This window comes from Mustelus asterias, chromosome 1 (genome assembly GCF_964213995.1).
Source record: "Mustelus asterias chromosome 1, sMusAst1.hap1.1, whole genome shotgun sequence".
NCBI classification, from domain to species: domain Eukaryota; kingdom Metazoa; phylum Chordata; class Chondrichthyes; order Carcharhiniformes; family Triakidae; genus Mustelus; species Mustelus asterias.
This window is the reverse complement of record NC_135801.1, coordinates 149,117,888-149,189,976: the sequence shown is the minus strand read 5'-3', so window position 1 is coordinate 149,189,976 and position 72,089 is coordinate 149,117,888. Positions and strand designations below refer to the sequence as shown.

At 42.6% G+C, this 72,089-nt stretch overlaps 1 protein-coding gene across 2 annotated transcripts; it reads left to right on the top strand.

The window, feature by feature from the left end:
• Nucleotides 1–32,541: 32,541 nt before the first annotated feature.
• On the top strand, nucleotides 32,542–65,407 carry LOC144501483 (complement C1q tumor necrosis factor-related protein 3-like). Of its 2 annotated transcripts, none has more exons than XM_078225400.1 (6): nucleotides 32,542–32,739; nucleotides 36,245–36,359; nucleotides 42,644–42,798; nucleotides 50,288–50,417; nucleotides 62,199–62,298; nucleotides 65,182–65,407. In XM_078225400.1, exons 1-6 carry the CDS (start codon nucleotides 32,656–32,658, stop codon nucleotides 65,339–65,341), a joined length of 744 nt encoding a protein of 247 aa, XP_078081526.1. In that variant the 5' UTR covers nucleotides 32,542–32,655; the 3' UTR covers nucleotides 65,342–65,407. The 2 variants fall into 2 exon arrangements, with proteins under 2 accessions (XP_078081526.1, XP_078081437.1); XM_078225311.1 differs by having other exon boundaries at nucleotides 32,592–32,955.
• The last annotated feature ends 6,682 nt before the right edge of the window (nucleotides 65,408–72,089 follow it).

Here is a 72,089-nt window from a genome sequence, read left to right as displayed (position 1 = left end):
CTTTGTTCTATCTCCAAGTAAATCAGCCACCATCTGCACACTTGGGGCCAAAGATGGTGCCTCTGAGTAACCACTCTCTGTGGTCTAGTCTCTGACAGATGAGCAGACCCTGCCACCCCTTCCTTCTCAGGCTTCTGCTCCTGCTTCCAGGGAGCCCGATGTTAATGCAGGCATCATCTCTCTTGCCTCATGGTGAGAAGGATTACAGCCAACTCTACTGACTCCATTGCTGTCTCTCTCTGCTAACTGCATGGGAAGATAAAGAAAGAATGACCATTGATTAGTCCAGTCCATGCCCTCAACCATTGCCCATCCAAGCCTGGGAGCATCCTTCCAATGGTCTGTGACTACTGTGCTATTCGTGACACTGAGCTCCACTCCATGGTCTTTGAGGATGCCACTGCAATAACACACGTTTAAGCTGGGCGGCCTGGTGAGATTTGAAACCTTTGGCCCTTGTTTGGGATGCAGTATATCTGCTTGCCGTCTCAGCGAATACTGAAGGCAAGCACTGGAATTAACTGAATGGGGAACTCATCATCCAAAGGGTTAACCTGTAAGTGGCAATCAGTGCCATTAGCACACATCAAAAGTTAGTTACTTAGCATAATTTGCTCATCTGTCAAAGCTAAGGAATATTGATTGACTAGCAGGTTACTGATCTGGCAGGCATGGGTGAGCTCATTGCTGTCATGGCTCCATATTAAAGTAATCACTGGCAGCCGTCCTGCCCCCAGTGTTGGAGCTCCTACAAGCCTAGCATTCTGGATCCTCACCCACCCAGCTCAGCTGCCCAGGCTTCCCGGTCCAGCACCAGGGCCTTCGAGAAGAGGTCATAAGGCTGTGGATTGAATCCTCAGAATGAGTAAGTTTTACAAATAGCTTTGTTGCCTTTGCCCCATGGTTCTACAGTGCCCTCTGTCCCCATGGACTCCCTGACAATAATGCAACATGTGCATTAACCTCCGACATCCTCCTCCTTAAGTAAGATTTTAGAGTCCATTATTAAAGATGAGATCGCGGAAGTGCATGATACAATAGGATTGAGTCAGCAAGGCTTCGTCAAGGGGAGGTCATGTCTAACAAATCTGTTAGAGTTCTTTGAGGAGGTAACCAGGAAGTTTGATAAAGGAGAACCAGTGGACGTGATTTATTTAGATTTCCAAAACACTTTTGACAAGGTGCCGCATAGGAGATTGTTAAGTAAGTTAAGAGTAAGATCCTGGCATGGATGGAGGATTGGCAGACTGGCAGAAGGCAGAGAGTGGGGATAAAGAGATCTTTTTCAGATGGCAGCCAGTGACTAGTGGTATGCCTCATGGGTCGATGCTGAGACCACAACTTTTCACAATATACATTAATGATTTGGAAGAAGTAATTGAAGGCACTGTTGCTAAGTTTGCAGATGATACAAAGATATGTAGAGGGACAGGTAGTATTGAGGAAGCAGGGGGGCTGCAGAAGGACTTCGGCAGATTAGGAGAGTGGGCAAAGAAGTGGCAGGTGGAACACAATGTGGAAAAGTGTGAGGTTATGCTCTTTGGAAGGAGGGATAGAGGCATAGACTATTTTCTAAATGGGGAATTGCTTAGGAAATCAGAAACACAAAGGGGCTTGGGAGTCCTTGTTCAAGATTCTCTTAAGGTTAATGTGCAGGTTCAGTCTGCAGTTAAGAAGGCAAATTCAATGTTAGCATTCATGTCAAGAGGGCTAGAACACAAGAGCAGGGACGTACTTTGAGGCTATTTAAGGCTCTGGTCAGATCCCATTTGGAGTATTGTGAGCAGTTCTGGGCCCCATATCTAAGGAAGGATGTGCTGGCCTTGGAAAGGGTCCAGAGGAGGCTCACAAGAATGATCCCTGGAATGAAGAGCTTGTTGTATGAGGAACGGTTGAGGACTCTGGGTCTGTACTCATTGGAGTTCAGAAGGATTTGGGAGGATCGCATTGAAACTTACAGGATACTTCGAGGCCTGGGTAGAGTGGACATGGAGAGGATATTTCCACTAGTAGGAAAAACTAGAATTAGAGGGTACAACCTCAGGCTAAAGGGACGATCCTTTAAAACAGAGATGAGAAGGAATTTCTTCAGCCAGAGAGTGGTGAATCTGTGAAACTCCTTGCCGCAGAAGGTTGTGGATGCCAGGTCATTGAGTGTCTTTAAGACAGAGATAGATAGGTTCTTGATTAATAAGGGGATCAGGGGTTATGGGGAGAAGGCAGGAGAATGGGGATGAGAAAAATATCAGCCATGATTGAATGGTGGAGCAGACTCGATTGGCCGAGTGGCCTAATTCTGCTCCTATGTCTTACGGTCTTATGAAAGTGAGGTCACCAGGTTCCTGCTTTTAAATACCTGTTGTTTAACATGCTGGTGTGACATCACACCGATGTGGTTGAACGTTACAATGAGGGGGAAGGTTACAGCGGGACTGCCTGGTAATTTGATTATAATGTATTCAAATATTTTCATGGATGAGAACCTCGTTATTTCAATGGCAGTGGTGGAGACAATCGTGTTGCGAGATCTTGCTGACGAGATTTGCATTTCTGGCCTTTTGTAAGATTTTGAGTCCAATCCCAGCCATTGGAAATGCAGCCAGACTGGCAACTTTGCCACTCATTTCCTTCCTTCCTGCTGGATAGGTGTGGATAAAATCAGACCATGGAGCGTTAACTGGTTGGAGATGGGACGTCCACCTCCCAATCAGGAGGAAGACCCACCACAAGAGAGCTGCTGGTCAACCTGATTGGCTGGCAGCTCTGCTGTCCAATCAGCACCATTGGGTGTAGTGGCCATTGCTGAGACACTGGGAGTCCAAGGGCTGGACTTTTGTGAAGGTAATGGAAACTGTGACTTGGGTAAGTTCTCGACTCCACAAACACATTTTCATTAAAGAGGGCCAGCCTGCCATATTTTTATTCTAGGGAGGTAAAGATGGAATGAAGTCAGGTCCATGGCAGAAATGGAGGTCGGCAGATGGTGAGGCTGGTAGGCTAGAATGCTTGGCTCTGTTTACTGAGATATTAGCCCAGTTGCTAGGCCCTCAAGCCCTCATTCACCCACCTACTAAATTCCCTATATCTCCCATGTTTCATCCATACCCACATATCGCCCATTCCTCCTCCATAGCCCCCATATTACTCATGCCCCCTCCATGTCCCCCTTTAGGTCCCATATCCCCTTGCCCACCATTATGTTATCTGGAAAGACAGATGTCTGGTCATCTGTTCGAATTGCCTCTATGGATACAGTTACCAGATGACCTCATTGTGAGTGCTTACCTGAACTCTAAGAGTGGCTAGTACTCTGCCACCAACTATTACACAGCTCCAGAGGATATGCAAGTTATGTTTATTCACATATGTATTACCTTGTAATAATCTAGTATTTCTTTGAAGTGTCTTTCAATGTCGATGTGCTTATTTTTAGATTTAGAGATATGAAGGGAATAATAACCTTTTGTGATTGATACAATAGATTGACAACTTTATGAGAAGGTAAGTGGCCAATGTACTTCAAAGGGAGTATTAAATGTTTGTGTTTTTTTTTTGGTTCCCGACTCAAAACAAGGGTGCCCCGTGGTTCATTACTCCTCCTAAGAGTTGCAATTCATGTTTACTAACAGAGAAGACTTGTATCAATCAAAATTCTGTGGGGGCACATGTGGTTGAAATGCACCCCCCTCCTCCCGCCGCCGCTCCCCCGCAAACAATGGAGCTAGCAGGAGTGCTGCATGTAGACTGGCTACCCACACCCTTATCCTGCAATTGCCGGGAGTGGGAATGGGGCCTGGAATTTTGGAATCAGATCCCAATATCACAACTCGCCCTCGTTATTTTTCTAGTTAATATCACTGCCCTAGGTTAAACTGCCAAGATCTCAGCGAATGCGTTCTCACCCAGCTATGATGACAATTATGTTTTGCTGCTCTCAGCTGTCGTGCTATCTAACATGCTAAAAGAAGAGGAGAAAAGTCTGCATATTTTTTAATGGAAATCCAATCTTACTCCCAGAGTGTTGATTACCAGATTTCCATTCTGGCTGATTACATCATGGAATGCTATTGGATAAGATTTGAAAGATAACATCTGGATTGAGTTAATAAACATCTGTTTTATATTTCACTTACAAATTTTATGAGCTATTTTACACTTTATTTTGACACTGAGCAGAAGCAGACACTATCATGAGTTTTTCAGCCGAGTTAATCAATTCATAGCTTGTGACTGAATGCCCCATTTAGCGTAGGAGAGGCACGAAATGGGCTTTATTTACTTAATGACAGTAATTTTCCTCCTACTTCATGTCTTTATTTAATGGAACAAAGTTACTCCTCTAAAAATATGCTTTAACACAGCAGTAAATGTTTAACGCATCAATCTGTCATGGTTTCTACTTAAATATCACTCTGTACAAGTGTAACCCTCCTCCCCCACCTCCACCCCCATCACTCATGCCCCACCTCAGCCTCTTTCCATCATCAATTGGAATCAGTCAACCTTGACTGATACAAGGGACTGAATTTACCATCCAAGGTTAAGAAAACAACTCGTGGAACATTTCATGGAATCATAGAATCTCTACAGAGCAGAAGGAGGCCATTCGGCCCATTGAGTCTGCACTGACTCTCTGACACAGTATCTTACCCAGACCCTATCCCTATAATCCCACGTATTTATCCCACTAATCTACACATCTTGGGACACGAAGGGGCAATGTAACATGGCCAATGCACCTAACCTGCACATCTTTGGACTGTGGGAGGAAACCAGAGCATCCAGAGGAAACACAGGCAGACGCAAAGGAGAACATGCAAACTCCACTCAGACGGACACCCAAGGCCAGAATCAAACCTGTGAGGCAGCAATGCTAACCACTGTGCTACCATTCCGCCAAACACTGTAATTTTGAAATGCCAATTACTTATTTGGCCCAGGGATGAGTTCAGTGCCTAGCTTTCAATGGGTGTACTTGGAGGTCTCCTCTGTGGTAGGGGTCATTCAGACACTAGTAAAATGTCAGCAGGAGCATAAATGACTGTCAATAAGCCAGTTATTATGATTAGTTGGCTGCCTGTTTCCAGTTGGCAGGCAATTGAACTGTTGCCAATCCCACCTCTAGGATTATCCTGCAGCAGTGGGAAGCATTGGGATTCCCTCTTGATGCCTTCCACCAGCATTTTACCAACCCTCTCCCTTCCCAGAGAATGAGTAAAAACTAAAATGCCAGTGAATATTTCGGATCAAACACCTTTTGTCAGAACTTGGTAGCCAGAGGAGTCGGGACCCAATGAAAGCCTGGCTACCCTCTCCATAGCATTCCTTGTTATAGCATTGTGGTCACTCCTCTGCTAATAGTGTGAAGAAAGTTGGCATTTTGAAAAGCAAAATGGACAGGCCATGCAACAGGCATTGATGATCTTAGGCACAGTGTTCTGGCTTTTTGCATTGGTTGTAGTTGCAGCTCAGCTGAAAGCACTGTCACCTCCAAATCCCTCAATCAGATTATCTATTCATGGGCATGATGCTGTCTGCAGGAGCATGCTGTGCACAAATTGACTGCTGTGTTCCCCACTTCGCAACATTAATTTAAAAAGCAGTCTTCAAAGTTTGGGAGTAAAGCACTTTGGAATGCCAACAGCATCTCTCAGCACCCACAGTCTATTTGCATTCACATGAGACTAAAGGCATGATCAGCTAGCTATATGTGGTGGGCAATACTGCGGTTTGTGTGGAAATGGTGAAGACAACCTTATAATTTTTTTATTTGTATTGTACTCATATGTCAACTGTAATGCAAAGAACGGTGGCCACTTGCTTAGAAGCCATCACAGTAAAAATCCTTGATCTGTAAGTCATAGATGTTCCTTCCATATAATCTCTACAGTGCAGAAGGAGGCCATTTGGCCCATCGAGTCTGCACTGACTCTCTGAAAGAACATCTTACTCAGGCCCACTCCCCTGCCCTATCCCCATAACCCTGTGCATTTACCATGGCTAATCTACCTAACCTACACATCTTTGGACATGAAGGGGCAATTTAGCATGGCCAATCCACCTAACCTGCACGTTTATGGATGGTGGAAGGAAACTGGAGCACCCGGAGAAAAACCCATGCAGACATCGGGAGAACGTGCAAACTCCACACAGACAGTGACCCAAATCAAACCTGGTCACTGGCGCTGAGAGGCAGCAGTGCTAACCTTTCAGTCCCCTTTGATACAATCCCTGTCTTGGACCTTTTCTCCTTACTTATGCGAAACATGTTGATTAACCATCTAACGACATGGCAGAATGAGTTGACCTCAGACATCATTAAAGCATTGACGCTCAAGTCATTATAATGCTAGATTACTCAGTCCAGAAAATGAAATTCTAACTGTAATGTCCCAGTCTCATTTATTGAGACTGATTTTAATGTTTCATTAATTTCAGCTTAAGTGTAATTTATTATCATCAGCTGGATTTTATACTCTTGCTTGAGTTGCTGGCATGGGCTCATAAAATCCAGTAAGTGCCTTTTCTACAGCCTATCCACCCACCACCTATTTAAAATTTTATGGGGGGTGGTGGAGAGGCCACCCAGCCTTTGGTCTATTGAAGTTCTTAAGTGGTTGCCCATTGCTTCCAATTAATTCTAATTGGCTGCCTGCAGCCAGTCAGCAGGTGTACACAAAATTAAAAGAAGTACAAGTACATCACTATTTCACCTGGAGGGAGTACCTTGGGATAAAAACAGAAAATGCTGGAAGCATTTAGCAGATCTGGCAGCATCTTAGGAGAGAAGAGAAAAAGAAATTTTAATGTTTAGGCCGGTGCATTGTGGGGTTGTTTTGGGCCACGGACTGTAGAAAGGGAAGAAATTCCTTTGCTGCACTTGTATGGAAAGGTGCTGTGGGAAGTGGGGCGGGTTGTTAGTTGACTGAGGAGTGGACCAGGGTGTTGCAGAGGGAGTAATCATTTTTGAAATCTTAAAGGCAGGGACTTCAGAATTAGAGATGTCTTACTGCAGTTATACAGGGCCTTGGTGAGGCCCCACCTGGAGTATAATTATGATCTCCCTACTTAGGATATACTTGTCATTAGAGGGAGTGCAGTAGAGATTCACTAGGCTGATCCTGGGGTTGATAGGACTGTCCTTTTGAGGAGAGATTGCTTTGACTGGGCCTGTAGTCACTAGAAGTATGGGAGGAGACCTGATCGAAATATATAAAATTCTATATAGGGCTGGACAGACTAGATGCAGGGTGTATGTTCCCCTGGTTGGGGAATCTAGAACCAAGGGACACAGTGCGAAGTGATCTACCATGCATCCTGAGACTGAGATAAGGAAAAATTTCTTCACTTAAAGAGTAGTTTAGCTAAATGGATGGATGTGGTGGCTAGGGACTCTCTTCAAGGCAGGAGCAGAGATCCCTCAGGCCACCTTGGTGGGAAATGCAAAAGCTGTGGTGGCCAAGTCACTAAATGTATTCAAGGAAAAAGATATATCTTTTTTAGATTTTCGTGGTATGGGGAGAATATGGGATTGAGGATCAGCCATGATCATATTGAATGGTTGCAGAGTAGGCTTGAATGGTCTACTCATGCTCCTGGTTTCAATGTTAAAGGAAATGGCAGTGAATGATCTGATGAATTTGGTGTGTGGAGCGGTGTAGCTGAGCACGTGGAAAATGCTTTTTTGGTTCTAGAAGGGAGGGGAAGACACAAGATCAGAATTTCAGGAAATGGGAGGAACACAGTTCAGAGAGTTGTTGGCCACATTAAAGAAAAATCATAGAATCCCTGCAGTACAGAAGGATGCCATTCGGCCCATCGAATCTGCCCCGACCACAATCCCACCCAGTCCCTATTCCTGCAACCCAACTTGTTTACCATGCTTACACTGCGGAGTGCGGTTACAAGTGGTGTACCTCAGGGATCTGTTTTGGGGCCACTGCTGTTTGTAATATTTATTAATGATCTGGATGAGGGTATAGTTGGGTGGATTAGCAAATTTGCTGATGACACCAAAGTCGGTGGTGTGGTAGACAGTGAGGAAGGGTGTCGTAGTTTGCAGGAAGACTTAGACAGGTTGCAAAGTTGGGCCGAGAGGTGGCGGATGGAGTTTAATGCGGAGAAGTGTGAGGTAATTCACTTTGGTAGGAATAACAGATGTGTTGAGTATAGGGCTAACGGGAGGACTTTGAATAGTGTGGAGGAGCAGAGGGATCTAGGTGTATGTGTGCATAGATCCCTGAAAGTTGGGAATCAAGTAGATAAGGTTGTTAAGAAGGCATATGGTGTCTTGGCGTTTATTGGTAGGGGGATTGAATTTAGGAGTCGTAGCGTTATGTTGCAACTGTACACAACTCTGGTGCAGCCGCACTTGGAGTACTGTGTGCAGTTCTGGTCCCCACATTACAGGAAGGATGTGGAGGCTTTGGAGAGGGTGCAGAGGAGGTTTACCAGGATGTTGCCTGGTATGGAGGGGAGATCCTATGAGGAGAGGCTGAGGGATTTGGGATTGTTTTCGCTGGAAAGGCGGCGGCTAAGAGGGGATCTTATTGAAACATATAAGATGATTAGAGGTTTAGATAGGGTGGATAGTGATAGCCTTTTTCCTCTGATGGAGAAATCCAGCACGAGGGGGCATGGCTTTAAATTGAGGGGGGGTAGTTATAGAACCGATGTCAGGGGTAGGTTCTTTACCCAGAGGGTGGTGAGGGATTGGAATGCCCTGCCAGCATCAGTAGTAAATGCGCCTAGTTTGGGGGCGTTTAAGAGATCCGTAGATAGGTTCATGGACGAAAAGAAATTGGTTTAGGTTGGAGGGTCACAGTTTTTTTTTTTTTTTTTAACTGGTCGGTGCAACATCGTGGGCCGAAGGGCCTGTTCTGCGCTGTAATGTTCTATGTACACTTGGGTCAATTTAGCATAGCCAGTCAACCAAACCCACACATCATTGGACTGTGGGAGGAAACCAGAGCATCCGGAGGAAACCCACGCAGACACGAGGTGGGAATTGAACCCAAGTCTCTGGTGCTGTGAGGCAGCATAGCTAACCACTGTGCCACCCCCAAAAAAAATTTATTCATTGGACATGTGTGTTGCTGGCAGCATTTATTGCCCATTCCTAGTTGCCCTTGGAGGGCAGTTGAGAGTCAATCACATTGCTGTGGCTCTGGGGTTGCATGTAGGCCAGACCAGGTAAGGATGGCAGATTTCCTTCCCTAAAGGACATTAGTGAACCAGATGGGGTTATTTTTTGACAATCAACAATGGTTTCATGGTCATCAGTAGATTCTTAATTCCAGATATTTTGTATTGAATTTAAATTCCTCTATCTGCTGTGGCTGGATTTGAACCCAGGTTCCCAAAACATTAACTGAGCTTCTAGATTAATAATCTAGCGATAATACCACTAGGCCATTGCCTCCCCAAGTCCTCATTTCAGGACAAAGGAAGACATGCTAGAAGAACTGATATGGAAGAGGACAATGTCAAAACCGATTCAATGGAGAAACTGAGAGAATGTAATATAGCCCTGACAGGAAGCGTTGAAAAAGTAGCTGTGGGAGCCAGTACACCGAGAGTGAGTATTATTTGATAGCCTAGCCCCAAAAGTGGAGACATACAAGTCAAGGAAAGCAAGGGATGTGAAGGTGAGGGAAGAGTGGTAATTGGAAACAAAGCTGATGAAATTTTCTGGTTTGGTGTGAGAACAGAGTGTTTCTTTTTATCATCAATGTATTGAAAAAATAAGTGGAGGGAACCTAATTAGGAATATAACAAAAAATTTCATGTTTTGTTGAAAAAGTAGGCATGGCCAGGACCCATACAGATTCCCACAGTTACACTCGTTACTTTCAAGTGAGTGGAGTCAAAGGAGAAGTTTTTCAATGTGAGAACAGGACTTCCCTGGTAGACCCGTCATTTCAGCCTCTTTCTGTCCCACCAAACTAATTTGTCCCTATCATCTTTCATTCTTTTTCTGCCCCTGATCAGTTTCTGCTTATCTACATTTATGTCACTTTCAACACTTCACCACTTCAGCAGTACCCAGTTTCAGGAGCCTAACTTCACCATGGATGTCCAATTCTACACACTTGCATTTGCCACCAAGGTGGCCTGAGGGATCAGTCATTGGACATCCATGATGAAAAGGAGTTCCTGAGAAATTTTGATTTATTATTGTCACGTGTATTAAAACAGTGAGGACGTGAGAGAATGGAGCTGAGGACTTTGTAGAGGACTGATTGTTCGGAGTTGGGGAGGGAAAGGTCACAAGGGCTAGTGAGGGTGCAGCATTGGAAGCAGAATAGGATCAGAAGGAAGTAAAGGGAAGAAAACATCTGGAAGAACGCAAAATCAACTCATTTATACCTGCTTGAATTTTTTTCAAATCATCTGATGTTTACAGAAACCTGTGTATATGTTAGTGATGCATGTTATAACATTTTATAACATTTTATATTAATTAGTATCAAAACAAAGTATCTGAGCATGCAGCAGTGTGTATTTTACTTCAACTCACTCACTCACACAGGTTTCGTTTTGTAAGGAATTCTTCAGTACAAGTCAGAATAACTGCTAAATTCAAGTCTTCTGCTCTTGCCAAATACTGTGCCAAGGTAATGTTTTAAAACTTCTGTAACAAATGCTGCATGAGTCAGATTTACCTGTGGTATTTTCCAAATGGGTTTCTGCAAAAATAAATTATCTTGACAGAAAACCGATCTAATGGTTCTACCACGCAAGTTGTGGAATTATCTGTATCGTGTGCAAAAATGCATTGATTGTATGCCAGAAGAATAATAATCACGTTGCCTGGTTTAATGTACTTCATGAAGAAATAGTACTTCGAAAGTAGTCCAAGCTTTTATAGTTAGATTAATGAAACAAATGGAGACAAGGATTATAATCCTTGTCAATCCTCTCTAATCCTGCAGATCTTCAAGACCCAAACAAAAGAAAAACAGTTATAACTTTGACCAGGAAGCAGAGGAGAAAGGAAAACTTTTAATTTCATTCAAATATCCGTGGAATCTGTCATTAGTTTTAAGAATGTTTGAAAGGGACATGTTTACATCAACTGTAAAGGGATCAATTGTAATTTTCTTAAATAATAAGAAATACTGGTCCATGGGACCGCACGAACTTTGACCTGGAAGCCGTACCAATAGAAAGAAGTTAACATGAAAGCCATGTGCAAGGCCAGACACAAAGGAGAGCTGGGGGCAGAATGTGGTCAGTACACAGATGCAAAGACACAGAGAAAGCAGAGGGAGAGATAGAAAGAGGAACACGTTCATGTGAGGAGAAGCCTGCCAGGCTCGCTACAAAATGGTTCATTTTCTACCTGACAGTGAGAAGGAAAATAGAATTCCAGAAGCTCTGGGGGCAGCTATTTGTCGCTTCTCGGCCTCTTGGCTAAGATCAAGCCCACGATGAGGTGGAATGTCTTATCTTGTCAGTTTAAAAGTAATTTCTTTCCCTTTTAAGACAGAGATGAAGAGAATTTTTTTCTCAGAAGGTCTATGGTATTCCCTGGAAAACAGTGGAAGCTGTATAATTGAATTTATTCAAGACTGATTTGGATATAGTTTTTATTGACAAAGGAGTCAAGGGTTAAGGGGCAGGCAAGAGAATGGAGCTCGGACCACAGTGTGATAGACTATGATTTTATTGAATGGTGATGCAGGCTCAAAGGACCAAATGGCCTAATCCTGCTTTTAAGTCCTTCGTTCCTATGTTCTCCACATAACTATGGGAACGGTGAGTTCTGTGTTGTCCCAGCATGCTGTTCCACTGCGCTGTCATGTAATCAAATATTATTAGATATTCTCAAGTGTCACAGAAATTGGCAATCACACTCTGAGGGAGCCAGAGTCAAGGATGAGGCATTTTACAAGTTGTTATCACCCTCCCCTCCCACCCCGCTATCCCACAGATTCTGCTTTCTATGCAATTATGCCATAATAGTTCCACCCACCCAGATTTACAGCAGTGTGAACCCCACCCTGCACTCCGAAACAGTGAATAAAGTAACATATCACGGTCCCTGGTAACGGGCTACCAAAATATGACATTCAAAAAGGACGATTTCAACCCAAAGAGAGGCTTACAGACAAATAATCATCAGTTTACATCCACCATGCAAGCTATGTGCTCAAACTCCATAATGCAAACTTCCAAGCCAGACTTTCAAATGAAGGGAACAGAGACATTGAAGGTGATGAAAAAGTGACAGTGCTGCAAGGACCTGCCTACTTTGGAAGAATTAGGAAAGAGCTGTTTAGCTGGTTTTCCAGAAAAACAATATAGAGAATCTGCCAGTGTATCACCTCTAGTTCTAGACTCTCCAGCCAGAAATATCCACCCAGCGTCCATCCTGTCAAACCCATTGAGAATTGTAAATGTCTCAATTAGATCATCTCTCATTCTTCTAAATTTTAGAGGATTTAATCATGGAAAGTGTATGGCACACAGAAAGGGTCACTTGGCCCATCCTGCCTGTGCTGGAAAAAAACCAGCCACCCAGCCTAATCCACTTTCCAGCATTTGGTCCTTAGCCTTACAGATTACAGCATTTTAGGTGCACATCCAGACACCTTTTAAATGAGTCCAGGATTCCTGCATGTACTACTGTTTCAGGCAGTGAGTTCCAGACCCCCACAAACCTCTGGGTGAAAGTATTTTTCCTTAGTTACGCTCTAATCATTCTGTCAATCACTTTAAATCTACAACCCCTAGTCACTGGCCTCTCTGTTTCAGTAAATAGACCCTTCCCATCCTCTCCATCCAGATCCTTCAGAACTTTTACATTGCAATCAAATCTCTCCTCAGCCTCCTCTGTTGCAAGGAGCAATTCCAGCCAGTCTTTCCAATCTTTCCTCATAGCTGGAATTTTCCAGTCCTGGCAACATCCTCGTAAACCTCCTCTGTAATGCAATTGCATCCTTTCTGTCACTTCTCAGTATCCTCCTATTTATCGTGTATTCCTTTGCCTTGTTTGACCTCCTATTTCTAGGCCTATTAGGCATATTCTCATTGATCTTTCCTCTTTGGACAACCCTTTCACCCCAGGAATCAGTGTAGAGAATCTACCTCTAAGACAGGAATATTATTTATTAGATAAGGAGACCAAAACTGTTCACAGTGCTCCAGGCGTGGTCTCACCAAACTCCTATATAATTGTAGTAAGATTTGTCTACTCTTGTACATGAACACCCAGATCACCTGGAATACCCACAAGGGTGAGCAAAAGAAAATAGATGTGAAATATTTTAAATACAGCAAAATGCCAATGAATTGATTCCCAGGGGATCTGACAACAAATATGAGTTAAGGGGAGTTTCACGATAGCCAAGGAGGTTCCAAACCCACATGAATGTATCTCTATGTAACCCGATATGCTTACAGACGTGGTCTATGTCAAAAACAACAGATTCAAACACTAAATGAAAATACATTAAAGCAATGCCAATACTGCTACACTTCAGGGGGAGCTTCAGAGAGTGTTTTTGAAGCAGTTCCTTTGCCTTCCCTACAATGTTGGCCATTTGAGAGTTTTTTAAAAAAAAACAAAATCTGATGGGGAGACTTGTTCAGCTACCTGAACATAATGTCCAGTCCAGTGAAATTGTTTTTGTAGTGTTAACACCAATAAATGTGCGAAAAATCTTTATTCAATTTGTTTGCACCTTGAAATGGTCTGACTTTGTAAAAGGCTGGAGCTTTACATTGCAAGATGTCAGGTGTTAGCTCTGGAAAAACTCTGTAATCTTTTTCTGCTCAGTGTGTCGTCTTCGCCCAAGGCCCAACCTGACCCACTCTAAAATCACTTCCAGGTCGGGCTGGGTGGGATCCCAGCGGCAATCCCGTCCCTGAAATTTCATGCTCCCCCCCCGCCCCAATGCTCTTTTTCAATACCTACCAGCGGGGGTGGGGGAAATGTAATATTCAGGCCCCTATGTATTTCAAACAACAATGTGATTTTCTTTCAATTTTAAGGTAGTGCTTAACTTTGTAAAATGTAAAACTGACAACGAGAGTGTACCTCTGCATTTACTACTTCTGTCCGAGTTTGGTTTACATATCAAGTACCTCTATAACGTGCTGATTGAAAGTAAATGTATAGTTCCATTGTTTCCTCTGGCATGCTTGAGATTCCAGTAGTCAAATACTAAATGATTTCAACACCTGTTGTTTCTTATGAAAGCACAGGGCTCCGTCTTTTATCAATGTTTTGCATGACTTGCCCTTATTACTTATAGCTCAGCTTTGCTCTAATGTTATTACAAATAACACTGTTAACTTCATGTCCATGTTACAATTGCCACATTAGGTTTTAAGAGTGTAACGTTCTTTTCTGCTTCACGCTCAATGCAATTCCTTCTGTTTTGATTTTCAAAATTCTTTCATGCATTTTCCACACATCTGAGTCTTTTGCTGTTGTTTAATTTATTCTTTTTTTTCTACAAAATTTAATTTAAGCACTTGTTTCTTAAATATTAAAATTTAATTTGTAACTTACCTCAGGCAGCAACTGTTTTGGACAGTTCCAGAGTTGACTCAACTGTCAATAAAGTTTATTTATTAGTGTCACAAGTAGGCTTACATTAACACTGCAACAAAGTTACTGTGAAAATCCCGTCGTCGCCACACTCTGGCACCTGTTCGGGTACACTGAGGGAGAATTTAGCATGGCCAATACGCCTAACCAGCATGTCTTTTGGAGCCTGGGAGGAAACCGGAGCACCTGGAGGAAACCCTCGCAGACACAGGGAGAACATGCAGACTCCACACAGACAGTGACCCAAGCCAGGAATTGAACTTGGGTGTGTCACCATGCTGCCCTTGATTCTTGCCACCCAGTTGAGAAGAGACTTGGACTCCATTTGTTGCCATGGTTTTAATACAGTGGCCATGGTGGGAGGTTAATTATTACTGCAGATTGAAAATATCTTCTATGTCAAATAAAAAATTTTTTAGCATGTAATATTTAGCACAAATTTGTTGTCATTAAAAAGGTTTAAATAAAGCCAAAGCTGTAGGAATGAAAAGTGGGAGTGATGTGTAATGGGCAGGTAATCTATTATCAACATTCCATTGCTCACTGGAACTGTTGGTGATTACATTATCACTCAAAATCACAATTGCTGCCTTGAGAGATCAAACCCTCAGGAGCAGTGACCACAGTGTGATTGAATTTTACATCTGGTTTGAAAGGGATTGGAGTGGGTCTAAGACTAGTGTTTTAAACTTAAATAAAGGCAGCGATGTGGGATTCGAACCCAGGTTCCCAGAACATTAGCTGAATTTCTGGATTAATGATCTAGCAATAATATCACTTGGCCGTCACCTCCCATAAAGTAAGAGATTGGGTGTGGTTTGCACCGTCACCCGGGGAAGGCAGACTCTTGTAGCCGGAAACCGGCTCCACTGAGATAGGGGTGTCATTTTTAAAGTGCTGGAGGCCATGTTGGGGACATTGCCAGGGCGCTGCCTGGCCATGCCCCTTGCCCTGGGGGCTATAGTGACCTTTGCACCCCCTGCGGATCCCCGCAACAGGGTCAGGTTTGAAAATCTCATGAGGGGAGACGATCTGGTGAGGGGTGGGCTGGGGAGGGGGAGGGGGGGCAAGGCTGTCTTTAATTAGATTAAAATTTATTTAAATGAATGCAAATCAGGTTCTCACCCATTATGGGCATGAACTGGACGAATTCCCCAGTGAGGGGTGGTGAAAAACGACGATCTTGAGTCTCCGCCAGCAATCTCATGGATGGAGAGTGTGGGCTCCAGATCCCGACCAATGATTTCTCATGTAGCTGAGTCCAAACCTAGGGGGCACTGTTTTAAAATTAGGAGTCACCTAAATATGCTAATCCAGTTTGCTTCCTGGCTGTGAACCTGATTGCGTCATCGGGGTGAGGGGAGGGGGTGGGCATGGATAGAAGATTACAAAACAAAACCTCATTGGTGCAAATCTCATTTTATGCCTCTCACGAGATTTGGCGGCCATTACATGATTTGTGCCTGAGGCTAGCGCAGCTGTTAAATCATAATAAAAAATAATATTTAAGCTTCAAAAAAAGATTTATCATGCTGTTAAAATTGCTTACTCTGGATTGGACAATCCCTAACATTAACTGGTGAGTTTATTGTGTAGAACGCCAAGTGTCTCTACAAGGCACAGATATGGGGAAGCTTCTAAAGACTCAGACAGTAACTTCCCCAATATCCCTGTTTAACCGTGTATGTCCAATTTACTCTTTAATAACTGGGAGTTCTGTTAGCCTACCATCATTTTTATCACAAAATCCAGGCCAATGATTTAAGCACTTGAAATAAACGAACTTAACATTAATAATTTGGGGGCATTAATCTTCATCTCACAATATGCAGCATTGACTTTTAAATGCTGAAAAGGGTAACAAACCAAACATGCTATCATATCCATCTATTTTCCGTCCACTTCCCTTTCTTATTTCTGCTGTTTCTGATTTTCAGTTCCGAATGTTTCTGGCTCTTTTGAATGATAAAAGCAATAAAAAAAATTATTTCCTTTCTCATCAAGGTTGCGTTTTGACGAGTGATCAACAAAAACATTGGAGCTCTTTTTTAAAATATTTGCACCAGGCACTGTACCATATCTGCCAGGCCAAAACCTGTGAAGGAATGTAGGGCACATCAAAAATAAATGTACTTGGATCAGTTCATTTGAAAGTAGATCTTTTGCAGGGCTGACGACATGCTGTGGTTGGCAATCTGAAGCTTAGAGAAGATGTATGTCGGTGAAATCCTGTCCCATTCAGTTCTTACTTTGGAAGCAAGGAGGTGCTGAATGGAGGCCTCAGCCTAGCCCAGCAGAGGGAAGGGAAAATAGCAGAGGAGGGAAATGACTCAGTGATTCCTGGCACCTCCTGACAACTGGCTAAAAACGAATATTGGCAGCTGCCAGGAGTTCGACTTGCATCCCTAATCTTGGCTGCCGGATTCAGAAGAAGCGAGCTGAAAACAAAATGGAAAACATAAAACACATTCTTCCTCATTAAAACGCATTGAAAAAAGTATATTTTTTCTCACAGCAAATCAGGTCGAGGGGAATATGGGCGAGGAAAGGGACAGTTTTTGGATTGCATACCCCTTGGGTGGGTGATCAGCAGGAGTGATCATTGCATCTGAAATCCAGCAATTCCGCTGCAGGACCAAGCTGGAAGCATTGGCCAGGATTTTCCCTTCCCATTCGTGTTGGGCTGGTTTGGCAAAGGGAGTGGAAAATACTGCGAGAAGTTCAAAGTCATGTCTTAAGTCAGCGTAAATGCATGACATGATTGCCTCCTCTCCATGTCAGTGATGGCGCGCAGTTCCTGACCTTCAACATAAGGAACCTCATTTCAATACATTTACTTAACATTATCAGACCCATACACCAGAATCAAACCCCACTGTCAAAACATCAAGCATGGCAGAGTGGTGTGAAACCTGACTGTTCTCCAAATGCAGACCTCCCTACTGTGAACAGTTTTGGTCCCCTTATCTAAGAAAGGATATAATGATATTGGAAGCAGTCCAGGGAAGTGTCATATGTTGATTCAGAGTGTGAGGGATTTTTTTACGAGGAGAGGCGCACTTGAAATATAGTGTTCAAATCTACCAGAAGGATGTGGAGGCTTTGGAGAGGGTACAGAAAAGATTTACCAGAATGTTGCCTGGTATGGAGGGCATTAGCTATGAGGTGGGGTTGGAGAAACTTGGTTTGTTCTCACTGGAGCGACAGAGGTTGAGGGGCGATCTGATAGAAGTCTACAAGATTATGAGAGGCATGGACAGAGTGGATAGTCAGAAGCTTTTTCCCAGGGTGGAAGAGTCAATTACTAGGGGGCACAGGTTTAAGGTGCGAGGGGCAAAGTTTAAAGGAGATGTGCGAGGCAGATGTTTTACACAGAGAGTAGTGGGTGTCTGGAACCCATTGCCGGGGGAGGTAGTGGAAGCGGATACGATAGTGACTTTTAAGGGGCATCTTGACAAATACATGAATAGGATGAGAATAAAGGGATATGGTCCCCAAAAGGGTAGGGGGTTTTAATTAAGTCTGGTAGCATGGTCGGTGCAGGCTTGGAGGGCTGAAGGGCCTGTTCCTGTGCTGTAATTTTCTTTGTTCTTTGTTCTTTGAGAGGTTGAGTAGGTTGGGCCTGCACTTATTGGACTTTAGAAGAATGAAGAACCTTATTGAGACATATAGGATACCCAGGGGACTTGACAGGATAGATGCTGAGATTGTTTCCCTTTGTGGGTAGGTCTCAGACCAGAGGGCACAATCTCAGAGCACGGGGTAGCCCAGTTAAGACAGAGATGGGGAGGAATTTCTTCTCTCAGAAGGTGGTGAATCTATGAAATTCTTCACTGCAGAGGGCTATCGAGGCTGGGTTGTTAAGTATGTTCAAGGTTGAGATTGACAGTAAGGGAATCAAGGGTTATGGGGATAAGGCAGGAAAATGGAGTTGAGAATTATCATATCATATCAGTCGTAGTTTCTCCACTCCAGGGAAATACTGGACGACGAAGGGTACTCTGTCCACCGTGTCCCATGTTTGTCTTCTGAGGAGGTCGGTGCAGTTTTTCGCTGTGGCGCGTCGGAACTGTCGATCGATGAGTCGAGCGCCATATCCTGTTCTTATGAGGGCATCTTTCAGCGTCTGGAGGTGTCTGTTGCGATCCTCCTCATCCGAGTAGAGCCTGTGTATATGGAGGGCTTGTCCGTAGGGGATGGCTTCTTTAACGTGTTTAGGGTGGAAGCTGGAGAAGTGGAGCATCGTGAGGTTATCCGTGGGCTTGCGGTACAGTGAGGTGCTGAGGTGACTGTCCTTAATGGAGCGGAGATACACTCACATTGTCTGTATCTTTAAGACTTGATTAGCTGTTAAGATTCGCATTCTAATCAGTATTCTGTGAATTGATTTTGTGTCTCTGTGTACCTGGTTTGGGAGCAGATATCCACTCCATCTGACGAAGGAGCAGGGCTCCGAAAGCTAATGGCATTTGCGACCAAATAAACCTGTTGGACTTTAACCTGGTGTTGTTAAAACTCTTACTGTGTTCACCCCAGTCCAACGCCAGCATCTCCACATCATGACTGCTTGGGGACCCCAGGTACTGCCCTGGCACTGCCTGGGCATTTCTCTGGCATTTCCCAGGCACATTCCTGGCACTGACCAGGTAATGCCAGGGGATGCCTGTAATGTGCCAGGTGGTACCTTGGAAGTGTCAGTACAGTGCTTGGGGGTGCCCAGGCAATGCCAGGGAAATTTTCAGACAGTGTTGGGTCATGTCAGGGTGGTGCCAGGTGGGAATGCCGTGGTGAACTGATTTGCTCGCTTTGCACTGAGGCCCTTTTAAAAATTAAGCCCTGGATCCTTGCATTTCTGAGTCGCTGGTGGGGTGGGCGAATAAATGCTGCCGCACCAGTGATACATCATTGCGGCATCTGTCACTTGTGGCGGAGAAAGTCACCATTGCTATTGGCAGCTTCAAAGCTGCTTTTTCCACTACCCAGTCCCAAGCAGATGATGAGCCTCTGGACCCAGCAATAGGAACCCTGATGGAGATACAGGGACAGGCAGGGAAACATCAGGCAGGGTTGCCAGACGCCATGTGGCGAATGAGCCAAAGGCTGGAGAAGTCTGTCCATATTCAGACTGATGTTGTGGCTCTGGCGTGCAAGTGCTTCACTATCCACATGGAAAGGGTGGCAGCCACCTTGGAGAATCATGTCCAGCAGATTGCACAGTGGCTGGGTGTGCACTCAGATCTGCTCTCCTTACTCGAGGCGTTGGTGTCGGGCATTAGCGGGTAGGTGAGAGGTGAGTGCCCCTTCTTCTCAAGGAGTCAAGGAGGTTCCATCGGGGACTTATAGAGAAGACGAGTGCCAGTCTGGCGATCTGGGGACTTCAACTCCGGAAATTCCATGGCTGCTTTGCTGCTCTGCCTCCCCTTCTGCCAGTGGCCCCATGACCTTCAACAGGTCAGGCCAAGGAGGGTGCACCTGAGCTGGTGACACTTAGCAAGACCCTGAAATCCTTGTGCCACCAGAGAATGCCTGCCAAAGTTGTTGTTGTCAACAAAGCATAGCAGTCAACACACTGACTTCACCTGAGCTATTAATGTTGGGCTTGCGCCTAGACATAGCGGTAGGACAGGAAAATTTAAGACTTTTGAAGGCACACAGGTTGCCCTCATGTACACTCATAATATATAGTTTGGAAACTTGTAAGTATATGTATAAGCATGGTGGCACAGTGGTTAGCACTGCTGCCTCACAGCGCCAGGGACCCAGGTTGAATTATGGCCTCAGGTCACTGGGTGAAGTTTGCACGTTCTCCCCGTGTCTGCATGGGTTTCCTCCGGGTGCTCCGGTTTCCTCCAACACTCCAAAGATATGAGGTTTAGGTTAGGCTGATTAGTCAAGCTAAATTGCCACATAGTGTTGGGGGATTAGCAGGGTAAATACGTGGGGTTACGGGGATAGGGCCTAGGTGGGATTGTTGTTGGTGCAGCTTAATGGACCAAATGGCCTCCTTCTGCACTGTAGGGATTCTATATAAAAATAAAAGAAACACCACCACTTGCTAGTTCCCCACCTAGTCACTTACCATCCTGACTTGGAAATATATCGCAGTTCTTTCACAGTCACTGGGTCTAAATCCTGGAATTCCCTCTCTAACGGCATTGTGGGTCAACCCACAGCACGTGGATGGCAGTGTTTCAACAAGGCAGCTCCACCTTCTCAAGGGCAACCAAAGATGGGCAATAAATGCTGGCCATCCAGCGACGCCCATGTCGCACAAACAAATTGAAAAAAATAACTGTTTGGAAGTCTCCTGGATTCCATCTTGCTATTAATTGCTTCAATGGTCATGGGAATTTCAGGCTCTGGAATGTGGGCTCTCATCAGAGTCCAATCAGGAACTTTCATAGATTAATTTCTCCCACATTATCGCAGTAATTAGACTAAATAGTAATTAGTAATTAGTCAGTAACACCACGTGTATGTTTCAGAATTGCCCACCATTTGTCAGCGTGTTGATTGGCCATGCATCATGTAAGCTAATTCTTGCAGCTCCCCACGTTCTGACCTCTGAAAATGTGTTCAGCTGGGTCACTGCATCACCTGCTGCTGTCAGATGTGGGTGGATGGCAGAATACTGGAGGAGAGTTAAATTTGCTTTGTTAGTGGTGAGGAACAGTGGAGATGGAGTTCAGGAGCGAGTGACTGAAGCGCTACACTTCCTAACTGAAGAAAACCTGAGGCTGCTCTCAATGTCTGGAGGAAGCTGTGGTGGACACGTTCAATCATGAATGGTCTTCCTTGGTGATTTGCTATTTTGAACTGACATGCAGCCAAAGTGAGCAAGTAAGGAAGCAATGGGAAAATTAGCCTTGCTGCAAGAGGAATTCGAGTGTAGGATTTCAGAGGCAAATGGGGAGCTATGCAGGTCCAAACACAGGCATTTAGCAGCAGGGCTCTGCATTTTAGTGTAGTTTGGTGCATGCATAGAACAAAGGAACAGCAGGCCAGATGGTAGCTGGTGCAACTTAATTTAGCTATTATAAATAACGGTGAATTCGAGAAAAATAATGTCTGTAATCAAAAAGGTGCATTTCTAGACAGCAAAGAATAGCAAACCAAAAAGTTCAACAAATGTTTTGGCAGCTTACCCTGCTTGGCATCTGGTAGCTATTAGTGTTTCACAGCAGAATATCCATTTACTGAATTAGGTAGCAGCAGGCATTCTGATCATTCACAACTGTTCTATTGTGATACTGTAGTCTAGCACAATTCCACTCTTTCCTTCTGTATCCTGTCCCTGTACAGAAGAAAACACAGACTGGGGAAAAACCTACTTCTTAAGTACAGGCTTCAAAGAGCATCACCTACTCTCAACTCACTCTGAAGCGTGATCTTGTTTACCCTTGATTTGATTTTGATTTATTATTGTCACATGTATTAACATACAGTGAAAAGTATTATTTCTTGCACACTAGACAGACAAAGCATGCCATTCATAGAGAAGGAAACGAGAGAATGCAGAATGTAGTGTTACAGTCATAGCTCGGGTATAGAGAAAGATCAACTCAATGCAAGGTAAATCCATTCAAAAGTCTGACAGCAGCAGGGAAGAAGCTGTTCTTGAGTCGGTTGGTACGTGACCTCAGACCTTTGTATCTTTTTCCCGATGGAAGAAGGTGGAAGAGAGAATGTCTGGGGTGCGTGGGGTTCTTAATTATGCTGGCTGCTTTGCCGAGGCAGCGGGAAGTGTAGACAGAGTCAATTGATGGGAGACTGGTTTGCGTAATAGATTGGGCTACATTCACGACCTTTTGTAGTTCCTTGCGGTCTTGGGCAGAGCAGGAGCCATACCAAGCTGTGATACAGCCAGAAAGCCAGGGAATTGAACATTTAACACTGTCAATCAGATTGGCATGGGCACATCTGCTGCACCACCACCACCTTTTGTAGCTTCAGTTGTGGAGGACGTTTTTCATTGGGAAGCCCAATCTGCCTTGACCATCCCAAGAACTCCATACCTACTGATTATTTTGACACGGGGAAACAGATTTTTGGCCTCATGCCAAATTATGCTCCCTCCACCTGCCAAGCTTCCCGCTGCTGGTAGGGCCATAAGATTCTGCCCAATGTATCTGTCTTTGAAATGGAAGACACAAAAATATATTGGGAATAGTGTTGAAACAAGCTCACAATGAGACTTAAGGATTTAAAGTAAATAATATTATTAAACGAAAAAGTATTGGGTAAATTCATAGCAATAAAAGCTAACAAATGCCCTGCATCCTAAAGGTTTAAGTAAGCTGATTGGAGAGATAGTAGATGCATCGGTTTTGGTTTTTCGTAAGTCCCTGGTTCTTGGTCAGTTGTAAATTTGGTAAGTTAGCAAATGTACTCAGTTGTTCAAGAATGGAGGGAGAGAGAAAACAAGAAACTGTAGAAACTGACAACAATAGTATAGAAAGTGCTAGAATGGGGCACTTAGCAAATCATAATATGATTATGCAAAATCAACACAGTTTTAAGAAAGGCAAATTGTGTTCAAATCGATTAAAGTAAAGTAAAAAATAAAGTTTATTTATTAGTCACAAGTAAGGCTCACATTAGCACTGCAATGAAGTTACTGTGAAATTCTCCTAGTTGCCACAGTCCGGTGCTTGTTCGGGTCAATGCACCTAACCAGCACATCTTTCAGAATGTGGGAGGAAACCGGAGCACCTGGATGAAACCCATGCAGGTACAGGGAGAACATGCAAACTCCACACAGACAAACTCCACCCAAGCCAGGAATTGAACCCAGCTCCCTGGCGCTGTGAGGCAGCAGTGTTAACCACTGTGCTACTGTGCCGCCCAATTAGAGCTTTCCGGGGGTGCAACTAGCAGGGTAGACAAAAAAGATGTAATATATTTGGCTTTTCAAAAAAGGAATGCGAAGATAGCATGCAGGAGGTTATTTATAGTGTTATTGAGGGTGGAATATCACAATAGTCAATTTGTTATTGGACAGAAAACAAAGTAAGAATAAATGGGTCATTTCAAGTTAGCAGCCTCCAGCATCTACACTGTTACAAGCATCAATGCCATGGTCTCAGCTATTTAGTGTCAATATTAATGACTTAGATGATGGGATAATGGGGATTATATCCAAATTCACTAATGATTTAAAGCTAGATAGGAAAATAAGCTGGGAGGACACAAGTAGACTGAATACAAAGACAGATGGAGAAGTAAATTGTGTAGAAAACATATATAAGGAGGTTACAGGGGATATAGAGAGGTTAACTGAGTCGGCAAAAATCTGGTAAATGGACAGTAATGTAGGAGAATGTGAAATTGTCCATTTTGACAGCGAGAATAAAAAAGAATCATATTATCTAAATGGTGTGGGATTGCAGAGCTCTGAGATTTAGAGGGGCTAGAGCAGCGCAACAGGCAGGGAGACATAAGTGAAGGCCGTTTAGCGGGCTTCCCGTTGGGCACCATGACCTCCTTGTATCTCCAGCTGCCGGATTTCCAGCATCGATTAAAATATTTAAATCCTGATTTGAGTCTGATTAGCGGGCCTGGGACTGAAGTCTCCGGGCCCGCTAGCCTCTCCATTCCCACCAGGAATGGTTCACTACAGCGGCGTTTACAACAGGTCCCCACTAACGGGGAGCTGGCTGCCCGACCCCGCTGGAGCGAAGGGAGACCATGGAGGCCCCCCAGGAGGTCGGGGGCAAGGGAGGGGGCGGCCCCTGGGCATTGCCAGGCTGGCCTCTTGGCACTGCCAAAGGGGCAAAGTGGCAATGCCCAAGATGGACATTGGCATAGCCCAGTGCCCAGGGGGCGGAACCAGAGGGGCAGGACATATTGGGGGCATACCCGCTCTGACAGGTCAGCGCATGTGCAGTGGTCCACTCAGCGCTATGCTGCCGACCTCCTCAAGTAGGAATAGGCCCTGCCCACTGATCTTTATCGTGATTCTTGCTAAGGCACTCTGTAATGCACAGAATGTGGGAGATTCATTTGGAAACTCCCGCTAACAAACCCAACAGGATTTACTCCAGTTTTTACTCGAATTTGGCACGTAGAATATTTTTGGGACAAGCCCAGCCATTAACTTTGTTTCTATCTAAGCCAGACCTTCTGAATTTTTCCAGCAATTTTCTGTTTCTATTCCAGGAATGGGCAGGTTGTTTGTTGAGGGAAGATTGGACAGTTTAGGCCTGTATCCACTCGAGTTTAGAAACATATAAGATTTTGGGGGGGTGAAGGGGGTGTGGGTGGTCATGATAAGGTGAGTGTTAAGAGGATGCTTTTTCTTGTGGGTGAATCTAGAACTAGGGGCACCCATTTGAAACAGAGATGAGAAGAATTTCTTTCTCTCATAGGGTAGTGAATCTTTGAAACTCCCTCCCTCAAATCACAGTCAAAGCAGAGTCTTTGAATGTTTTCAAGGCAGAAGTAGATAAATTCTTGATCACCAAGGAGATGAAAGGTTATCAGGGTTAGGCGGGAGGTTACATTCAGATCAGCTATGATCTTATTGAATAAGAGGTAGTAGTAGAGGTGGGTACAGTTTTGTCTTTTAAAAGCGTTAAGACAGTTACATGGGTAAGATGGGTATATGGGCTAAATGCGGGGAATTGGGACCAGCTTAGGAGTTAAAAAAAGGGGTGGCATGGACAAGTTGGGCCGAAGGGCCTGTTTCCATGCTGTAAACCTCTATTCTATGACTCTATGAACGGTGGAGCAGGCTTGAAGGGTCACGTGGACTACTTCTGCTCCTGATTCATGGGTGGGATTCTCCCAAAGAAATTCTAAGTGCCGAATTCACGTAAAAACTGGAGTAAATCACGCTGCTTTTTCCAACGGGATTTTCGAAATGAATCTCCCACACTCTGCACTGCAGAATGCACGAGTGTGAATCTCATTAAAAAGCTGTGGACAGGGTCTATTCCCGCTGGAGTGGCCGGTAGCATAGCGCTGAGTGGACCCTGCGCAGTGCCGATCTGTCATAGCTGAAATCAGCATATGCACAGTAGCCCCGCACTGCCGGCCTCCTGATTGCTGGCTAGCTCAGTTGCTGGCCAGCCCCTTGACCTACATCGCTGGCCTTGGAATTCTTCCCCACCCCCCCCCACCCACCCCCCCCCACCCCCCCACCCCCCCAACTCCCACCACCACCTGATCACTAGCCTCCCGGACGTGTTCAGGCCAGCCTCGACCCCCCCCCCCTCAACGACCCGCAGCCCCGACCCCCCCCGGTAGGTCGATGTCCAGCCCCAATCGCTGGCTCCCTCCCTCTGTCACCAAGCCTGAGTGCAGAGTGGAAGGGAGCCCCCCACCCCCACCAATCTCTTCCCCTCACAGAGAACCCGCCCCCCAGTAGGCCCTGATCCCCTCTGGCCCTGCCCCCTTGGCACTGCCCAATGGGCAGTGCAAGGTGCCCCCTGGGCTTTGCCATTTTGCCCCTTGGGCAGTGCCAGGAGGCCAGGCTGGTACTGCCAAGCTGGCAATGCCCAGAGGGCACCCCCCTTACTCATGACCCTCCATGTCCCCTCTTCACTCCAGCAGGGTTGGGCCGCCAGCTCCCTGCTAGTGGGGAGCTGTTGTAAACCCGGCTGGAGTAAAACACTCCTGGCAGGGGATAGATATTCACAGGCCTGGAGACTCCAGTCCCGGGCCCGCTAGTTACACGTAAATGCTCATTATAATAATTTATTCAGCTCCACACCGATTTCTGGCGCAGAGCTGATGATGCTGGAAGTCTGGTGGCTGGAGACACGTGGAGGCGGTGGCGCCCAGCACAAAGCCCGCTTCACGGCCTTCACTTGTGTCTCCATATGTTTTTATGTAAAAGAATTTAGACAGGTCGAGTGAGTGGACAATAAGTTGGCAGATGGAGTATAATGTGGGTACATATGAAATTGTCCACTTGAGTAGGAAGAACAGAAAAGCAGAATATTTTTTTAAGATGAGAAACTAACAAATGGCAGTATGCAAAGGGATCTGGGTCCTTGAACACAAATCACAGAAGTTAGCGAGCAATTTTGAAAGCAAATCTTCTTTATTGCGGGTTGTTTGGAGGTCTCACAGAGTAAGGAAGTGTCCCAGAAAATATATAGCACTTTTCTGAGGACAGACCTGGAATACTATGTACAGCTTTAGCTTCCTTTCTTTTGTAAGATATGCTTGTTTGAGAGGGGTTGCAGTGAAGTTTCGCTAAGTTGATTCCTAGAATGAGAGTTTATCCTGTGAAAAAAGATTGAGTAGAATGGACATATATACCCTTGAGTTTAGAAGAACGGGAGGCCGTTATGTTGTGGCATTCAGGCTTCATCCAGAGATTACAGGTTTTGTAAGGAACAAAAGATATTTGTTGATTAAGAAAAACTAGGTACAGGAGTTGCAGCTCTAGGCTGCCCTGGAGTCTGCCTCCAGTCTTTATGATGTTAACTACATGGTTACTAGATGTATTTTGCCCAAGAGAGGACTCCACCCTGTAGTGGGATCCTTAGTCTCGGTTCCCCATTGGCTCCTCAATTCAGGTGACTCTCTTCTGCTGTGCTGTCTTAAAGAGACGGACACCACATACACAACAGAGGTGATTTCTTTAAAGTGTATAAAACTTTTGGAGGGCTTGCTAGGGTAGCTGCTGACAGGCTGGGAGGTCTAGAACTATGAATGATGAAATCAGGAAAAATGGTTGGTCATTTTGGACTGAGATGAGGAAATATTTTTTCACTCAGAGGGTTGTGAGTCGTTAAAATTCTCTAACGCTTGAAAGCTGCAGATACTCAGCATATTCAAGATGAAAATTGGTAGTTTTTGGAGGGGGGCAGGCATTAAGAGATTCAAGGGATCTGTTGATAAGGTGGGAAAGTACAGAGCTGGAATAGAAGATTATCCATGATAATGGGGCAGCATGGTGGCACAGTGGTTAGTACTGTGGTTCACAGTGCCAGAGACCTGGGTTCGATTCCTGGTTTGGGTGTGTCTGTGTGGAATTTGCACGTTCTCCCCATCTCTGCGTGGGTTTTCTCCGGGTGCTCCAGTTTCCTCCCACACTCCAAAGATGTGCAGGTTAGGTGGATTGGCCATGCTAAATTCCCCCTTAATGTCAGGGGAACTAGCTAGGGTAAATGCATGGGGTTATGGGGATAAGGGCCTGGGTGGGACTGTGGTCGGTGCAGGCTTGATGGGTCGAATGGGCTCCTTCTGCACTGTAGGAATCTATGATTCTATATAGATGATCTTATTGAGTAGCGGAGTGGAGAATTGCAGCATGGTCCACTCCTGTTTCTATTTGTCACCTTATGTAAGTCTTTCGTTTACCTATTTTAATATTTATCTAACAATTAGAACAGTTCTCGTCACTGTCCTTGGTACAAATGCATCCAAAAAGGTGCGAGATATCAAACAGTTCCATTAGCATGTATGCCACGAACTTCAACTATCACGAGGAAGAAAGATTTGTGAGAATATTATGATTATGTTATGATCTCCGTGGGGAGAGTAAATCAAAATAACCAAATTTACCAAATGACACCCAAATTAAGAAGTTACCAACAAGATTCCGCTTTGTGCAACTTTTACTTTAATGTAAATCAGAACCAATGCAAATTATCCAATGGATTAACAGGCAAATGATACCTCAAATAAAAAAGTAAATCGTTGATACAACAAAGATACGTTTCATGCAACCACAAGCATTCACATCACTCCCCACACAACAATATGCTGCTCTTTATCCATGCAAGCTAGGTCAGGAGCCTGATCTGACAATAGTTTTCACCTTTGTATTTCATCACACTTCTACAAACCCTCTCTTCCGTGGGTCACAGTAGTCTGGATGGTGTAGCTTTCCAAAGATCCTTTTCAATAACACCCTGTTGGCTACTTCTGGGAAAGTATCCAGCTCTTTAGCATCTCTGGGCTATTCAAACAGATCTCCAGGTTTTAGACCTTTTTAGCCAGCTCGTGCAGCACCTCAAAGAGCTCTTGCCTCCTTCCTTGCCAAACAGAATAACTGACCTCTTCCAAAGCGTGATTTGCTTATTCTCCTTTCAAGAATTTTCTGTGTTCCTTTTTCTGTTCTTTTCTGCTTTCTCTTAATTTCCGCATCCATGCTTTGATCACCTTCACCCTCCATCACCACTGCTTGTAGCTTTCATTTGTGTTTACTTGCCACATGTTTCTTTTCCTTAACTTACTTCCCGTTGACACTAATTTATTCAAGGAAGTAACAATTGATTTCTTCACAATTGATTTAAACTTGTAAAAAAGTCCTTTGCAAACATTCTTGAAAACAATTACAGATTTCCAAGACATTTTAAGGAGATTGTAAGTTTTCCTTAGTCGATTGCTTCCAGGCTGTCACATTAATACAACAATCTCAAACACTTTAAAACAGAGAACTGAAGACATTTCACATATATCCACACAAAATTGTGGCCATGCATGTAATTTATATATGAAAACCAGTAACTCTGTTCATGCTATATTAAAAGCAAAATCTGCGGATACTGGAATCTGAAACAAAAACAGAAAATGCTGGTAACTCTCAGCAGGCCTGACAGCATCTGTGGAGAGAGAACAGAGCCAACACTTCGAGTCTGGATGACCTTTCCTCAGAGCTAACGGCAAAGAAAATCAGAAAACATTTATACTATGGGTGAAGTGCGGGGGGGTGGGGGGTGCTGTAATAGGACAGAGGGAATATAAATGAGGATATAGGCGGCTGAGTGAGGTGCTAAAAGTGTCCAATAAGAGATCAGAATGTGTGAATGGAAGAATAGAGGGACAGATAGTTAAGGCAGTTGCCGTGAAGGGCTCAAAGGAGAGCGGGAATGAAGAAATGAAAAATGGAAGAGAGAAAGAAGGATGATAAAAATGGATGAATGAGATGAAAAGAACCATCAAAATGAAATAAAATAAATGGAAATGGGATGAAGGTGGAGGGGAGAGTTCATGCTCTGATGTTTTTGAGCTCAATGTTCAGTGCGGAAGGTTGTAAAGTGCCCACTCGGAAGATGAGGTGCTGCTGTTCCTCCAGTTTGTGTTGGGGTGAGTGTTCCCGCATGTCAGAACTCAAATTTTCCTCACAGAGCAATAGTCCAGTTTTGGGTAAGAGTTACGAGCTCAAAGATTTAGTAAAGGAGAAAGGTGACTACAACTTTGCCCTTAATCCAAAATTTACAAATAATTATTCTCATGATTACCAGTGCTTTTCATTCTGTTACTGGTCGGGAAATGCTAGTTTAAAGTTTATTAGTGTCACAACTACGTTTACACCAACATTGCAATGAAGTTACTGTGAAAGTCCCCTAGTCACCACACTCTGGCGCCTGTTCGGGTACACTGAGGCAGAATTTAGCATGGTCAATGCACCTAACCAGCACATCTTTTGGACTGTGGGAGGAAACTGGAGCACCCGCAGGAAGCCCACACAGACACCAGGAGAACATACAGACTACACACAGGCAGCAACTCAAGGAAGGATTTGAACCTGGGTCCCTGGCCTGTGAGGCAGCAGTGCTAACCACTGTGACATTTGCCACCCAGCTAGAGGCAGCTTGGGAGACATAATTTTCTATGATGTTCCCTTGTCACCTGTGACTTCCAGAAATTTAGCTCCACTGAATTCATAAACTTCATCCCATCACTGCAGTAAGTAATGCCATACATCATCTGGATCAGGTGTATCTGGATTTCCAGAAGGCATTTGACAAGGTGCCGCACCAAAGGTTGCTACATAAGATAAAGGTGCATAGTATTACGGGTAATGTATTAGCATGGATAGAGGATTGGTTAACTAACAGAAAGCAAAGAGTGGGGGTAAATGGGTGTTTTTCTGGTTGGTGATCAGTGACTAGTGGTGTGCCTCAGGGGTCAGTGTTGGGACCGCAATTGTTTACGATTTACATAGATGATTTGGAGTTGGGGACCGAGTGTAGTGTGTCAAAATTCGCAGATGACACTAAGATGGGTGGAAGAGCAAAGTGTGCAGAGGACGCTGAAAGTCTGCAAAGGGATATAGATAGTCTAAGTGAGTGGGCGAGGGTCTGGCAGATGGAGTACAATGTTGGTAACTGTGAGGTCATCCATTTTGGTAGGAATAACAGCAAAATGGATTATTATTTAAATGGTAAAAAATTGCAGCATGCTGCTGTGCAGAGGGACCTGGGTGTCCTTGTGCAGGAATCTCAAGGAGTTGGTTTGCAGGTGCAGCAGATAATTAAGAAGGCAAATGGAATTTTGTCCTTCACTGCTAGAGGGATGGAGTTTAAAAACAGCGAGGTTAGGTTGCAGCTGTATAAGGTGCTGGTGAGGCCACACCTGGAGTACTGTGTACAGTTTTGGTCTCCTTACTTGAGAAAGGATATACTGGCACTAGAGGGGGTGCAGAGGAGATTTACTAGGTTGATTCCGGAGTTGAGAGGGTTGGCTTATGAGGAGAGACTGAGTAGACTGGGGCTATACACTTTGGAATTCAGAAAAATGAGGGGAGATCTTATGGAAACATATAAGATTATGAAGGGAATAGATAAGATAGAAGCAGGGAAGATGTTTCCACTGGCGGGTGAAACTAGAACTAGGGGGCATAGCCTCAAAATAAGGGGAAGCAGATTTAGGACTGAGTTGAGGAGGAACTTCTTCACACAAAGGGTTGTGAATCTGTGGAATTCCCTGCCCAGTGAAGCAGTTGAGGCTACCTCATCGAATGTTTTTAAGGCAAGGATAGATAAATTTTTGAACAGTAAAGGAATTAAGGGTTATGGTGAGCGGGCGGGTAAGTGGAGCTGAGTCCACAAAAAGATCAGCCGTGATCTTATTGAATGGCGGAGCAGGCTCGAGGGGCCAGATGGCCTACTCCTGCTCCTGGCTCTTATGTTCTTATTAGGGATGGGCCAGTGATGCCCACAACCTGCAAAACAAAAATCACAAACTTATCTGTCTGCCAATAGCCAGCACTCCTAAAGCAAACCGGTAAATGGAGAAAAATTGTTGTAGATTTTAGGTTTCACCACTGGACGGTAAACCAGTTTTCCTTCATTTTCTCTTTATGCCCCCTGCCTGGTTTTTGCTTTTTGGAAAGGAATTGGGTGGGGTGCATAATTGCCTGGTGATTAATTTCCACCAGTGAGCTTCCTGCCAGTGCAAGTTAACATCTAGCCCATAACCTTCAGCTTATTTTATATTATCATTTCACAAACACCCTGCCTTTCTAAATAAAATCAATTGCTTAATCAGATATGGTTTGTTTCAGATCACTGAAAAATAGAACAGGAGAACTCTGAGATTTTTAAACATTCCTTAAGACAGTGAAGAAATTCACACCGCAATCTAAAAAATCTATGCATTTTTGAAAATAGTATAATGTCTGGTTTTGTAATGAGTCACCCATTGGCATAAGTCTCAATGTTCAAGACATCATTCTTGGGGCAGTACCATTAATCACTCTGACTGAAATGAAAGCGCAGTTACACATAACTTTTTTTTGCATCAAATAGTAAGAAAATCTAACTAGATCACATATAATCAATTGAATTTTGGGTAAGTTATTTCAAGCTTTATTCCCTTCCTTTGAAATCAAGCTGATGCTGCGTGTTTTATAACCGTTAGGATGAACTGAAGCTCCAAATGTCAGGTCTTTTCTTTTAAAAAAACAAGTCATGCAGTTATCCAGTTAGAAATAGCCATATAATTCGATTACCACAAGGTTCCAGCTAGGAAAGTTCTGCATTAGTCACGAATTCTCACTTTCAACAAAGTTTTTCACACTTGAACAAAAACAGACCTACTCCAAATGTTAAATGGATAACCCACACCAAAATGTGGGAAACAAGGGAGCGATCAATATTAATCCATGCAAATGTGTGACTGTGGTGAACTAATGAATAAGTCACACCTCATTTAAGCAACATGAACCATTTTTTTTTCAATAGGTTCAACTGATCACAGCTGAGGGATTATATCACTGGGCTGTCCTAGCGTTTCCTGTAGCAGGAGTCTACAACACTATAAAATTGTACGCTTGGTGCAGGCTTCAGAGGGATTTGCATGTGACTGAAGGATAAGACTAGCATCTTACTGCTGGCCCCATCCCAAAGGCAATGGCACTGAAGATATGTGAACGCTGGTGCCTGCTCATTTTCCTCTTCCTACCCTTTTGCCAATGCCTGGAAGAATACTCGGAGGTGAGCGTGAAAGATAATGCAAACTTGACAAAAGTAGTTGAAAACCAGGAAACTTCCAGGTATTTAAAGAGCGAACAGACTGAAGCTGTAAACCATACAGGTGGGGTAAATTCGAGGCCGACTGCAGCTGACAAGACAGGAAAAGTACAAAAAAAGCCGAAAAGAAACAAATTTGAAACTAAGGTGATAGAACTGTCAACTCCTGATAGCATCCAGGTACTCTGAACTGATTTTATACGCAAAGTTGGTAATAGTCCCGAGGCAGTTTGGCTTCATCTGGCTTAAACTGGAACAATTTGAATTTTGGGATAACAAAGTTTAGTTGATTTTCAGTTAATGCTTTCTCTGGCTCAAAATTCCAGTATTTCCTTTTTTTTTGTTGATGGGGAAAAAGAGAAGTTTTGTATGTTTATTATGGGTTTACTCATAAATTTGTTGTATTGTAAAATTAAACAAAACCAACTATTGAAACAGGAGTGAACACTTTTCAAATTGAATGATAAAATATCTTATAATTAACTCATTAAAAGAGGAGCAATTTAAAACACATTTTATTTCCCATTCCCGAGATAACGCGGCAGTTGAAATGTATTTTGTGTAACTTATTTCAAAGTGAATTTTCTTTTTATTTTCCCTGTATATTTAATTAAAAGAAATGCATGAGAATTAATTAGAACTTTAAATTTGTTAGAACCCTGGTTGGCTATGTTATCTGTCAAAGATTCATCATTTTGATGTTTGAATTAGTTATGTTTACCCGTTTTCAGACTAGTTTGGAAAGGTTTTCAGGTGGTCGGGAAGGGTAGCCCCAAGTATTTGGAAAATATCGCATTTTGCAATGTACTCACAAGAGAAATGGACTATATAACTTATGAATTGTTTCTGGCATGCTATAGTCTAGATTCTGCACTGCATAATTACTTGAACAGTAACTTTTTCTATGATTATACAGCAGTGATTTCCCTCATGAAAATAGAACAGCGACAGAAATATTTTTATTCATTCAAATGCAATATTTAACTCAGTCAAAGCAGAAAATATTTTGTGACTTTCATTGAAACGGTCACATTCCCATATGTAATTTTTCTCACTAAATGCAGCATTATAACCGATCAAGCAATACGATTTAAGAAAAACCCTGATTTCAAACCTAAACATCAAATAAAACCAATGTAACAGTTGGTGTAATTCAGACCTGTCAAAAATAGGGCAAACCATATTGACAAAACTGACACTTCCACCAGCCTGTCATTAGAATTTGAGCACAGCGTGCTCAATGTCAGAGATGTCTCCTACAATGTAACTCCCCTGTTTTTCCTCATTACTTTAATATTTATCTTCTTGAAGTTCTATCTATTTCCCACTTCCCACTTCCCATGTGGACGGCAGGGTGGCACAGTGATTAGCACCGCTGCTTCGCAGCGCCAGGGACTCAGGTTCAATTCCTGGCTTGGGTTACTGTCTGTGTGGAGTTTGCATGTTCTCCCCATGTCTGCGAGGGGTTTCCTCCGGGTGCTCTGGTTTCCTCCCACATTCTGAAAGACGTGCTGGTTTGGTGCATTGACCCGATCAGGTGCCGGATTGTGGCGACTAGGGGGATTTCACAGTAACTTCATTGCAGTGTTAATGTAAGCCTTATTTGTAATAAATAAGTAAACTTTAAAACTTAAATGTTGCGATTCGTTTGATTTCAACAGCTACGCATGGCAACGGATTTCATACTCTAACACTACTGTGGGAGTAGACAAAAAATACAAAAAGAAATCAGTTTGATAAGGTGATAGAACAGCCAACTCCAAATAGCATAATTTCAAGAATTTCATTGGTTTTTTCAAGGCAACTGGGGTTGCTATAAGTGGTGGCATTTCCAATGTCATCCTCAACCCAACAATATATATGTTTAAAAATAAATCATATGATTTATCAAAACACTATCAGAAGCTTGACTTGTGTGCAAGATGAAGATGCAGTTGTGGTGCTTATTAACCCTATGCAATGTTTTGCCCTGTTCTTGATTTTTACATGCTTATTATGCTAATGAATATATCTTCGCTGCTGCATTAAATTCTGATTGTATGGAATTTATGCATAAAATATTTTTCATTGTTATTTTGAATTGTATATTTAAACTTTCCTTTAAATATTAGCCATGTAATGGAAGTATATGCTCAATAAATAATTCCATGTATCTGAAAAGTTGTATAATGCTATGTTGAAATGCTCTGGTTATTTTTGCTTATTATGGTTTGGCTTCTTCTTTTATGCTTTAAGTGCACAATTGGACAGTCTTTTTACCTGGTAGAACCACAGGGGGAATTTTCCACTCCTGTTTTCAACCGGCGGGTTTGTGAGGGAATGGAAAATCTCGCGGGAGGCCCAAAATGCAATTCACACCAATGGAATTTCCCCTTGCGATTATCCCAGCCCATCCCCCTCATCAATGATGTAACAGGAATCCCAATATTTAACGTCAGGATTCCCATTAGAATCTATTAACATCTCATTATCAAGCCTCTATGTCTGGTAACCCCGCCACCTCCCGACCTCCTCAGGCTCCCTGTGGCAACCATCCACCTCACTGCTATTTGAATATAAGTACATGGTAGGATGAGGCCCTTAAATGGGCATTGCTGACTTCAATTAGTGCCCGGGGAGAAAACTGTGCATAAGCCTTCCTTCCCTGGACTTAATTGGACAGGGCACAAAGACAACTGGGTCCTCCATTTCACACGCTTCTGCCTGATTAAATGCCTCCCACCTCTAAACTCCCCACCAGGAGAATAATGACTTCCACCCAAAGAGATGGAAACAAAGATTAGATTATGAGAAAGAAAAATAAAATAAACATTTTTTTCTTTAAGTTTTTTTGAAATCTCCAACAACAATTCTCAACTTGAAGGGATGAGACTAAATACTTTTAGTGTTCCCTTTTTGGGCCAGTGAAGCTGCTTACCAGTCATCAACCATTATTACATTGTTTAAAGAGTACTTAAATGGTTAATTACTAGACTTAATGTTCTGTGCTGTGTTTAATGGACAATTAGCGTGTGAATGCAGCGACTTCATGAAACTCCTGGGGAAGTCAAGGATTTGATTTGATTCCTGTGAAGCTAATTCAAGAGCAATGCAAATCATCTAGAAATTTGTGACAATCGATTTTCATAAAGAATCTATTCCTTCCCACAAATTTTCTGGCTGATTTTCACTTTAATTTCAAAGTACACTATTCACATGCTGATAATTCTTTTCATTATTGGAATGACAGCATTTTTTACATCAACAATTATGACGTAATATTCACACATTTCACTTATCTGAATACACTTGTAACCATGGTATATACTCAATTTTCTGTTCAAAGAACTATGACAAAATTTGTAAAAAAAAATAAAACTTGTTATCCTAAAATCAGATCAGTTGCCTTGAGTGACTTTTTTTTAGCTTGTCAATTTAGATTTTGTGCTAAAGTATACTTGCAAATTAAAAATTAATTTTCTGTTTTGAGGAACAACATGAGATTGTGGATAGGCCTGCTCATTTCGAATGTAACTCCTGTTGTCACCGAGCAGAACCTGGTCCCCGTGGATGGCCTGGTCCTCCTGGCCAAGCTGGTATTCCGGGTGAGTTATCAATTGTGCTTTTTCAATGCTTCATTTCTCTCTTTCAATTTTAACCCATTCTTTATTCCTGCACTTAATGATTGGAGGCCATCATTCACAATGACCAGTGATCACTCCAGTATCTCTCCCAAATGTCCATTCTTCATGTGAATCTGCACAGTGAGTCTCAGCAGGGAGTACTTTCAGGAATTCAGACCCTCACATCTGCTTCTGGGAAGAGCTGAGGTTTGTTTACTTGTGGAGGAAGAATCCTTCCTAATTCCGACAAATTGTCAGGACTCTGGTGGAATACTCTGCACTTGCTGGATGAGCGCAACTCCAAAAACACTCAAGAAGTGTGACATCATCCAGGAAAAGCAGCCTATAACCAACCCACCACCTTAAATATTCACTCTCTCCATCACTTGTGCCCAATGACAGCAGTGTGTGCCTTCTACAAGATACATTGCTACAAGTCACCAAGCCTTTTTGAGAAAGGGATAGTGGTGTCGTGCTAATGTCACTGGACTGGCAATCCAGAGGCACAGGCTTATGCTGTGCACACATGTGTTCAAATTCTGTCATAGCAACTGGTGGAATTTAAATTCAATTCATAAATTTGTAATCTAACAGTATTCTCAGCTTTATGGTCAGTAATTGTTACTATCACTGATTGCTGTAAAAACCTTTCTGGTTCTGGAATGCCCCCTTAGGGAAGGAAATCTGCTGACCTTACCTGGCCTGACCAACATGTGACTCCAGATCTTGACTCTTAGTTTCCCTCTGAAATGGCCTAGCAACGCACTTTGGGATGGGTAACAAAAGCTGGCCTTGCCAACATCCCACGGACAAGTAAAGAAGAAGTACCTTCCAAACTCGTTACCTGGAAGGATAAGGACAGCAGAGGTATGGGTTCACTAGCGAAGAGTCTTACCAAAGAGGTTGGGATTTTTAAGGCCTGGATTCTCTGATGTCGTTCACCCCACCACTGCTGCTAGCAAGAACACAGAATTTGGTGCTCAGCCAAATCTCCATTCACTGCATTGGGACCGGATAATCCCAGCGTGGGTGAGGTCAGAGAAGTCTGGCCTTAGAATCAATAACAGCTAAAAGGAGGCCATTCTATCCATTGTGTCAATGCTTGTTCTCCAAGAAGCAATCCAGACAGTCCCAGTCCTCTGCGCTATAATTGTAGCCCTGCAGGTTTATTTCTTTCAAATAGCGAGCCAATTTCCTTTTGAAATCATTGGTCTTTATTTCCACCATTCCTGTAGACAGCCAGTTACAGGTTATTATCTCTCACTGTTATTTCTCACATTGCCCTACACACAGCTCTTACCCAAAATCTTAAATCTGTGACTCTTAATCCTTGTACCAACAGCTAACAGCAACAGTGTCCCATGTCTACCTCATTCAAAACTATCATAATCTTATACACATGTGTTAACTCTCCACTCAGTCTCCTTTGCTCCAAAGAGAACAATATCATCTTTTCCAACCTCACATTATAACTAAATCCTCCATTCCTGAATTCATCCTTATAAATCTCCTCTGCACAATGTTAAATTCATATCCTTCTTGAAGTGTGGTGATCAGAACTTTATGCAATACCCTAGTTATGGCCTAACCAGAACTTCATAATGGCTCAGTGCGTCTTCCTGCTCTTTAGTTATGAAGCCCAAGATCCCACATGCTTTGCTAACTACTCTCTCCATATGTCTTGCCACCCTAAAGATCTATGCACAGGCACCCCTGGGTCCCTCTGTCCCTGCACACTCTTTAGAATTATTCCATTAATTTTATATTGCCTCTCCCTCCCTATCCCTTCTGCAAAAATGTATTACCTCACACTTCTCTGTATCAAATTCCCTCTGTTATTTCTCTGCGCATTCTGCTAGCCCATATCTGTCTTGTTGCAGTTGATGCATAATACACACAATCCTGACCTGGGACTGTATCACTGCCATTGCACTGTCATTGGATCCAAAAACCTGGAACTCCCTCTCCAGCATCACTGTTGACGTACCTCCACCACATGGACTGCAGCAGGTCAAATAGGTGGCTCGCCACTACTGTCTCAAGGGCAACAAATGCTGATCTGGAATGAAGTTTCCTTTTAGAAACGTACAAGTTGAAACTACTTGCATGTTGCCCATTATCCATAAATGGAAGAACTTTACTTTAATTGTTTCAAAGCGGGATCCAGGGTGAGGTAGTCAAATGGATACAAAATTGGCTTGATGGTTGTAGAGGGGTTTTTTTCGACCAGCGGTGTGCCTCAGGGATCAGTGCTGGATCCACTGTTACTTGCCATTTATATTAATGATTTGGATGAGAATTTAGGAGGTATGGTTAGTAAGTTTGCAGATGGCACCAAGATTGGTGGCATAATGGACAGTGAAGAAGGTTAGCTAGGTTTGCAACGGGATCTTGATCAATTGGGCCAGTGGGCTGACGAATGGCAGATGGAGTTTAATTTAGATAAATGCGAGGTGATGCATGTTGGTAGATTGAACCAGGGCAGGACTTACTCAGTTAATGGTAGGGCATTGGGGAGAGTTATAGAACAAAGAGATCTAGGGGTACAGGTTCATAGCTCCTTGAAAGTGGAGTCACAGGTGAACAGAGTGGTGAAGAAGGCATTTGGCATGCTTGGTTTCTTCGGTTGGAAGATTGAATACAGGAGTTGGGACGTCTTGTTGAAGTTGTACAAGACATTGGTAAGGCCACTGGAGTACTGTGTACAGTTCTGGTCACTCTATTATAGAAAGGATATTATTAAACTAGAAAGACTGCAAAAATGATTTACGAGGATGCTACCGGGACTTGATGGTTTGAGTTATAAGGAGAGGCTGGATAGACTGGGACTTTTTTCTCTGGAGCGTAGGAGACTTAGGGGTGATCTTGCAGAGGTCTATAACATAATGAGGGGCACAGATTAGCTAGATAGTCAGTATCTTTTCCCATATGCTTTTCCTGCCTCCCTCTGCTGAACAGGAGTTCTCTGCACCCAAAGTGCACTGAACCTGTTTAGGCAAAGGTGTGATTGAATTTCCTTCACTGGGATATTAACAAGGTAAGAAGTTTAACAACACCAGGTTAAAGTCCAACAGGTTTATTTGGTAGCAAAAGCCACACAAGCTTTCGAGGCTCTGAGCCCCTTCTTCAGGTGAGTGGGAATTCTGTTCACAAACAGAACTTATAAGACACAGACTCAATTTACATGAATAATGGCCGGAATGCGAATACTTACAACCAATCCAGTCTTTAAGAAACAAAACAATGGGAGTGGAGAGAGCATCAAGACAGGCCAAAAAGATGTGTATTGTCTCCAGACAAGACAGCCAGTGAAACTCTGCAGGTCCACGCAACCGTGGGAGTTACAAACAGTGTGACATAAATTCTGATTCTAGGATCGCATGATAAAGACTCAGGAGGAAAAAAGCAGAAATATTTATGTGAAATAGTGTGACATAAACCCAATATCCCGGTTGAGGCCGTCCTTGTGTGTGCGGAACCTGGCTATCAGTTTCTGCTCCGCGACTCTGCGCTGTCGTGTGTCGCGAAGGCCGCCTTGGAGAACGCTTACCCGAATATCAGAGGCCGAATGCCCGTGACCGCTGAAGTGCTCCCCAACAGGAAGAGAACAGTCTTGCCTGGTGATTGTCGAGCGGTGTTCATTCATCCGTTGTCGCAGCGTCTGCATAGTTTCCCCAATGTACCATGCCTCGGGACATCCTTTCTTGCAGCGTATCAGGTAGACAACGTTGGCCGAGTTGCAAGAGTATGTACCGTGTACCTGGTGGATGGTGTTCTCACGTGAGATGATGGCATCTGTGTCGATGATCCGGCACGTCTTGCAGAGGTTGCTGTGGCAGGGTTGTGTGGTGTCTTGGTCACTGTTCTCCTGAAGGCTGGGTAGTTTGCTGCGGACAATGGTCTGTTTGAGGTTGTGCGGTTGTTTGAAGGCAAGAAGTGGGGGTGTGGGGATGGCCTTGGCGAGATGTTCGTCTTCATCAATGACATGTTGAAGGCTCCGGAGGAGATGCCGTAGCTTCTCCGCTCCGGGGAAGTACTGGACAACGAAGGGTACTCTGTCCACTGTGTCCCGTGTTTGTCTTCTGAGGAGGTCGGTGCGGTTTTTCGCTGTGGCGCGTCGGAACTGTTGATCAATGAGTCTAGCGCCATATCCTGTTCTTATGAGGGCATCTTTCAGCGTCTGTAGGTGTCTGTTGCGATCCTCCTCATCCGAGCAGATCCTGTGTATACGGAGGGCTTGTCCGTAGGGGATGGCTTCTTTAACGTGTTTAGGGCATATTAACAAGGTGCAGAGATACTCCCAGTCTGTGTCCCAGCTCCTGCAAACTGGGTCTAGCATCAGAACATAAGGCAAGAAAAGGAGAAGGGCATCTAAAACTAGAGGGCATAGGTTTAAGGTGAGAGGGGAGAGATACAAAAAGTTCCAAAGGGGCAATTTTTTCACAGAGGGTGGTGAGTGTCTGGAACAAGCTGCCAGAGGCAGTAGTAGAGGTGGGCACAATTTTGTCTTTTAAAAAGCGTTTACATGGGTAAGATGGATATAGAGGGATATGGGCCAAACGCGGGCAATTGGGACTAGCTTAGGGGTTAAAAAAAGGGGCGGCATGGACAAGTGCCTGTTTCCATGCTGTGAACCTCTCTGACTGTATGACTCTATGAAAACCCATTTGAATATTCAGTTGCTCTACCAATGAAATACACCAAGTCTGATAATTGCATCATACAAAGGACAATGTAGATTAATGATTGTTGTATTTTCTTTGTCTGATTGCAGTCAAAAAACTCATCCATTCCTCTTTAAGGCTCTAAAACACTGAAATGTGGAAATACCCACTCTCTGGTGAAAATTTCAGGAAAAATAGATGGAGATCCATAATGCTGTATCTCCCATTATACTGTATGAAGGGCAGGACACAGAGATGAGCCTGTCTGTTGCGGGCCTATCACTATCATGTTATTAAAATGGAAGGCACTGTACACAGCTTTCTAGCCCTCCCATTGTTATCGTGGGAACTGGACACTAAAACACAGATAATTCTCATAAAGTACCTTTGAAGATTTTCACAGAAAAAAGAAGAGGAGCCCTATGGCATGTTTGAAAAAGCAATTGTTTATTAACTATCCACCAAATAAATGAGCATTCTGTTGGCCCTTCTCCTTTACTTGCCTTATTTTCTGGTGCTAGACCCAGGTTGCAGGAGGTGGGACACAGACTGGGAGTATCTCTGCACCTTGTTAATATAGTAAGAAGTCTAACAACACCAGGTTAAAGTCCAACAGGTTTATTTGGTGGCTGGCTTTTGCTACCAAATAAACCTGTTGGACTTTAACCCGGTGTTGTTAGACTTCTTACTATGTTTACCCCAGTCCAACGCCGGCATCTCCACATCATGACCTTGTTAATATCCCAGTGAAGGAAATTCAATCACACCTTTGCCTAAACATTTTCAGTGCACTTTGGGTGCAGAGAACTCCTCTTCAGCATAGGGAGGCAGGAAAAGCATATGGTTGGCACAGTGGTTAGCATGCTGCCTGACAGCACCACAGACCCAGCTTTGATTCCAGCCCCGGGTGTCTGTCTGTGTGGAGTTTGCACATTCCCCCCGTGTCTTTGTGAGTTTCCTCTGGGTGCTCCAGTTCCTCCCACACTGCAAAGATGTGCAGGTTAGGCGGATTGGCCATGTGAAATTGCCCCTTCAGCAAAAGCAGAAAATGCTGGAAAATTTCAGCAGGTCTAACAGCATCTGTGGAGAAACGTTGGCTCTGTTTTCTCTCCGTAGATGCTGTCACACCTGATTTTTCAGCATTTTCTGGTTTTGTTTCAGATTCCAATATCTGCAGTATCTTACTTTTATCTAAATTGCCCCTTACTGTCCCAAGGTGTGTAGGTTAGGAGGATTAGTGGGATAAATGTGTGGGATTATGGAGATAGGGCTTGGGTAAAATTAAAAAATCCCACCTTCAGTACACTCGCTACATAGAACATAGAACATAGAACAGTACAGCACAGAACAGGCCCTTCGGCCCACGATGTTGTGCCGAGCTTTATCTGAAACCAAGATCAAGCTATCCCACTCCCTATCATCCTGGTGTGCTCCATGTGCCTATCCAATAACATTTACAATTATCACCTGAACCATTGGAGAACATAAATTTATTTTATTTTTAGACTTGACATATTGATCCAAGAAGCTATTGTTTAAAGATAACAGCTGGCAACCAAATACCAATTGACTCCAAGAATATGACTACCTGTAATTTAATAGGAAACCATGGAAATAATGGAAATAATGGGCTCCCAGGACACGAGGGGGACAAGGGTGAGCAAGGCCGTAAAGGAGACATGGGACCTCGAGGAGAACGTGGAATTCAAGGCATTAAAGGAGAGAAGGGACAAGCTGGCATCCCATCAGAACTCAAAGTAAGAATGTAACTATTCTGTTCATTGCATGCATAATATTCAACAGGACAGTATTGTGCAAAACTAATGGACAATAGCTGGTCAATATGGGTGAGATGGTGGTGGTAATGTCACTGGTCTAGTAATCCAGAAGCCCAGGCTAATACTCTAGGAACACTGGTTCAAATACCACAGTGGCAGGTGGTGGAATTTGATGAATAAAATCTGGAATTGAAACCCAGCCATAGTGGTGGTGTTCATCGATTGTTGTTAAAGCCCATCCGGTTCACCACTGTCCTTCCAGGGAAGGACAACTGCCATCTTTCCCCAGCCTAGCAAAAAATGACTCCACAGCCACAACAATATCTTTGACTCTTCCTTGCCCTCTGAAATGGCCTCGCAAGCCACTCAGTTCAAGGGCAATTAGAGATGGGCAACAAATGTCTGTGTTGCCAGTGATGCCAACATCCCACAAAGAAAATAAAGCAAAATGTAAGAGCAAAACAATACCAGAACATAAAATGAATCTTATTTCTCAAGAGGTTTGTTTATATTACTGTGTCATCTTGCAATTAGCACACATTTTGAATTAGAAATGGTAATTTGTGATAACATTTTGCATATTGCCACTGTTATTATTTGACCTTTAACTTCAATGTGCAGGCTATTTTTCTCATGAACTCAAAATCTGTCTTCTACTGAGACTGGGCATTTTTATATTAGTTATGAATAATCTTTGTTAATACATCCCTACTGCACTGCCACCATTTACTTGTTGGTTGTTTGATTCTTGATTTTCCTTTATGAGAATACACGAAATAGAATAGTACAAATCCAGGATACTTTTGAAACTTTGTACAATATATGTGTTACTTTCTGTAATTGATCAATTGTTTCAATAAATAGTTTTCTCGTTGAGAAATAAAAGCATGAAATTGCTTATTGGCCTAACTGTGATAATATGATGTACGGATTAGGTGGATTGATCATGCTAAATTGTCCCTTAGTGTCCCAAGGTGTGTAGGTTAGATGGATTAGCCAACGTAAATGTGTGAGGCTACCGGGATAGGGCAGGAGAGAGGGTCTAGGTAAGATACTCTGTCGGAGAGTAGGTGCAGACTCAATGGGCCAAATGGCTTCTTCTGCATTGTAGGTATTCTACGATTCTATGATATTGCTTTGCAAGATACAATAATCCTTATAACACGTTATAATAATATCCTTGATATAGATTGTCTTGTAACAGTAAACAAAAGAGAAATTTTATTGTTAACAATAACTTGTATTTTCAGTGCACCATTAACACAATAAACTATTCCACAGTGAATTTGTCACTGTGCATTCAGCTGCTCTGACCCTTGACTTTGGTTTCCCTCTCCTTCTCTCGAACACACATTCCTATAATATCCTCCTTAAAACCTGCCTCTTTGACCAAGGCGTTTGTCATCTGTCGTAATATCTGTTACGCGTCTCAGTTACAAAGTTTGTTTAATAACACTGCTGTGATAGTACTAATTAAATCTTAGTATATGAATGCAAGTTGCACTGCAAAAGCAAGAATAACTGGACACTGAGCAATCGGTATAGAAGGAGTAGGGTTAATAAATGCAGAATCAAAGCGAAAGGTTCTAAGGAGTCCTTTGAATTGAAAGGATGGGCAGAGTGACTGAACATTTGAACAAGGCATGAGTTGAGCATTGAGAATCCATATAGATTTGTGAAGGGTCAATAATGTCTGATTAATCTAGCAGATCTTTTTTGAGGAGATCATTAACAAAGTGAGCAGGGGAATGTTTATGGATGTTGTCTACATAGAATTCCAAAAGGCATTTGATAAATTTCCACATAAGTGATTATTAGCAAAACATAGTGCACATGAAATTAGAGGTAAACTTGTGTTATGAGTTTTTAATTGGTTGGGAGACAGGAGATATTATTGGGGGAATGTAAAAAGAGATGTGTCTCAGGATGTGTATTGGATCTTAACTTTTAGGTATCAGTTCAGGGTTTTAAAGGATATGGATCAAAAGCAGTAATTGCGTTGGGAGACTTCACATGGAGTATTGTCTTTTGATCTCCTTATCTAAGGAAAGATGTACTTACCATAGAGGGAGTACAACAAAAGTTCACCAGACCAATCCTTGGATGATGGATTGTCCTATGAAGAGAGATCGAATAAACAGCGGGGCCTGTATTCTGTAGTTTTGAAGAATGATCTTGTTGAAAGTTATAAAATTCTTACAGGGCATAACAGGGTAGATATAGATTGATGATTACTCTGGCTCTAAGTCTAGACAGTAAGAAGTTTAACAACACCAGGTTAAAGTGCAACAGGTTTATTTGGTAGCAAAAGCCACACAAGCTTTCAATTTTTATTTGGTAGCTTTTGCTCCAGCATCTCTACATCTAAGTCTAGAACCAGGGGACACAATCTCAGAATAAGAGCGAGGTCTTCCAAAACTGATGTAAGGAGGAATTTCTTCACTAAGAGGATGGTGAATCTTGGAATTCTCTACCTCAGAGGGCTGTGGAATCTCAATCGTTGAGCATATTCAGGACAGATATTGATATATTTCTGAGTATTAATGATGTCAAGGGATACGAGAATATTGTGAAAAAATGGCATAGAGGTAAATAAATAATCAGCCATGATTTATTTCAATGACAGAACAGGCTCAATGGGCTGAGTAGTTTTCACCCAATCCAATGTCCTCTGTTCCTATGAATAGAATTGAGATACAATCTAAGAGCCTAGGAGTTAAAATGGTTTAGGCCACTTCCTGAATTTTTACAGGAATTCCCTCCCAACATGCTTTCTCTGAATGTGCCTTGAATTAAAATGGACCCCACTGAATTACATTTATCAAGCAATGTGAGACATGTCTAGGAGATAGTCATGCAGGAAAATCAGGGGGGTTTTAATTTGGATACAGAGTGAGAAAATTAAAGGTAGCCTTGATGAAGAATTCATAGACTGTTTTTGGGATAGATTCTGAGAACAGCATATTCTGGCACCAATCAGAGAGGAGGCTATACAAGGCCTGGTGTTGTGCAATGCAAAAGAATTAATCAATGACCTCATAGTAATGCAGTGTAGATATGGTAGCAGTTTTGAATTTGCATTCCATTTGAGGGAAAGAAGAGTGGGCCTAAGACTAATATTTAAACTTAAATAATGAGAGCATGAAAACCAAGCTTGTTTAAATGAACTAGCAAATTAGGTTAAGAGATAGGTCAATAAAGGTACAGTGGCCAATTAGAATAGCTAGGTGCTTGATGGCTCGCGCAAATGCAATGGGCAAAAGGGTCCCTAATTGATCTGTAAAACTCTGTTAAACTCCATGACATTTAAAGGGATATTTTAGAACATGCAGAATAGATACATTCCAAAGAGAATGAAACTTTCCAAGGGCAGGACCAACCATCGGTGATTAATTTAAAAATTGAAAATTGTATCAAACTAAATGAAAAAGCATATCAGTGTGCAAAGATGGATGGCATGTGAGAAGTTTGGACAAAATATTTTAAAAAAACAAAGAATGACAAAAAGATCGATAAGGAATTAAAAATAGAATATGAGAAAGCTAGCTAGAAATATAACAACAGATAGTAGGGTTTCCATTTTAAAAGAAAAATGTTAATGAAATTTGCATCAGTCCTATAGAATGTTAATTTTGGAAATTAATAATGAAAAATAAGGAGATGGCGAATGAACTGAACCGGTACTTTGCATCAGTCTTCACTAGAGGATAAAGATAACAGCCCAGAAATAGCTGTGAATTAGGAAATGGAAGGGAGGGAGGAAATCAGAAAATAAATGGAGGGAGGAACTCAGGAAAATTACACGGTAGGACCATGGTTAGCACTGCTGCTTCACAGCACCAGGGACCCGGGTTCGATTCCAGCTTGGGTCACTGTCTGCGTGGAGTTTGCACATTCTTCCCGTGCGTGGGTTTCTCCCGGGTGCTCCGGTTTCCTCCCACATTCTGAAATACATGCTGGTTAGGTGCATTGACCCAAACAGGCGCCGGACTGTGGCGACTAGGGGAATTTCACAATAACTTCATTGCAGTGTTAATGTAAGCCTTACTTGTGACTAATGAATAAACTTTTTTCATTAAAGAAGTGTACTTAGTAAATTGTGAGAGCTGCAGGCTGATAATTCCCCAAGTCCTGATGGATTTCATCCGAGAGTACTAAAATAAGTGACTAATTAGATAGTTGATATATTGGTTTTAATTTTCCAAAATTCCCTAGATTTGGGGAAGGATCAATTAGATTGGAAAATAGTAAATATAACTTTTTTTATTTAAAAAGGGAGTGAGACAAAAAGCAGGAAACTAAAGGCCAGTTAGCATAATATCTGTCATGGGGAAAATGTTAGCAACAATTTACTAAAGAACTTCCAGCGCGACACTGGGAAAAATAGTGTAATTAAGCAGAATCAACATGAAAGGGAAATCATGTTTAAACAATTTACTGGAGTTCAATAATACAATAAGAAAGGGAATAGAAATGACCCTGGTAATTATAGGCCGGTTAGTCTTACTTCGGTGGTCGGTAAGTTGATGGATAAGGTCCTTAGGGATAGGATTTACGACCATTTAGAAAGATGCAGCTTAATCCGGGATAGTCAGCACGGATTTGTGAAGGGAAAGTCTTGCCTCACAAATTTGATAGAATGTTTTGAGGAGGTAACTAAGTATGTTGATGAAGGTAGTGCTGTTGATGTCATATACATGGATTTTAGTAAGGCGTTTGATAAAGTCCCCCACGGTCGGCTTATGAAGAAAGTAAGGATGTGTGGGATAGAGGGAAGTTTGGCCGATTGAATAGGTAACTGGCGATCTAACAGAAGACAGAGGGTGGTGGTGGATGGAAAATTTTCGGACTGGAAACCGGTTACCAGCGGAGTGCCACAGACTCTGCTATTTGTAATTTTTATAAATGACTTGGAGGAGGGGGCTGAAGGGTGGATCAGTAAATTTGCTGATGACACCAAGATTTGTGGAGTAGTGGATGAGGTGGAGGGCTGTTGTAGGCTGAAAAGAGATATAGATAGGATGCAGAGCTGGGCTGAAAAATGGCAAATGGAGTTTAACCCTGACAAATGCGAGGTGATTCATTTTGGTAGGACAAATTTGAATGTGGATTACAGGGTCAAAGGTAGGGTTCTGAGGAATGTGGAGGAACAGAGAGATCTTGGGGTTCATATCCACAGATCTCTGAAGGTTGCCACTCAAGTGGATAGAGCCGTGAAGAAGGCCTATAGTGTGTTGGCGTTCATTAACAGGGAGTTTGAGTTTAAGAGCCGTGGGTTATGCTGCAACTGTACAGGACCTTGGTGAGACCACATTTGGAATATTGTGTGCAGTTCTGGTCACCTCACTACAAGAAGGATGTGGAGACACTGGAAAGAGTGCAAAGGAGATTTACCAGGATGCCGCCTGGTTTGGAGGGTAGGTCTTATGAGGAAAGGTTGAGGGAACTTGGGCTTTTCTCTTTGGAGCGGAGGAGGTTGAGAGGAGACTTGATAGAGTTTTATAAGATGATGAAGGGGATAGATAGAGTGAACGTTCAAAGACTATTTCCTCGGGTGAATGGAGCGGTAACTAGGGGGCATAACTATAGGGTTCATGGTGGGAGATATAGGAAGGATGTCCAAGGTGGGTTTTTTACTCAGAGAGTTGTTGGGGTGTGGAATGGACTGCCTGCAGGGATAGTGGAGTCAGAAACTTTAGGAACATTTAAGAAGCTATTGGATAGGCATATGGAGTACTTCGGGATGATAAGGAGGAAATAGCTTGATCTGGGTTTCAGACAAAGCTCGGCTCAACATCGTGAGCCTAAGGGCCTGTTCTGTGCTGTACTGTTCTATGTTCTATGTTCTATATGCTGTGCATAAAGGGGAACCGGTGAAGGTACTGTATTTAGATTTCCAAAAGGCACTTGATAAGGTGCGGGTGGCACAGTGGTTAGCACTGCTGCTTCACAGTACCAGGGACCCTGGTTTGATTCCACCTTGGGTGACTGTCTGTGTGGAGTCTGCACATTCTCCCCATGTCTGCATGGGTTTCCTCCGGGTGCTCCGGTTTCCTTCCACAGTCCAAAGATGTGCGGGATAGATGGATTGACCATATTAAATAGCCCCTTAGTATCCCAAGATGTGTAGGTGAAGGGATTAGCCGTGATAAATGTGTGGGGTTATGGGGATGGGGTGGGCCAGGGTAAGATGCTCTTTTGCAGTCAGTGCAAACTCAATGGGCTGAATGGCTTCCTTCTTCACTCTATGGATTTTATTCTATTCTATTCTGCATCAAAGATTAGTACAAAAATAAAAGCTCATGGTGTTGTGGGTAACATTGGCATGGATCGAAGATTGACTACATAACGGAGGGTAAGCATAAATGGGTCTCTTTTTGGTTGGCAGGATGTAACAAGTGGTGTGCTGGGGCCTCAACTTTTTAGAATTTATATAATTGACTTGGATGAAGGGACCAAAGGTATAGTTGCAAATTTTGCAGACAGGGTGAATGTGGAGAGCATGTGTCTTCTTGTGAGAGAACCTAGAACTAGGGGGTTACTGTTTAAAAATAAGGATTCCCTCAATTTAGGACAAAGATAGGGAGAATTGTTTTCTCCGCTGGTCGTGAATCTTTGCAACCCTCCTTCTTAAAAGGCAGTGGAAGCAGAGTCATTGAATATTTTTAAGGCGGAGCTAGATAGATTATTGATAAGCAAGGGGGTGAAAAGCTATCAGGGGTAGGCAGGAATGTGCAGTTGAGATTACAATCAGATCAGCTATGATGTCAATGAGTGGATGAAGCAGGCTCAGGCGGCTGCACCTAACTTGTGTGTTCATGTGTACATTCTTTACTGTCACATGAGTTACAACGTATTGGATCACTGTCTGTGCAGAGTCTGCACGTTCTCCCCGTGAGTGCGTGGGTTTCCTCCGTGTGCTCCAGTTTCCTCCCGCAGTCCAAATGATGTGCTGGTTAGATGCATTGGCCATGCTAAATTCTCCCTCAGTGTACCCGAACAGGTGCCGGAGTGTGGCGACTAGAGGGTTTTCACAGTGACTTCACTGCATTGTTAATGTAAGCCACTTGCGACACTAATAAATAAACTTTAAATTTTATCTTTGGATAATCCAGGGCAAACCTTTAAAAAGTTCCCAATTGCCAAGCTGGAATCTTTCTGAATTTTTTGATCTTTTTGATTTCGCAGCGTCAGTCTCATAATTGGCTCTCGGCTGATATTAATATTTAAGCAGGTTTTTCAGATCAAGCATGTAGACTTCTACCTGACCAAGGATGTATGCATTGAGATTGTCACTGGTCTAAAATTTCACAGTAATTTCATTGCAGTGTTAATGTAGCCCTTACTTGTGACTAATAAATAAACTTTAAGTAACTTGCTGCTAGAAACAAAATGCCACATTGGCAGTTTTATAAAAATTGTACTTTATTTTATTGTTCTCATTTTAACCTTTTTTCAATGAACATAGGTTGCTTTTATGGCTTCTATGGCAACCCATTTCACAAACCAGAACAGTGGTATTATTTTCAGCAGTGTGGAGACCAATGTTGGAAGCTATTTTGATGTTATGACTGGAAGATTTACTGCGCCAATAGCAGGTAAGTTGATGATATTATCCTTGCTTGATTTATGCGCAATGCATGTTCACTTTTTTGGAACAGGGGTAATTGAGATCTGGAACTATCTCACTCAAATGGCCATACATTCTAGGACAACTGAAGCTTTCAGGTCTGAGACAGATTTTTGTTATGTAATGCTATCAAGGAATACAGAGCAAAAGTGCAAATATGGAGTTGTGGTACAGATCAGCCATAGTCTGATTGGCAGTGCAGGATTGAAGGGCTGAATGCCCTACTTATTTTTTTAGTTGTTCTTTCCCAAGATGTGGGTATTCTGGCTAGGTCAGAATTTATTGTGCATCTCTAATTGCACTTGAGAAGCTGGTGGTGAATTGCTGTCATCCATGTGGTATAGGTACACCCCAGTGCTGTTAGGGACAAAGTTACAGGAATTTCACCCAGCAACAGTCGCCTTATAGTTTCAAATCAGGATGGTGGGTGGCTTTAAGGGGAACTTGAAGGTGATGGTACCCCCACACATCTGCTGCCCTTGTCCGTCTAGGTGGTAGACGTCCAAGAAGCCGAGGTTAGTTGCTGCAGTGCATCTTGTAGATGGTGATCACTGATGCCACTGTGCTTCAGTGATTTGGAGGGAGTAAATGCTGAAGATGGTGGATAGGATGCCACTCAAGCGGGCTACTTTGTCCTGGATGTTTTTGAGCTTCTTGAATGTTTTTGGAGCTTCACTACTCCAGTCAAGTGGAGAGTATTCCATTACACTCCTGGCTTGTGCCTTGTAGATGGTGGACAGATTTTGGGGAGTCAATTAATTAGTTACATGCCACAGAATTCCCAAAGTCTGACCTGCTCTTGTAGTCACAGTATTTATATGGCTAGTCCAGTTCAGTTTCTAGTCATTGATAACTCCCAGGATGTTGATAATGGGGGATTCAGCAATTGTAATGTCATTGAATGTCAATGAGTGTTTGTTAGATTTGTCTTGTTGGAGATGGTCATTGTCTGACACTAGAGTGCCATGACTGTTACTTGCCACTTATTAGCCCAAGTCTGAATATTATCCAAGCCATTATGCATGTGGACACTGAATGCTTCAATATTTGACAAGTTGCAAATGGTGTTGAACATTGCACAATCATCAGTGAAAATTCCCAGTTCTGACCTTATGGTTTAGGGAACGTCTTTGGTGCAGCAGATGAAGATAGGTGAGCCTAGGACCCTGATGAGCTTTTGCAGCAATGGTCTGGACCTGAAGTGACTGATCTCAATAACCTTTAACAAAGAACAAAGAACAGTACAGCACAGGAACAGGCCCTTTGGCCCTCCAAGCCTGCGCCGATCACATTTACCTATCTAACCAATCACTTATATCCCTCTATTCCCCGTTTGTTCATATGCCTATCAAGATAAGTCTCAAATAAGTTGTTGTGGCTAACGTAACTGCCTCAACCAGCTCACTTTGTGCTTGGTATGAGTTTGCCCCAATTTACATTTACTTCAGTTTTGCTAGGGCTTTTTGATGCCACTCTCGGTCCAATGCTACCTGTGCCCAGAAGGCTGAAAAACATCTGTCCTGCCAGGTTTGACTTTCTCTTAGATAGTCAGAGTTCCATGGGAGGACAAAGAAAATGCTTCAATGACACTTCGAACCTCTCCTCGAGGCATGTCAAAATTGACATTAATGACAAGGAGGAGCTTGCCACGAATCATTCAAAATGGCCACAACTTGCCCATAAGACCATAAGAAATAGGAACAGGATTAGGATGTCCAGCCCTACAAGCCTACTCCGCCATTCAGAGGATCATAGCTGATCCAACATTCCTCATGTTCACTTTCCTACCCTTTCCCCATAACCCTTGATTCCCTTAATGATCAAAAGTCTATCTGTCTCAGCTGTTACCATACACAAAGACTCAAGCTGCATCATGCTTTGAGTCACAATGTTTCAATGATGAGGCAGGGTGGCAGCAGGGGAAGAAAGACAAGGAAGCAAATCCTGCACACTGGATCCCACTGCATTGTGAGACATCCTGTTCCATGTTCCCAAAGATCCATGGGTTGCAAATCAGTCACATGAAAATGCATGGCAGAAACTCACAACTCCAAGTTGACATCATTCTCGAATCGATGAACAAGCCAAGCTGATGCTGAAGTTCTTGTTGACTTATTTTGCTGCCTCAGAATTTTGACACACAACACAAGTTGTGCATTCATATCATCTCCCAGCTTTTCTTCCCAAACACCTCTGAGACGTTTTGGGGGTTAAATTCAATTTTGGGAGGGGAACAAATTGGATAATATGCATTATTAATTCCATTGGATTTAACAGGCATAAAGGCAAGCAGTGGCATATTAATAAAGCCTGCCAAATGATATCAGAAGTATGGTTGTGTACATATCATATAAAGTTTGACAGGTTGGGTTTCTTTATTCTTGAAAAAAGGCTGCAGGGCAAAATAATAGAGATCTATAAAATTAGGAAATGTTTGATAGAGTGAACACAGAGAGAGGAGCACAACTTGAGGCCATCAAAGTAAGACAGTCACCAAAAAATCCAATCGGGAATTCAGAAGAAAATTCACCCAAAAAATGGTGGGAATGTGGAACTCGCTACCATGGGGAGTGGTGAAAGTGAATAATATAGATGTATTTCAGGGAAAACTAGAAAAGCATATGAAGGAGAAGAGAATAGAAGAGGGTTTAGGTGAGGCTAGATGGAAGGAAGCACTTGTGGAGCACAAACACTGGTTGGGTCGAGTGGCTTGTTTCTGCATAATCTATACAATCCTCGTCATGCTGCAAGGTGAGTGTGAAATTAACTTGCCAACATGTTTTTCCACTGACAGCATGCTGCGACTTAAAGTTCACTTTGTGATTTTTGTTTAACACATATCCTCAACAAATATTAATTTCCTTCATGTCCCTGCAGTTTTACAGTAATAGTCATGTTTGGCTTTTGCCACATCATCTATATTATATCTCATGCATTGGTGTTACAGTAATTATACAGTAATATTTCTCATCTCACCTTCAAATTTGAAGACGTCTTCACCCACCAAAAATCTTGACGCTTCCTTGATAAAAAGTTTATGGAACTTTTATGAAGTTTTAATCTAATTTTTTTGAGCCATTCTACTTCATAATTGCTCTGCAGTGGTTGATTAATGAGTTTGATATTTATAACGATTATGTTGCCCATTGACCACTGGGAAAGTGTTAGAGGAGTATTACTATAGGCACCTTTCTTCTATATTCTTTGTTGCTAAGGAGGTCTGCTTGTTTGAAAATTGTTCTGGCAGCTGCGTTACATGATCGTAAGTTACGTTTATTTTGTTTTCTTTACAGACAGAAGCTTATTATGAACCTTTTTGCAATCCATGCTGTTTTGTAGAATGATTAGCAGATCGGCTTTAAGTGCAGCAGATCATTATTTATATATTTTTTTATTACTAATTGAAGCTGTGAGTGGCATGGTGACATCTTCATATCTGGATCATTTAACTTGATACCTTGTTGCTTTTAGTAATGAGGCATTTTCAACATTCTGGCGTGTCAGATTACAATTTGTAACCAGTCAAAAATTATTCATTTGAGAGGAGTCACTGATGCTGAATGTTAAGTGAGCAGATGACTCGCATAACACAGAACCTTCAGTTAATTCATGAAACTAGCAAAGTGGAGCAGCAGGGATTTAAGTGACAAAGAAACCGGAAAGAAATTAAAGACCTTCAGAAATCATTAAATGAGACAAGGCTATTTAGGCTGTCAAATCTGTGTATAATCTGCTCTTTCATAGACATTATTCAACTCATTTAACCTTCACAAACTTTCTCTCCAGTTCCATGCAAACTAGACTCCCGAATATCTATCCGACTATACGTTCTGTGCAATTCACTGATGCTCAATTGCCATTCTTTGCTTAAAGTTTCCATGGTTGCCATGACTCAGTCAGGAGCTATCATGTTGCACACAACATTTACTCACATCTACCAACATACAAACTGTGGTGAACCACAGTTGGTTACCGCTATAAGTACTGAACCATAGATGGTCAGCACTATGGGTATTTGTAGATATGTTACTGTTGTCACTGTTGGGGTTAGGGTTGGGCTGTTCTACCTGTTGATATTGTTCTGTGGTACACTCCAGTTGGCTCCGCCTACCTGGAGAAGTATAAAGGTCACTGCACTGTCTGGTGACCCTTCAGTCTGGGATTGTATTGTATATAGTGTGCTCCATTCTTGTTAGTAATAAAAGCCTTTATTTCCCGGGTACAATCTAGCCTCCCGAGTGATTTAATCGCGCATCACAAACGTACAAAAATGCAGGCAGGAAATGATTAGCTGGCCCATCCAACCTGCATCGCATCAGGGACATCATGACTGGACATTTCCTATTACCCATCAAACTCCCCTGAACCATGTAATCTCCTTGGAGGAACAACAAGTCAGAGACAAATTGCAAGCCCAATAAAGGAAAATCACTCTTGAAAATTCCTCTTTGTCCCACTCAAACGGTCAAAACTAGTCCAGGAGATCACTGTACCATTGGGAAAAAGATGCAAAGGTCTGAGATCACCTACCAACCAACTCAAGAACAGCTTCTTCCCTGCTGCCGTCAGACCTTTGAATGGACCTACCTTAAATTAAGTTGATCTTTCTCTACGTCCTAGCTATGACTGTAACACGACATTCCACACCTTCTCCTTTCCTCCTCTATGAACAGTGTGCTTTGTCTAGATAGCGCTCAAGAAACAATACTTTTCACTATATACTAATGCATGTGACAATAATAAACCAAATCAAGGTTTTGCTACAGTCCTTCCAGAAGGCATACAGAGAGTCCACACCCACCTCAGCAGCCAGCAATGTATTCCAGACTTTCGTTACTCTCTGCATAACATCCAGTCAACTCCTACTCTTATATAATTTAAACTCATATCCCTGGTCCTCTTGAATCTGTTAAACTGAATATTCTATCATAGGCACATTGTGAAAACCTTTAATTATTTTATAGACCTCAATTATTTTTGTTTATAACCCTGTTGCTTTTTAATTGAATTCTCAGATATGTATATATATATATTGTTTTGAATCTGCTGTATCTTTTGATAGCACGATACTTGGCAAAGGCATTGCTGTTTTTCACCAGCAGCAATGTGGATCAAAAGATTGCAGAAACGTGTTTGATTTGCCTTTCTGTGGGTTTGTTGTGATGGAGACCGAAGGAGCAGGTTGGAAGATGTTTCTTAGTTGGTTAAGATTTTCTCACTTCATTGACAGTGGGTGGACTGTCTGTGCTCAGTGAACCCCTCAGACAGCTGCTTTATTTTCAAGGTTGAAGTGGAGGTGAAACATCATTTTTTCCTGTTGAGATTTGACCCATGTGTGTCCCATGTTGTGGAGAGAGCTGCACTTTGCCAGGGGGCAGAACGTAACTCCCTCCAGCGAGCAGTATCAGCTGTTTACTTACTATTGGAGATTCTAACTCCATGGTGGCTAAACCCAGGAAACACTAGGCTGGGCCCTTTAGAATTGCAAGAATTGTCCCAGCCTTAAGATTGCTGGCAATATATTCATTTAAGTCTTATTCAAAGATAGCAGGAGAACATTAGTTTGGAGAGAGGTATCTTACAGCAATTTGATCCATTTGCATGAACGAAGTGGTTATTGACTGTTTCCTAGTTCTTAATAGTACTGAAATAAAAATAGAAAGTTCTGGAAAAACTTGACTGGCTGAGTTTTTCCAGAACTTTCTGTTTTTAGCATCTGTGGAGAGAGAAACAGAATTAACAGTTTAGAGTCCCTTATAACTCGTCTTTGGTTTTCTGAGATTTTTCAGAACATACTGTTTTTATTTCAGATCTCCAGCATCTGCAGTATGTTGCTTTTATTTACCTAATATTACTGTTTGCAATAAACGGGTACAGCCTATTTTAATATGCTGGGTTTGTTTAATAAGCCTTAGATTTAAGAGTTTATTCCAAAACTACCCAGTCTCAATTTTCAGCAGCACAGCATGTGCAGACCTGGCATTAGAACATGAGGAAGCATGGGAAGTGTGGCACAGCAAAAAAATACCTATTCAACTCATTATTGGGACATTAGCATGTTTAATTTTCCACCAAATCATGACATTTAAATGATGGCTTTAGCAAAGTATTCCAAAGCAGGCTTTGGGGCGGCACGGTAGCACAGTGGTTAGCACTGCTGCTTCACAGCTCCAGTGGACCTGGGTTCGATTCCCGGCTTGGGTCACTGTCTGTGTGGAGTTTGCACACTCTCCTCATGTCTGCATGGGTATCCTCCGGGTGCTCCGGTTTCCTCCCACAGTCCAAAGATGTGCAGGTTACATTGATTGGCCATGCTAAAAAAATTGCCCTCAGTGTCCTGAGATGCGTAGGTTAGAGGGATTAGTGGGTAAATATGTAGGGATATGGGGGTAGGGCCTGGGTGGGATTGTGGTCAGTGCAGACTCGATGGGCCGAATGGCCTCTTTCTGTACTGTAGGGTTTCTACGATTCTATTCTATGATTCTATATGCAAAACAAACACAGGAGTTAGTTGCTGCTACAATAATGAGTACAATGAGACTATGTTAGGCATTGCATATGACCTAGAGGTTCTACATTCTATCATCTAATTATATTTTCTGAAATATATGAGTGCCTTCGATTTAACATAGAACATAGAACAGTACAGCACAGAACAGGCCCTTCGGCCCACAATGTTGTGCCGAGCTTTGTCTGAAACCCAGATCAAGCTATTTCCTCCCTATCATCCCGAAGTACTCCATGTGCCTTTCCAATAGCTTCTTAAATGTTCCTAAAGTATCTAACTCCACTATCCCTGCAGGCAGTCCATTCCACACCCCAACCACTCTCTGAGTGAAAAACCTACCTCGGACATCCTTCCTATATCTCCCACCATGAACCCTATAGTTATGCCCCCTAGTTACCGCTCCATTCACCTGAGGAAATAGTCTTTGAACGTTCACTCTATCTATCCCCCTCATCATCTTATAAACCTCTATCAAGTCTCCTCTCAACCTCCTCCGCTCCAAAGAGAAAAGCCCAAGTTCCCTCAACCTTTCCTCATAAGACCTCCCGATCAAACCAGGCAGCATCCTGGTAAATCTCCTTTGCACTCTTTCCAGTGTCTCCACATTCTTCTTATAGTGAGGTGACCAGAACTGCACGCAATATTCCAAGTGTGGTCTCACCAAGGTCCTATACAGTTGCAGCATAACCCCACGGCTCTCAAACTCAAACCCCCTGTTAATGAACTCTAACACACTATAGGCCTTCTTCATGGCTCTATCCTCTTGCGTGGCAACCTTCAGAGATCTGTGGATATACAAAGAACAAAGAACAATACAGCACAGGAACAGGCCCTTCGGCCCTTCAAGCCCACGCTGCTCCCTGGTCCAAACTAGACCATTCTTTTGTATCCCTCCATTCCCACTCCATTCATGTGGCTCTCTAGATAAGTCTTAAATGTTCCCACTGTGCCCGCCTCAACCACCTTGCCTGGCAGCGCATTCCAGGCCCCCACCACCCTCTGTGTAAAATATGTCCTTCTGATATCCGTGTTAAACCTCCCCCCCCTCACCTTGAACCTATGACCCCTCATGAACGTCACCACCGACCTGGGAAAAAGCTTCCCACCGTTCACCCTGTCTATGCCTTTCATAATTTTATACACCTCTATTAGGTCTCCCCTCATCCTCCATCTTTCCAGTGAGAACAACCCCAGTTTACCCAATCTCTGCTCATAACTAAGCCCCTCCATACCAGGCCACATCCTGGTAAACCTCCTCTGCACTCTCTGTAAAGCCTCCACGTCCTTCTGGTAGTGTGGCGACCAGAACTGGACGCAGTATTCCAAATGCGGCCGAACCAACGTTCTATACATCTGCAACATCAGACCCCAACTTTTATACTCTATGCCCCATTCTATAAAGGCAAGCATGCCACATGCCTTCTTCACCACCTTCTCCACCTGTGATGTCACCTTCAAGGATCTGTGGACTTGCACACCCAGGTCCCTCTGCGTATCTACACCCTTTATGGTTCTGCCATTTATCGCATAGCTCCCCTCTACATTAGTTCTACCAAAATGCATCACTTCACATTTATGAACAGATATGAACCCCAAGATCTCTCTGTCCCTCCACATTCCTCAGAACCCTACCTTCAACCCTGTAATCCACATTCAAATTTGTCCTACCAAAATGAATCACCTCACATTTATCAGGGTTAAACTCCATTTGCCATTTTTCAGCCCAGCTCTGTATCCTGTCTGTATCTCTTTGCAGCCTACAACAGCCCTCCACCTCATCCACTACTCCTCCAATTTTGGTGTCATCAGCAAATTTACTGATCCACCCTTCAGCCCCCTCCTCCAAGCCATTTATAAAAATTACAAATAGCAGAGGACCAAGCACTGATCCCTGTGGCACTCCGCTGGTAACCGGTTTCCAGTCTGAAAATTTTCCATCCACCATCACCCTCTGTCTTCTGTTAGATCGCCAGTTACCTATCCAATTGGCCAAAGTTCCCTCGATCCCACACATCCTTACTTTCTTCATAAGCCGACCACGGGGAACTTTATCAAACGCCTTACTAAAATCCACGTATATGACATCAACTGCACTACCTTCATCAACACACTTAGTTACCTCCTCAAAAAATTCAATCAAATTTGTGAGGCAAGACTTGTCCTTCACAAATCCGTGCTGACTATTCCGGATTAAGCTGCATCTTTCTAAATGGCCATAAATCCTATCCCTAAGGACATTTTCCATCAGCTTACCGACCACCGAAGTAAGGCTAACCGGCCTACAATTACCAGGATCATTTCTATTCCCTTTCTTAAACAGAGGAACAACATTTGCCACTCTCCAGTCCTCTGGCACCACCCCCGTGGACAGTGAGGACCCAAAGATCAAAGCCAAAGGCTCTGCTATCTCATCCCTTGCCTCCCAAAGAATCCTAGGGTATATTTAATCAGGCCCAGGGGACTTATCAACTTTCAGTTTATTCAAAATTGCTAGTACATCTTCCCTCCGAACATTTACTTCCTCCAGCCTATCAGCATGTGACACCGTCTCTTCCTCAAAAACATGGCCCCTCTCCTTGGAGAACACCGAAGAAAAGTATTCATTCATCACCTCTCCTATCTCTTCTGACTCCATGCACAAATTCCCACTGCCGTCCTTGACCGGCCCCAACCTCACCCTGGTCATTCTTTTATTCCTCACATAAGAGTAAAAGGCCTTGGGCTTTTCCATGATCCGACCCGCCTAGGACTTCTCGTGTCCCCTCCTTGCTCTCCTAAGCCCCTTTTTCAGCTCATTTCTTGCTAATTTGTAACCCTCCATCGAGCCAACTGAACCTTGTTTTCTCAACCTTACATATGCTTCCTTTTTCCTCTTGACAAGACATTCAACCTCTTTTGTGAACCATGGTTCCCTCACTCGGCCATTTCCTCCCTGCCTGACAGGGACATACCTATCAAGGTATCATTAGTGCCTTTCCCTGACAATTTCTGTTCCCATCCTGTGCTTCCTAATTCCTGCCTAATCGCATCATAATTACCTCTCCCTCAATTGTAAACTATGCCCTGCCGTATGGCCCTATCCCTCTCCATTGCAATCATGAAAGACACCGAATTGTGGTCACTATCTCCAAAGTGCTCTCCCACAACCAAATCCAACACTTGGTCCGGTTCATTTCCCATTACCAAATCCAATGTGGCCCCACCTCTTGTCGGCTTATCCACATATTGTGTCAGGAAACCCTCCTGCACACACTGCACAAAAACTGCCCCATCCGAACTATTTGACCTACAAAGGTTCCAATCAATATTTGGAAAGTTAAAGTCCCCCATGACAACTACCCTGTGACTTCCACACCTATCCATAATCTGCTTAGCAATTTCTTCCTCCACATCTCTATTACTATTTGGGGGCCTATAGTAAACTCCTAACAACGTGACCGCTCCTTTCCTATTCCTAACCTCAGCCCATATTACCTCTGTCGGCAGATCCCCTTCAAAATGCCTTTCTGCAGCCGTTAAACTATCCTTGATTAACAATGCTACTCCTCCACCTCTTTTACCACCTACCCCACACTTACTGAAACATCTATACCCCGGAAATTCCAACAACCATTCATGTCCTTGTTCAATCCATGTCTCCGTAATGGCCACAACATTGTAGTCCCAAGTACCAATCCACGCCCCAAGTTCACCTACCTTATTTCCGATGCTCCTTGCCTTGAAGTAGACACACTTCAACCCACCTTCTTGTCTGCTGGTACCCACCTTTGACCTTGATACCCTTCCCAGTACCTCACTACACTCACTGACCTCCGGACTACGACTCCTTTTCCCATCCCCCTGACAAATTAGTTTAAATCCCCCCGCCCCCCCTCCCCCCGAAGAGCCATAGCAAATTTCCCTCCCAGGATATTGGTGCCCCTGTTGTTCAGGTGCAACCCGTCCTGTTGGTACAGGTCCCACCTTCCCCAGAAAGTGTTCCAATTATCCACATAGCTGAAACCCACCCTCCTACACCATCCCTGCATCCACGTGTTTAACTGCACTCTCTCCCTGTTCCTCAACTCGCTATCTCATGACACCGACAACATAACAGAGATGACAACATGGTTTGTCCTGGCTCTCAGCCTCCACCCTAGCTCCCTGAATTCCTGTTTTAAATCCCCGTCTCTTCTCTTACCTATATCTTTGGTGCCAATGTGCACCACGACTTGTGACTGTTCCCCCTCCCCCTTTAGAATCCTGAAGACATGGTCTGAGACGTCACGGACCCTGGCATCCGGGAGGCAACATACCATCCGTCAGTCTCTCTTGTTGCCACAGAACCTCCTATCTATCCCTCTAACAAACAAGTCCCCAATAACTATAGCTCTACCGCTCTCCCCCTCACCCTTCTGAGCCACAGGGACGGACTCGGTGCTGGAGATCTGGTCACTGCAGCTTATTTAAACAAAAATATTTAAGATATCAAGCTATTCTTTTAGAAATGCAGGGCAATACTAAGCTACAGTTCAATATAAAAATGGTACATAATGATGAACTAAAGTTACAATATTGGGTTTCAAGGTGCATGTTTATGGTCTAGATTTTGCTGGAGTCAGCAGCATTTGTAATGATGGCCGTCATGAGCAAGATGTTTACGTTTCCAAATTTTTGCCAAAAGTGCAAGCTTATATCATCACAATATTGAAAATTAGACATATGAGACATCAGTAAACAGGGTAAACCACTGTAGATTCCTTAAGCAATCAGACTGAAGGGTTCAGAAACAAACAGTGCAAGGACGGAGAAGGAAATGTAAATTAGAGTGGGCAACCTTCACTGATGAATTCGATACAGAAAGAGAAATAAAGAGAGGGAAAGGAAGATTGGAGAAAAGGAAATAAAAACATTAAAGATGTGTGATGGATTTTACAATATCAAATGTAATATCTGAAGGAATGAGACTCAATGCTTGTAATAGTTAAGTTTATAAAGGCAGAAGTTAATCGACAGGACTTAACACTTGCCACATTGTTAAAATGCACTTATAGTTGAAATGGCAAGACTTAACTTTCTATTCAGTTCATACTGGCAGTGCAATTTCAGCACTTCATTGATAAAGCAACTAGAGATGGTTGGACCAAGGACCCTACCCTAAATGCAGCAGATACATCTTGATGAAAATGACCAGAAAACATCATGTATTATGAATTGCAAGGATATCAGCAGTGCAATTGAATTTGTTTTATTTTATTACAGGTGTTTATTTCTTTATTTTCAACATGATGAAGCATGAAGATGTAGAAGAAACTTCTGTCTTCCTAATGCACAATGGAAATGCTATCATAAGCATGTATAGGTATGAACCAAAATTCAAAAATCGAGTGAATTTTAGCATTTAGTTTTAAAATCAAGGTTTGGATGTTTCCCAGGTTGTCTGCTGGACTTCCAACGAGATATTAATGGTGCACAACTCAACTTGGCTCTCATCCCAAAATCTGTAGTTTGCCAGTAGGCTGGGTTCTTTGCAGGCATGTGAACAATTATGCACAAAACAATGTTTGACAAGAAAGAAGCATATTTGTGTATGGTGTATCATAGCATTAACCCCTTTCTTTTATAGGGTCAAAAACTATGTTCAGTTAGAGAAAATAGCAGGAGGAATTTTCCTTTTTGTTTCAAAGCGTTGTCTTGAGCGAGAAAAGCAGTGTGCAGCCCATTGGCTGCACTGCTGGTTTTTTCACCATATTTTCAAACACATTGAGAGAACAAAAAGCTGGAGATAGGGTGGGCTTTGTGGACCTTATTCTCTCTGAAATTCTGACCACCCAACTTCTTTTCACTGTCCCACACCAGCCCAAAACTGGACAATAAAATCTAGGCTGACACTCCAGCGCAGTACTGAGGGAGTGCTGCACTGGCAGAGGTACTGACCTTCCAAAGAGCTTTTAAACTGAGGCTCCTTCTGCCCCTCCCCCCCGCCTCAGGTGGATGTGAAAGATTATGCATTACTATTTTCCAAAACAAAAACAGAAACATTCTCTCTCGTATCCTAGTCTTTTTTTCTCAACCAGTAACACTAAATTGGATAACTTTGCCATTATTACATTGTTATTTATGGAATCTTGTGTGCAAGTTAGCTGCCATGTTTCCTGCACAACAGTTATTATTGCACTGCAAAATTTCTTTATTGGATTTAGAGCGCTTTGGGACATTTTGAGGTCATGAAAGTTGCCACAATATATATTGGCCAGGGTTCTCCAATGTCATACACCCCCACTACCGCTGCCAATGAGAACTGAGAATTTGGCGCTCAGCCAAATCCCCACTCAGAGCAACGAGACCGGAGAATTGCAGGCAAGTTTGGCAAAACCCGGCCATTATTTTTTCTTATATTCTGAATATTTCTCTCTCCTCAAATACAGTCGTCAAAAGATTTCATCCTTGACCTCTCTGTTCATACAAACTACCATTCCATCATTTCCTCTCCAAAGTCCTCACATGTTATGTCATCAAAGTCACAAATGAAACCCTCTGAGAGTGTGTCTATGATGTAGCGTCATAGAGGTTTACAGCATGGAAACAGGCCCTTCGGCCCAATTTGTCCATGTCACCCTTTTTTGTTTAAAACCCCTAAGCTGATCCCAATTGCCCGCATTTGGCCCATATCCCTCTATACCCAGCGTACCTATGTAACTATCTAAATGCTTTTTAAAAGATAAAATTGTACCCGCCTCTACTCCTACCTCTGGCAGCTTGTTCCAGACACTCACCACACTCTGTGTGAAAAAATTGCCCCTCTGGACACTTTTGTATCTCTCCCCTCTCACCTTAATGTACTATCATCCCAAATCCTTCTTGACCTCTCTGCAACCTTTGACATGGAACATTATGTCCTAGCTCTATGGTTCTGTTTTAGTATTTCATCCCCAAACTAATTTCTCCAATTGTGCTAACATTTGTACATTTTAAAATTAATAAATATTTAAAAATGTTGTTTATAACTTATTTATAAATAAGTTTATTTATTAGTGTCATAAGTAGGCTTATATTAACACCACAATGAAGTTACTGTGAAAATCCCCTCGTATGAATGCTATGGATAGAAACATAGAAACTAGAAGCAGGGGTAGGCCATTCAGCCCATCGAGCCTGCTCTACCATTCATTTTGATCATGGCTATCATCAAATTCAATATCCTGATCCCTCCCCTTGCCCCTCCACATCCCTTGATCCCCTTAGTTCCTAGGGCTAGATGTAGTTTATTTTTGAAATCAGACAACGTTTTGGCCTCAAATGCATTCTGTGGTTGTGAATTCCACACATTCACCATCCTCTGGGTGAAGAAATTTCTTCTCACCTCAGTTCTAAAAGGTTTACCCCTTACTCTCAAACTATGAAACATAGTTCTGGACTCCCCTACCATTGGGGACATTCTTTCTGAATCTACACTGACCAACCCTGTTAGAATTTTATAAGTTTCTATGAGATCCTCTTCTAAACTCCAGTGAATATAATCCTAACTAGTCTCTCCTCATATGACACACCTGCCATCCCAGAAATCAGTCTAGTACGCTGTACTCCCTCTATAGCAAGAACATCCTTCCTCAGTTAAAGACACCAAAATTGCACACAGTTCACGAGGTGTGGCCTCACCAATGCCCTATACAATTGCAGCAAAACATCCATGTCACTACACTCAAATCATAGAATCATAGGTTCCTACAGAGCAAGTGGAAGGCAGCTATTCGGTCCATCGAGTCTGCACCAACCACAATCCCACTCAGGCCCTATCTCTGTAACCCCATGCATTTACCCTAACTAGTCCCCCTGACACTAAGGGGCAACTTACCATGGCCAATCCACCTAACCCATACATTTTTGGAGTGTGGGAGGAAACCTGAGCACCCGGAGGAAACCCGCGCAGACACAGGGAGGATGTGTAAACTCCACTCAGGCAGTGACCCAAGCAGGGAATTGAATCTGGGTCCGTGGTGCTGTGAGGCAGCAGTGCTAACCACTGTGCCACTGTGCTGCTGTGCATAAATCCTCTCGCTATGAAGGCCAACATACCATTTGCCTTCTTTACTGCCTGCATGCTTACTTTCAGCGACTCATGCATGAGGACACCAAGGTCTCACTGAGTATCCACCTCTCTCAATTTACACCCAAAATGATTGATGATTGAGGCCACCTCTTTAAGAATAACATGATGTGATTGGTTTTTTTTGTTGTCTTTCAGCTCTGAATCTAAGGGGAAACATGATACTTCAGGAAACAGTGGAGTGCTTAAGCTTGAAACGGGAGATGAAGTTTGGCTGCGGATGGGAAACGGGGCATTGCATGGCGACCACCAAAGATACTGTACATTTTCTGGCTTCCTCCTTTTTGAGGAAAACTAAGAACCTTGATTATTAATGACATTAGATGCATCAAACTGAAAATATCATTAAAGGTTCTGATCTAAATTAACCCTTTAACCGTGGTTTATTCACAGTGTTGAGAGACGATTCATGAAAACATAAAAAGCCCATTTGTTCCTTCTGAGTTTGAGTTTGCACCCAATTATTTTACATATTTTCATTCTAAACCTGCCTTCCTCCATCCCACTCTATGATGACTGGTGCTAGAAAAAGTATGTTTGATAGAACAGTACAGCACAGAACAGGCCCTTCGGCCCACGATATTGTGCCGAGCTTTATCTGAAACCAAGATCAAGCTATCCCACTCCCTATCATCCTGGTGTGCTCCATGTGCCTATCCAATAACCGCTTAAATGTTCCTAAAGTGTCTGACTCCACTATCACTGCAGGCAGTCCATTCCATACCCCAACCACTCTCTGCGTAAAGAACCTACCTCTGATATCCTTCCTATATCTCCCACCATGAACCCTATAGTTATGCCCCCTATGCTCCATCCACCCATATGATCTATGCATAAATTTCACTCTGCTCAAGATGAGGGCATACTGATATTTTTAGCATCTCTACTCAAAATGTCCCCTTGTGGAGGAGACATAAAACAGTCTAAAAGCAGATGCTCAGTTTAGACATATGTGCAGGAGGTCTCATTTGTACGTTATGGACTTCAGTGTCAAAGCGGACAACCACCCAGTTGACTAGCTGCCCTGCTCTTCCCAATGTTTTGTAATCTAAAATGTGGACAAAACATGGGAAAAATGTATGAATATTCTTTGACTGCCATCCGCTCTCCATACATAACTCACCACAGTGGTGAGGGAGTGTGTGTGGCGCAACAAATTTGCATATAAATGTTTTGGCTCCTAGAGACAAAGAAGAAGGTTATAATTTTAGGCATGGTGACAAGTTGATTATGTCCGTATACAGATCTATTTCTATGTTGTCTAAGAAGTGAAAAGTTGGGCCCTACAGTATTTACTCTTTAAAAATAAACACATTAGCAATAAGACACAACTGAATAGATGACATTAAAAATGTAATTCAAGTAGAAATTTTCTGTAAGGTTAAATGTTTTAATAAATTCGGACACTTCTGGCAGATTTGTGTCTACAGAGATGATAATTTCAGAAATAAACTTTTAAAAATCAGAAACATCATATTACAATTTAATTAACATTTGGAACGTATACACGCTAGTAACAGTTCCAGGGTGATTTTGGGATTGAGATTGTACAATGCCAAAGATTAAACTTATATACATGGTGCCATTGATCCTTGATTTATTATGAGTGGTGTTACTGATATTGTGATTTTTTTTATTATACGTCTGGCCACATAACATTTTATTTTGATTTAATTTTATTTTCTTACATCTTTTTTTCTTTACAATGGGGTGGCAGTGTGGCACAGTGGTTAGCACTGCTGCCTCACAGTGCCAGGGACCTGGATTCGATTCCTGGCTTGAGTCACTGTCTGTGTGAAATTTGCATGTTCTCCCCGTGTCTGTGTGGGTTTCCTCCGGGTGCTCCGGTTTCCTCCCACAGACCAAAGATGTGTGGGTTAGGTGGATTTGCCATGCTAAATTGCCCCTTAGTGTCAAGGGGACAAGTAGGGTAAATATCAGAGTTGCAGGGATACGGCCACGGTGGGAATGTTGTTGGTGCAGGCTTGATGGGCTGAATGGCCTCCTTCTGCACTGTAGGAATTCTATCTTAAATACCTCAATATGATGGTGTAAAACTTTTACAGCCTAACTTTCTTTAATCCCTTGGTCTTTTCAGACTTGGCTGCTCCAACTTTAATCCCTTGGTCTTTTCAGACTTGCTGCTCCAACTTTTGCTGTGCCTTCACTTATAATCCACTGCCCATGGAATCCGCTGGGATTGTTCTTCCTGTTCTTTTAATTTTGCCTTTCATCAACAGAAGATCATAGAATTCTGTTTGCTGGGTTCATTATCCCAGCAGTGATATAACTTCTGAAAAACATCCATTTAAAAATGGACTGCATGTCCTATATTTTCCCCTTGCTGTGAAAAGGCCCCTGAATCTACTTGATAGCCGCTGACAGTAATATAATTGAAACTGTGAACTAACTGGGATCCAGATTTTTACAGAATAGGCTGGAGCCATTTTGAAGTACAATTGAGACCTGTTATTGCCGAGTGTTCGTCCCAAGTGTCAGCGGGTGTACAGTATAGGACCCCATTTTGCAGGTTAAAAAGGGCCCACTTACTGAACCAGGCAGGGACTTCAGTCACCCAGCAATAAACTTCAGTAAAAACAAGCAGCAGGTGAATTATCTGTGATTATGGGGTGGTAAGTCAACCAACTCAATTTTGAAGCCATTACTGTCCCATCATAGTTGATTTAATAAAATATTCTCTCATCACTCTCTGTTTTAATGCATTGCAATAATGCTGACATTTAATCCAGATTCTGTTTGATCAGTCATGATCATACTGCATGACAGAGCAGTCAATTATGAGCAAGAAATTACAGGTTAAATGACAGATACAACTAATGTGGATCTTATGTATTGCTTCAGCAATCCGTTTAGCATATAGGTAATCAATTTCAGTCACAGAGTCCTTCAAACATCCATCTCCTTTCAGCTCCTCTTCTCTGCGATTGCAAAGCACAACCAACCTGGGTTCTTGGGCTTAGCCTTCATCAGAAATGGCACTCATCTGCTGAACTTCACCAACTCTGCTTACAATGCTCTGGATGGTGTAGAGTCAACACTATAGATCCACCAATGTTATCTTCAAGTGACACAAACAGCTGAAGCAACCGTATCTTTTCTCATTTTCAGCTACAGTCTTCTCCAATCTTCCTGTACTGCACCACTGGACACAACGTCCACTGAGCTTTGATTACTCTGTCTTATTTAAAGTAGTTTCAGCCAACTTGTTTGGTTTCCAATCTCAGTTTCAGTTTTAGTTTCCTTAGCAACTGAGAGAATCAATTTACTTTGTAAATTGTAAATACTTTCCCTTTTCAGTTTCCCTTTTCAATTAGGGTCTACCTAAAATATACACGATTTGTCTACAGATTTCATCACACTTTGAAAGACATAATTGAATCTGCCACATCCCAATGAAAGAATATGAAAGACAAAGCCATAGTGGCATAATGGTTAGCACTGCTACCTCACAGTGCCAGAAACCTGGGTTTGATTCCTGGCTCGGGTCACTGTCTGTGTGGAGTCTGCATGTTCTCCCTGTGTCTGCATAGGTTTCCACTGGGTGCTCTGGTTTCCTCCCACAGTCTAAAAGATGTGCTGGTTAGGTACATTGGCCATACTAAATTCTCCCTCAGTGTATCTGAATAGGTGCCAGAACGTGGCAACTAGGGGATTTTCACAACAACTTCATTGCAGTGTTAATGTAAGCCTACTTGTGACACTAATAAATACGTTTTACTTAACCCAGGATAGCATATTCCTTTTTAACTATTTTCTCAACCTACCCTTCACCTCCAAGGATTTGTGCATATACATCCCCTCATCTTTCTTCTCAGCATACACTTTAGAATTATACTCTTTATTTTACCTCTCTTTGTTCTTCCTGCCAAAATGAATCACATTACATTTCTTTGCATTCAATTTAAATTATCCATTTCATTCACATGCCTATGTCTACTTGAAGTCTATCACTTTCCTCCTCACAGTTCGCTCTTCACTCTACAAGATATGTATCAGCAGCAAACTTTGAAATTGTGTCTTGTAAACCTATGTTACATCATCAACATGTAGCAAATGAAGACGTGGTCTTCATACTCCTTCCTGAGGATCCTCAATATATACCTTCCTCCAGTCTGAAAAACAGCCCACCACTACTGTTTCCTCAGTCAGCTTGATATCGATGCTGCCACTGTCCCTTTGATTCCATGAGTTTTAACTTTCTGCCAAGTCTATTGTGTATAGTGGCAATGAAATTGTACAATTTTAAAATTCTTTCTTGATTGGGCTTGATTGAGCAGTAATTTTCAGAAGAAAGCATTGATTTTACAAATGAATAACGTGGTGGTGCAGAGTATTGTTTTACAGAGTAGTAGGAAGAAATGATAGCAATCCCAGGTCAGCTAAGCCACCACAAGAGGTGAGGAACAGAGGATATGCCTTGAAAAGGGAAAGACAGAAATCTCCTGGCAGCCCATTAAGAAAATGCAAGCATTTACTATCTTCATCCATCTCTTTACCAAGGGAATAAGGCTGAAATACCTATAATAGAAAAAGACTGGGAAGCAATTACATTCCATTTCCTTTTCACAAAGTAAAGGATGTTTTGATAGTTTATTTTCGTATTCCTGCCATCAAGATACAATCATCCGGCAGTCCAGAAATTATGGTATTTCAGACAATTGATACAAGCTTTAATGAAGTGAACAAAAGTTATTTCTGTAGGCTTCAGCTTAAAGTATACATAATGATGTTATTTTCAAGGTGGGAGAATAACAGGGTTCGTTTATGTTACTGCAGGATTACACTGCAAAATACAATCCATAAATTTGATATTCAATTTTTCTGATGCATTCAAACAATATTCTTCAGGCTATATATCTCAGCTCCTTTGTATTGTTTATAGAATATTATGCCAGAAGATCTGAATGGAAAAGAAAATGAATCAAAGGATTAACATTGTGAAATAATCACTATAACTTCAAGGTATATTACAGTGGAGGAAAAATGCAAATTAGACTTCCTGCTTTTCTATTCAGAAAACAAATAATTGCAACTCCGTTGACCTGGTGGAAAAAAATCTTGTTGAGTTGTCACTCAGGTCCTATCTACAAATTGTTCCATATTTAAAGACCCAATTGAACCTATATTATTTCAGCAAGCTAAATTATTGCAAACATATGAATTAGGAGCAGGAGTAAGCCACTCGACCTTTCAAGCCAGCTCCATTCAATAAAATCATGGCTGACCTGATTCTAACCTTAATTCAACATTCCCACCTACATCCAATAACCTTTCAACCCCTTGCTTATCAAGAATCTACCTAGCTCAGCCTCAAAAATATCGAAAAACTCTGCTTCCACTGCCGTTTGAAGAATGAGTTCCAAAGGATCATGACCCCCTCAGAGAAAACATTTTGTCACACTTACCCACATTATTTGCCATTTGCCAGATCTTTGGCACTTACTTAACCTATCTAAACCCTATTCTAACCTCCTGATATCCTCTTCACAACTTACTTCACTTCCTATCTTTGTGTCATCAGCAAATTTAGCAACCACCCCTTCAGTCCCTTCATCCAAATCATTTATATAAATTGTAAAATGTTGAGACCCTATCACTGATCCCTGTGGCACATCACTCATCAAATCCTGGCAACCAAAAAATGACCCATCTGTGCCCACTCTATTTTCTACCAGCCAGCCAATCTTCCATTCATGTCAATATGTTACCCCTACACCATGAGCTTTTATTTTCTGCAATAACCTTTGATGTGGCACTTTATCAAATTTCTTCTGGAAATTTAATTAACTTTTATCAGATTGATGAAAATAAACATCTGAAATGTAAAACATGCGGAGGAACTGTTACCTCTAGCAATGAAAAGTATGTAGAATCATAGAATCCCTACAGTGCAGAAGGAGGCCATTCGGCCCATTGAATCTACATCGACCACAATCCCACACAGGTCCTATTCCCATAACCCTACATATTTACCCAGTTAATCCCCTGACACTAGGGTCAATCTAACATGGCCGTTCAACATAACCCGCACATCTTTGGACTGTGGGAGGAAACCAGAGCATCCAGAAGAAGCCCACGCAGACATGGGGAGAATGTGCAAACAGTGACCCAAGTCTGGAATTGAACCCAAGTCCCTGGTGCAGTGCTAACCACCGTGCTACCATGCCGCCAGGGAGGAGCATTGTTTCTGAGATCCAGAGTTAGTGGTTAGCAATTTTCTGAATAAATTTTATAAAATACTCAGGCCATCTTTTACCAAATTGATTCTTTGCCAGAAAGTTTGATGGTACCATCTCCTCTAGGCACCTCATAAGTTTATTTTGCTTAAGAACACTGTCACTGATTGGTGAAAATGGAATCAGTCTTATAAATGGAGCTGTACGTTTTTATTTTATTTTTGAAAGTTTTAATGAGTAACGCCACCACTTTCATTAAGAGCTATTTTCTCATTCTTTTCATTTCTTTACAAGAACATCAGCAATTATATAAAAAGGATTGAGTGAAGCATTTCAATTGAAGAAGATACTACACTTCAAAGAGAGCCATCCTGAGGTAACTTGCCTTTGCCCTCATTACTGGTGTTAATTATAAATCTCCACTTTGATTCTAAGCTTCACAGAATAACTACTGACAAGCCTCTGCATAGAAAATTTCTGAATGCTAAAGCAGTGCTTTCACACATAAACAGTTCAATCCAGTTTCATGTGGTCAATTTATTCCTCTACCCTTTGAAGTTTGCCATAATTAAACTTAAAACTTGTATTTTAACTCTTCCTGCTTCTGTTCTAACTTGATTTCAAATTTATTCATATTATATTCACTGAATGAAGAACCAGCATTTTGACCCAGTAAAGATAAAGGTTCAGGGATATATCGCTAAACCAGGGTGTTGTATAGTTTGGAGGTAATGTTGCTCCAGCTGGCCTCACCTTTCTTGGTGTTGGAGATTTGGGAGATGCCAATAGAGAAGGTGAGCTGCTGATGCATCCCATAGCTAGTGCAAACTGTGAACCCAACAGATAGGT

Bases quoted from the DNA above. Each gene is read 5' to 3' on its own strand.
- LOC144501483 (XM_078225311.1), top strand. From the start codon at position 32,656: ATGGCACTGAAGATATGTGAACGCTGGTGCCTGCTCATTTTCCTCTTC. The intron at 50,418-62,198 runs GTAAGTTGATGA...ATTTTATTACAG, and splicing joins ATTTACTGCGCCAATAGCAG to GTGTTTATTTCTTTATTTTC. The intron at 62,299-65,181 runs GTATGAACCAAA...GTTGTCTTTCAG, and splicing joins GCTATCATAAGCATGTATAG to CTCTGAATCTAAGGGGAAAC.